Below are 72089 nucleotides of genomic sequence, written 5' to 3'. Positions count from 1 at the left end.
AACCACCTTCATTTGTTTCATTTTAACAAGCATACGCATGGCACGTTCAGGCTGATCCTGCAATAAGGATCCCACAATCGGAGTTGGATCAAATAATGTGCTATAGAACATATGGAGATAAACTAAGATATCACCATAAATCTTTCATTAGGCAGTTCCCTTGTAGCAAAACCTTGACTGCATTTATAATTTATATCCACTAGTGTTGATGCACTAGTACCCAGTTCAGAAGAAACAAAAGAAAAATCCAAATCATGAGTTGGAATTAAAAATATTTAGGGGCTTCTACAATAATTATGTCAGAAACTTAATGCTTGCATATAAGGAATAGTGTAATTTCACTAAACTCAGAAATTGAGAACAAGCAATTACAGTAAGAAGTTACGCCTTAAAATTGTTAAATTGGAAGATTCTAATGAATTCTCCCTTTTGAGATAAATGGAGAGTCTAGTGGCAAGGGTTTAGGGTTTTTTCTGGAGAGTGAATCAAATCGAATCATATGAATTTTAGAGGGATTGAGAGGACTTGGTAGGAGTATCGGAAGGGTGTCAGATTTTTGTGTCAGGCTTCTATTAACCAGATTTATTTTGTAATTATCAGCTTCTTGTCATGAAGTTTTTCTTGTAGCTTAGGACTTTTTGTAGACATAATTTTTGTATGACCATGTACATTCTTTCATTTTTCTCCATTGTAGGCCAATTTCTTACTAAAAAAAGGTCAACTTACCATCACGCCACATGCAGAAAGAAATGCATTGAAGGGGTACGGGTAAGGACAAGCTGAAAGTCGTTCAAGTAGAGCTTCAGCCAAATCAAGTTCTAGTGCCTTGCTACAACTTACTGAAACAGCAGCAAGAGTTGAATCATATGGCTCCAATCCCCTCTGTTGCATTACTTTTAACTGGAAAAGAGGGGTTTTTTGGTTTAAGGAAGCAGTAAATATTGGGCCTCACAATAAAAATAAAAAACTCCTAAAAAAATGAAACAAATAATAAATAGATGCAAAAGATTAGCTTGTAATGATAATCAAAATCTAATCAAAGCCAAAATAACTTACTATTTCCATGCCAGCACTGAAACCTCTCTCTGAGACAACTGATCTAACAAAACCATCAAATGTGTGGGATGACGGTTGCAATCCAAGTTTATGCATCTTCAAAGACATGTTCCTAGTCTCGTCAGTACACATGAAATACTGAACTAAATAAAGTGTAAAAGTATGAACACAAGGTACAACGTATAAAATAACAAAAATTATTTCACCTATGATGCAATCTGAGCAAGAACAAGAAAATCCAAATAACTTAAAGTGGCAACTATTTAAGAAGCATTTGAAACCCATTATCTAATGAATATATATACACACACACACATATATATATTATATTACACGTTCATAAAAGTAAAAGTTTTTGGTAACAAGAGATAACATTATGAAAGATATTATCTCAATTCAAGATTTCTTGTACCAATTGACTATACCATTAAATAAAAATGATCTCGAAGGAAAGAAATAAGACCTGTTGCATTAGCTGCTCTGCAAGACCACAGTTCCCAGCAAGAGAGCATGAACGCATCACATCATTGGAAGACCATCTCAAAACCTTCCTTACAAAACTGCTTCTGTGATTGTTTGGCACAGTTAATGGACCAGTTTCTCCACATTTCATATCATTAACAGAAATCCCCCCTACGTCACCATTCCAGGGGACCATTTTCTTACAGAAGAACTCATCAATAGAGGGTTCTTTTTCCTCAAAATTAAAATTATTATGATAAAATTCAGTTCTTAAAGGTATAGGAATGTCCAAAGATTGTAACTTTCTTCCTGTGGCTCCAGTAGCCAAAGCCACCATCTTTTGCAGTGCAGTATATGCAGATGTCAGGTCTCCCAGCCTTGCGAAAGACCATATAAACTTCCTCAGCGATGAAACACTTGGACTGTAGTTTTTTACAAAGTCTGTCCAGATTTCATGCACAGAAGACGAGTTTTCCTGACAAACTGCAAGCTGATTGAAAAACGAAAGATTAGTATTCATTCATTACATATATGTTTTAAAGGATGGTCATCTTAACTTATAGGTACATATATGATATAATAATTCTCTTAAAACAGAACCTTCCTGTCAAAAAGCCTCATGCAATTGAAACAGGAGAGTGTTTAGAAGAGATCAATGACTACTAGAACCTACCCCACGATCCACTTTATTGTGTAAAAGTACTACACTTCGTGAATCAATATGTTCTTATCATGCTAAACAAAAGTGCATGGAATGTTAAGTATACACTTCAAAATTTAGAACCATATCTCCATCAAATTTTAATTTATTTTTACCAATAAGATTGACAGTGAGATGCCTATGACTGATCCAATTTTGGTGTAGAAATAATATGCATAAGAGAACTTCCAAGTATCATCATGATGATCACCAGTTCGAAAGAAATCTTGAAATAATGTTTATAAAACTGATAAGGAATCGGGCTCCTTGCAGACCTTGAGTAGCTCAGAATATGTAGCTTCATTCTTCCCAACCATTCTGTGATCCATAAGATCCAAACATTGACTAGCATGAACCGTACTTTGTCTTATGGCACAGGCTCTCAAGAAACAATTGTACACAGGCAGAACAGGGAACATTACATGACTTTCTGCTAGGAAATTTATAAGACCAAATGCCTGTATCATTACAACAGGAGAAAATTATTGTTATTACTACAACTGGACGTGTGGCCAAAAGATTGCATACAACCTCAGTGTAGATAATATGTTTATACCTCATCCAAGTAACCCCCTTTACAGAGTGCTTCTATCATAAGTAAGGAGCATGTGTTATTTAGAAAAATTCCTCTTTCTTCCATTATTTTCCAAGTCTCCATGACAAACTGCAAGAAAATAAATAAATAAATAAATATATATATATATATATAGCCTTAGGCTTCAGCACACTCATCAGTTTATAGGAAGTAATAAGGCTGTCATCATTAGTGTTCCCACGCTAGTATAAGACATGCAAGTGAAATGCAAGCAGGTCACAACCAAATTATTTTTTACATTCTTAGATAGATGCAAAATGACAGCATTATTATTTTAAATTCAACCCCAATCAATTTTACTCATTTGAGGGGAGTGAAACCATAGATAGAGAAACACAATGACTAAATTGAAAACTATAATATTAGTTACTCATGGTTAGAAGGAGGTTCATTTCCTAGTTTCAAGGTGGAGAGTGAGTTAGTTGTGGTGGCAGAGTGATGAAGAGAGAGGACAAAACTAGACAGGTATCATCAAGGAAATTGGTGAATAAAAGATGTCTTATGAATACTGAGCTTTAGCTCCCATTTATAGCCACCTTCTACTAGTATCAATAAGAAGCATTTAACTTCTTCCAAACATTTTATGTGTTTATGTGATTCTAGTGACTTTGTGATGTTTTGTTGGGACATTATGATTCAATGTTCACAGGTGTGTACAGTAAAATTACAACGCAATGCCCGCAGTCGCAAATAACGCATTTTTTCACTGGTCTAGCCACTGAAATGGGTAAATGCCAGCTAGCATAATCCGTTTCTAGCTGAATCATAATGCATAAATATACACCCATAAATTTAAAATAATAGTAATAACATGAGATGCAATAGAGGCTAACAAAGAACAAAAAACCTACCAGCGGATCAGGGGATTTTGCACAGTAGCTCAAAATGCGAACAAAATTATCTGCAGTTAAAGAGCACTTTTCCTGGCCAAGAACCATAAGCAGGTTGGATGCCTTACTTCTATCACCCAGACGAAGTGCATCGACGATCTGTATTTGCATGAATGCAGTTGACTCTGCTCCATTTCCCCAAATTTCACTACCTACACTGAAACATTAATATGTCATTTTCCACATGAGTTGAAGATTTCAAAAAAATACGCCATTATGATTCATATATTCATGTCGTACAAGAAATTTAACTGCATGTTTTGCCAGAAAACATAGCCTATTAACAACCTATTTTCCAAAGTTGTAATTTGTAAACAGATGAAATAAGACCAATTTACATTTACTATGCCAAAGAAAAACAATTGAATCACGCATTTTGAAACACATGAAATATCCAAACAACTTATTTTCAATCGATTACCCTTGGAGATGAGAAGCGCCCGATGGAATACCAATTTGCTTGCATCCTGTTTTCGCACCTGTTGATAGTAGCAAGGAGAATAAATAACAACTCATAAAATTCAACAGGAATTCCTATATTGCGAGTTTTGAAGCAAGAACTAATCTCATGAGACAACTACTCGACCCTATGCATTTAGTTGAAACCATGATGGCCACTTATCAATAAATATTTTGCACAAATGCTAAACCAAATATAAGTTCATTGAACAACTGCCATGTTTAGCAATTCTTCAAAGAAAAATTACGCATTAACTGAATCAGATAGCCTCTTAAGTGAGCTCCCTACATCTTTTCTTTGTCTTTCAAGATAACAAATTCAAATTTATAAAATCCAGCCATACTTGGTACTTCCGAACTAAAGATGCTTACAAGTTCGTGCGGCTTGAATCTATATATCGAGTCAGCTATTGATCCCAAACGAAAGCTTGCCCTGAGGAAAATGCAGAGGAGAAATGAGGTTACGGCATCTATAACTGCTACCATGACCCGGAAAGAATTTTACTTGCCTGTGCATTGTTGCCTTCCCAGCAGAGACGGCGGCAAAAGCTTATTAAAGACAAGGTTCCAAATGAAATGGCAATGCGAACAACGCCATAAGTGCAATATTCTTGCACTGCAGCCGAATACAGTTGGTGTAGAAATAGAATTTGTTCTGTTAGAATAAACTAAAGGCTTCCTCCCTCTTTCCTCTGTTCGGCAGTTGCTGCACATTCATCGTCTTCACTGGATTCTGTTTTCCTCCTCTAAGTTCATCCTAATTTCCTCTTAGTATCCCCATTTTAACCCAAACCCATTTCCCATTTGTCTATATGGTCCGAAAAAATTGAGGCCGGATATGGCGAATAGATGTTCGAGTGGAATTGGGAATCTAACAATCACACGACTTGATTCTTAAGGAGACAGAACAGAGATAGATAAAGGTGGAGCTGGACGGTGTGCAATCACCCAATAAAAGCCCAAAATCCACGGTCGCAAAAGGAAGAAGTAGCCACAAAACTCAAAGAAAGAAGAAGATGACCGTTTGAAATCCAGAAATATCGGTATGGACAGCGAATGAGACCTGGGACGGGGGCGGATGGCGACTGAGAGAGCTGAGATGAGAATGCGAGTAAAGAAAGCTGGAAAATACAAGAAGGAAGAGTGGAAAGGTAGGGAACCTAATAGCACTACGGTGTAAGTGGGTCGGCCGATCCGGTTCGTACCGGTTTTTTGGTTTGGTTCAGGTTTGTGTATTGGGAGGAGCAATATCAATCTGAGATTGATTCACTAATATTTATATACTCCATGCTTTCTCTTAAGTGGGATTCCATTTTTAAGGATGTTCATCTTCTCTTGTTTCAAAATTTTGATACTTTCAATTTTAGTTTTGGTTATCTTCCTAGGGAGTGCGTCTATATTTCTGTGTTCTACCTAAACTAAACAAAGGTAGAAACCACACTCTTGTTTTCCAAGTTTAGTTTTTTGAAATAAACTGAGATTATCTAACCGACGTCTAGTAATGGTTAACTACACAATTTCAAATAAATGATTTGGAAATACACAATGTGTTCTCAAGATACAAATTGTTCGAAACCACAAAAACATAATACTAGTCATGTCTTAAGCATCTTATATAGACAAAATATTATCTAGATATAAAATGCAGAATTCTAAAAGAGTCTGTTGCATTAGAGATATGGAATTCAAATGTCATGTCCTAAGACACCTCAATAAGTTAGGGATAAAAAACATATTCCCTTTACTTCCATTGTTGGGAGTTTATTGTATGCAATGTTATGTACTAGACTTGAAATTGGCTACTTAAAAGGAATGGATCGTCGTTAAGAATATCCTAAAATAGTTTAGGAAATCAAAAGACTGCGTGCTTGTGTATAGTGCTAAGGATCTGATCCTTACTGGATACATTGATTTTTAATTGCTAAAGATGATAGAAAGTCTACATCGGAATCAATATTCACTCTAAATGGAGGAGCAGTAGCATAAAGAAGCAACAAGTAAAATTGTACTATCTTATTCGGGTAATTGTACACTATGGTGACATTGTAATAATCCTAATACTTGTTGAGCAAATCATGGCGTTTGGTTTACAAAGTCCTTTACGGCTAAAGTGTTTGAAGGCCACCTCAATAGTTTAGGTCAACAAAGTACCACTAGGACAAGTGGGAGAATGTTTAGGTGTATGCCCTAGTTTATTGTATTCATATGTTTATTGTACTCATATGAGTTATTCTCTTATGGTTGTAGTTTAAAATTATATTATATTCAATAAAGTGGTTATTAAGGACTTATTAGTGAAAGTTGAATATGATAATCTTGAATCCAATAAACTAAGGTCCTAAGGTTATTTAGTGTAGAACTTGAACTTTATGTAGAGACATAAACGTGGTTCAAGTTCGAGTATATAACCCATACAATCTATAATATATGAATAAGCTAGTTGGGCGTCTTATTCTGAGGAGATTATGGATGTGGCGCGCTTTATAGTAAGGGGAGAGCAACTACAAGACTTTAGTTGAATGACCTATTTGTTAACGAATGTTGATTAACTGGTCTAAAAGAGTTAGTTAAACTTGGTTCATTGGAGCCCATGTTCTATAGGTCCATTAGGTTCTCCTGCTAGCTCACCTGGAATAAACTGAGAACAATATGTTTGAATAATTCCAATTATTCGAATTAAGTAATGAGAGAAATCGAAAAAATAATATATGTCATATAATTGTTGGTTATAAGTTTGAGATAGAGTTTTATGTTTAACTGTGATTTAAATATTAAAAATATGAATAGAAATTCATATTTAGAAGATCAGAATTCATGAAAATGATCAAAGTTGTAAAAAGTCAAAATGTTGACTTTTTGACTTTGAAATGTCCAATTTTGATCGGCTTTTTATTCAAATATAATTTTAATTTCAGAAAAATGAATAAGAATTCATGCTCAAATGGTCAAAATTAGTCAAGACAGACAAAATGGTAAAAAGTCCAAATGTTGACTTTTGACTTGAAAAAGTCAAAGTTAGACTTTGATTTGAATGGTTAACCATATTGCCTTGGACTAAAGTTAGTGGAAAAAATCAACATTTTGTAGGATTATCCCACTAACACTTAGTGCGATAAGAGACTACATGAGATATAAACACCTAGCCCACTAAATTCTACTGATGGTTAGTGGAATGTTGGTGTTGAGATTTAGCCAATTAATTACATGCAATTTTGCATGTAGTTAGGTTATAAATATTTTTCAATTTATTTGTTTTAAAAAAATTTTGTCAAAATTTGTAATTCTTGATTTATAAAATTATCTCAAAATTATTTCTCTCCCAAATCAGAAACCTAAATCCCACCTTCCAATTTCCATCATGCTCTCCAAATTTCCTTCACTTAACGGGTCCCACAACCTGGTTCTAAGTCTAGAGAATAGCAAGTAAACTCTAGTGGTGGTCTCAGGTTCGTGTTTGTGAGGAGATATCAAGGAATCGGGAAGCTACGAAGGTAGGTTTCCCTTAAACCTAATTTTGTTTTAATTAGGGTAGTTTTGTGTTAACTATAAATTGTTTAGTTGCAATTATGGTAAATTAGATCTTTTTTTTTTTTGCTTTGTGTGTTCCTTGTTCCATCAATGACTATCCTCATTACTTTTAACATATACACATTTTTTACATTCGTTAATTTTAAACTCGTTTGCCAGCATTACACTGTCGAATTTTCATGTCATTGTTTTAGTGCTTGTTTTAGTCTATAGAGAGACCTTATTAATTTGCAAATTTTTATTTCTTGACCGGGAAAAACTAACCCTTCATGTTGTATCTCTTAATCTAACTCACCATTTAGAAAGGCCATTTTGACATCCATTTGCAACCTTTGGCAACAAGTCTCACCTTATATTTATATATAGACCCATCGGTCTTTATTTTTTTCATTTAAAAATCCATTTGCAACCAAGTGGTACCTTAATGGAATATCAACTAATTCTCAAGCATGGTTATGCATAATGGACTCAATTTCACTATTCACAGTCTCTTTCCAATATGGAGCTTCTAAAAAGGACATGTCCTCTTTAAATGTTTGAGGTTCATTTTCTAACAAATATGTTAAAAAATCAAGCCTAAATGATTTTGAGATCCTCATCCTTTTACTTCATCTAAGTTTCTCATCCTTGTTTAACTCAACTTTGATCTATTGTGAGATTCGCTCGTTATAGCATCAAGAGAATGTTTTTGTAACCATGCTTCACAAGACATTTTGTGTGGAAAAACATTCTAAAAAAATGTCGCATTCCTTGATTCCATGATTGTATTAACATGTATATCTGAAAATATCTGTTTTATGAACTAGAAATCGATATGCACAACTGTTGCGCAAGCAATGAATATGCAATCAATAGTTTTTTGTCATATTTTCACTATTTTAGGTTTAGGTACTACAACTTTTGCTAGGCACCCCACGCTTTTAAGAATTTGTATGAAAGTTTTCTTTCTTTCTATTTTTTTATAAAGAATACGTTATGACTTCTTATGAGATATTCTATATAATAAGTAATTTGTTGTTAACAAAGCTTCTCCCTACAAATTTTGGGCTAAACATGAACTTATAAGCAATGTGTTCATCATTTCCTTAAGTGTTCAATTTTTTTGTTTAGCAATTCCATTTGATTGAGGTGAATAAGGAGTAGTAGTTTGGTGAATAATTCCATGTTTTAAACAAAATTGTTTTAAAAGAGGACCATATTCACCACCTCAATCACTTCTTATTCCCTTATTTTTTATGCTTAGTTGATTTTCAACCTCATTTTTATAAAGCTTAGACATTTCAAATGTCTCACCTTGGCTTCTCCGCAGATAAACGTGACAATATCTATTTTTTCCCTCCTCTAGTTTGCACAAGTTTCAAGTCACAATATATCACTGTGAATTAACTCTAAAGGTTTAGTAATTCTCTCAGTTGAATGAAAATGTTCTTTGGTCATTTTGGATTCCACACATACCTCACATCTATGATTTGCATCAAAGTAGAATTTATGAATCAAGTTCATATTAATTAGCCTACGCAAAGAATTGAAATTGACATGTTCTAGTCTACCATGCCAAATAAATGACTTAATGATATTAACAAAAGTAGATATTTTATTATTAATACTATTCTTTTGAGTACAACTGTGAGTACATTTAAATTAAACTGACCATCACTCAGATAACTCTTTCCAATATACATATCATTCTTGAAAAGTACAAACTTATCAGATACAAATATACCAACTCAAAACCATTCTTGCTAAGCAATGAACCAAAAACTAAATTCTTGCAAATGTCAGGAACATGAAGCACATTGTTGAGAGTGAGTTCCTTGCCAGAAGTCAGTTTAAGGATCACTTTTCCATGTCCCTCAACCTTTGACGTTAGAAGAGTTACCCATAAATAATTGTTCTCCAATAAAGACTGACACATATGATGTGAACATATTTTTGTTGGCACAAATATGACGAGTAGCACTAGTGTCTTCCCACCATTTCTTGGAGTTTTCCACTATGTTGCATTATCAAATGACTGCACAAAGATCAATATTTGCAATATCATCTAATATTTCATCAATTTCTGTGATATGAGCATGGACATTTTTGCACTGAAAATTCTTGGCTTACAACAATCCTTAGATTGATGTCCATTTTGTTGCAATTGTAGCACTTGTCATTGAACATTTTTGTGAATCGTTGTGTTTTACTCGAACCTTCACCAGAAAACTTTTTTTTTTTGTTACATTGTGATTTATTTTCCACAATGTTGGCTTTGGGATCAATTTGCACTATCCATGATACACTTTTCCACCTTTCAATTATTCTCTTCAATCCCAAGTCGAACCATAAGTTCTCAAGTTTTATCTCTTTGCGTTTATGTTTGGGATAGTTTTTTAAATTCCTCCATGAGTGGCAATTTTTCAATTATTGTTGCAATCTGAAAAGATTCACTCAAGGTCGTACTTTAGCATGTATATCATGTAAAATTACTTGGATTTTCTGGGCATGACTGATTATTGTCCTGAAATCCATAATTTTGTAATCCAGAAATTTGCCGATAATAAATTTCTTTAAACTAGCAACTTCAGTTTTGTACTTCTTCTCTAGTAAATTTCAGAGATTTTTTATTGAATCAACAGCACTATACACATTATATAATATGTTGTCAACCTATTCAAGATGTAATTCTTGCAAAGATATTTTCCATGCATCAAATGCAATTTGCTTTTCTTTGTCAGTTTCTCCCTCAGGTAAAATGTGAGCATTCTCTTTGAGAAATTTTGCCAAATTTAAGGTGGTGAGATAGAACAACATTTTTGTTGCCAACGTTTGAAATCCAACACCACCAAATATTTTAGGTTTCTCCCCATCACTACAAGAAAATGGAGCATTCCCGACGTCGAAAAGTACGTCGGCATAAAGAACATCGGGAATAAGGGCTTTCCCGACGCCGTCAACAACGCGTCGGGAGATGCGTCGGGAAAACAATCTTTCCCAACGCACCACAAAGCGTCGGAAAAAATACGTCGGGAAAAGGGTAAATTAATTTTAAAAAACGAACTATTTCCGACGCTGTGAACAGTGCGTCGGGAGCGGCATCGGGAATAGGGGTTTTTCCCGACGCCGCATGAAATGTTGGAAAAAGGGTTTAATGAGCATCGGGAATTCCCCTTTTCCCGATGCATTTTGAGGGATTTCCCGACGCCACGTCACTGCGTCGGGAAATCCCCTTTAAATTCGTTTCAGTTGTGTAAATTACAGAACCGAAACCGAGAGGAGAAAAAGAAAGGAGAAGAAGTCGTCGCGATTGTTACTGTTGTTCTGCCGTTGTTCCGCCACCGTCCGTCGCCGCCCTCCCTCGCCGTTGTCCCTCGCCGTCGTCTGCTACTTTAGGTAAGTGAAATATGAAAATTTATTTAGTTTAAGTTTATGTTTTAGGGTTTTTTTTATGAAAATTAGTTTAGGGTTTTTTTTATGAAAATTAGTTTAGGATTTTCTTTTGGAATAGATTTTTGTTTGTTAAATGTATTTTTGTATAGAGTGTGTGTAATTTGTGGTTGAATTGAAATTGAAATTTGAAATTTGAATGGTTTAGGATTTTTGTTTTAGAAAATTGAATTGAGGGGGGATTTTATAGTTAAATGAAAATTGAATGGGGGTTGAATTGGGGGAGGGGGTTTATTGTTAAATTGAAAATTGAATTGGGAGGGGGGTTTATATTTGAATTGAAAATTGAAATTGGAGGGGAGGGGGGATGTATAGTTAAATTTAAAATTGAATTGGAGGGAGGGGGTTTAAGTTAAATTGAAAATTGAAATTGGGGGGGGGGGGGGGATTTATAGTTGAATTGAAAATTGAAATTGGAGGGGAGAGGGGGGGAGTTAATAGTTAAATTGAATTGGGAATGTAATATGTGTGTTAAGATTTATTTTGGCTATCCTGCAGTTATGGTAGCCTGTTTGTGTTAAATATTTTTATTGTTGATTTGAGATGGCTATCCGCTTTTTTGTTTTGAATTTGTTTATGTTTGGGATGGTTATCCTTCAGTTATGGTAACCTTTTTTGTTTTGATCAATTTGCTGGTTTCAAGAGGTGGTAGTAGGATAGATTGAAGTATTTTGTTGTTAATAATTAGGTTGGGTTGGCTATCCTGCAGTTATGGTAGCCTCTGTAGTTTGGAGGGGTTTGTAGGATGCGAAGATATTTTGAAGTATTTTGTTGTTAATAATTAGGTTGTGTTGGTTATCCTACAGTTATGGTAGCATCTATAGTTTGAACTTAGTTATTGAAAAATAGTGAAAATTCAGGGGAGTAAGTTATGGATGTGAGAGAGTGAGAGGCATATGTTTCTAATCAAACCTATTTATGTTTTAGGGACTTAAACGATGGATAAGGGTTGGATGGAACTTAGAAATAAGTTATCCCTTGAGTGTAGACATGGAGTGACCCAATTTTTAGAATTTGCCAAATTTCACGTTGATGCTTACGGACGATTGAGGTGTCCATGCAAGAGATGTTTGAATTTAAATTGGAACTCATTAGAGGGTGTGGAACGACATCTGCTGACTATTGGAATATCCCCCTACTACACAGAATGGGTGTATCATGAAGAGTCATTAAGCTATAGAGGTACAGAAAACTTTGAGGAAGGAACTAGTAGTAATCCTTTTAATGAAGGAACTAGTAGTACACAATTTAATGAAGAAGGTGATATCTTTGGTATGCTAAATGATTTACAAGCCCCTATTGAACATGAAGAGGAAATAGAGGAATTTCGTTTGGAAGATGAAATGGCGATGAATGTTGGGGTAAATATAGATGAAGATACAACAAATAATATATTTCAGGACTTATTGAATCAATCACATAATGAGTTTGTACCCCGGTTGTTCTAAATTTTCGTCGTTGAATTTTTTGGTTAAGTTGATGCATGTGAAAGTTCTAAATGGTTGGAGTAACAAGTCGTTCGACATGTTGTTAGAACTTTTAAGAGCAGCGTTTCCAATGTGTAATAGTACTATTCCTAGTTCATTTTATGAAGCAAAACGAAAACTTCGTGACTTGGGCTTGGGATACGAGACTATTCATGCGTGCAAGTATGACTGTGTATTGTATTGAAAAGAGTTTGCTGATTTGTAACATTGTCCTACATGTGGTGAGGATAGGTACAAGGTTAATCATAATAGAGGGAAAAAAATTTCGCAGGAAGGGTCTGCTGACATGAGATGGCATAGGGAAAAACGTGTTGAAATAGATGATGTCTTGAGACATCCAGCTGATGCAGAGGGGTGGAAGCACTTTGATTCTGAATTTCCTGATTTTGCTTCTGATCCACGAAACGTGCGTTTGGGCTTGGCTTCAGATGGGTTTAACCCATTTGGTCAAATGAGTACCTCGTACAGTATGTGGCCTGTTGTGTTACTTCCTTACAATTTGCCACCATGGAAATGCATGAAAGAGACAAATTTCTTTATGTCACTGCTCATACCCGGTCCTAAATCTTCTGGTAGGGAAATTGATGTGTATCTCCAACCATTGATTGAGGAATTGAAAGACTTATGGACTTTTGAGGTGCGTACGTATGACTCTCTTACAAGTCAGTTCTTTCAGCTATACGCAGCCTTGTTGTGGACGATTAATGACTTCCCGGCGTATGGTGACCTATCAGGGTGGAGTACGAAGGGGTATCAGGCATGTCCTATATGCATGGGTGATAGATCGTCCTTCGAGATACGAGGTAGAATATCTTTCATGGGACATAGACGCTATCTTCCACAGAATCACGTGTGGCGTAGAAGTAGGCTACACGATGGAAAGGTAGAGCGCAAGGCTCCTCCTATGGTGATGAATGGGGATGAAATATTAGAACAACTAGATCAGTTGGAGTTTCCAGTTATGAGTAAACATCCTTCAATACAGGATAAGAAAAAAAAGAGAGCTCTTAATTGGACGAAGAAAAGTATTTTTTTCAATCTTCCTTATTGGTCGAGACTTTTGTTACGTCACAAACTTGATGTAATGCTCATTGAGAAGAATGTTTGTGATAATTTGATTGGTACGTTATTGAACATCGAAGGGAAAACGAAGGATACCACGAATGCTCGGTTGGACTTACAAGATCTGAAGATAAGAAAAGATTTACATCTTGTAGAAGTGGGTAATCGATTGGTGAAGCCACATGCGAGCTACACGTTGACTACCAGTGAACGAGTAGAGTTTTGTAAGTTTCTGAAATCAGTTAAGTTTGCTGATGGATTTGTTTCCAATATATCGAGATGTGTGCATGAAAGAGAGGGGAAAATATCAGAACTAAAAACGCATGATTGTCATGTTTTATTACATCGACTGCTACCAATTGGTATTCGAGCATTCTTACCGAAGAACGTATACACTGCTATAACCGAATTATGTAATTTTTTCCGTGACTTGTGCGCCCGAACGATAAGAGTAAGTGATCTAGACAGATTGCAAGTAGATATCATAATCATACTTTGTAAGTTGGAAAGAATATTTCCACCTGCCTTTTTTAGCGTTATGGTCCACCTTGTCGTTCACTTACTATATGAAACGAAGATTACTGGTCCGGTTTCTTATAGTTGGATGTATCCGATTGAAAGAAGTCTACGAATGTTAACGCAGTATGTTAGAAACAAAGCACGTGGAGGGGTCAATTGCAGAAGGCTATGTCATGAATGAATCTAGCACCTTTTGTTCAAGTTACCTACGTGGTATAGAGACTCGATTCACAAGAGATGAGCGAAATGATGATACCATTGTAGAGAACGAGGTAATTGGTGACTTTGAAATTTTCAAGCAGAAAGTACGACCCTTAGGTGCATCAAGTGTTCGTGCTATATCAGAGGAAGAGAAACGACTCTTCCATTGGTACATACTGAATAACGCTGACGAAATATCAGAGTATCGCAAGTAAGCATATTCATCATCTTTGTAATTTTTAAATATTTGTTATATATTATTCTTACAGAAATTAAACTCATCTCTATTAGGAAACATTTGAGGCTCCAACGTCGACATGCTCAAAATTCTATGGATTTGTATAAAATACATGAACGAGCATTCCCTGAATGGTTTCGAGCACAGGTGTTAGAACTGCGTCAGTCTGCAAACCTATCTGATGATTTCTTTTTACTATCGATGGGACCATCCTTTGACGTTCGTTGTTACAATGGATGCATCGTAGGTGGTGTAAGATTTCACACTATTGAACTTGATTCTCGACGTACTACTCAAAATAGTGGAATAATGGTCATTGGTGAAAGCGATGCAAGTGGAACTGGAGACAATAATTTCTACGATGTTCTGGACGAAGTGTTGCACGTACAATATCCATTGGGAAGAAATGTATGGCTATTTAAGTGTCGGTGGTATGACACAGACGTAAACAAAAGTCAAAGAACGACACACATTGAAGTAGGGTACAAATCTCTTAACACATCCCGTTTTTGGTACGCGGAGAAACCTGTAATTCTTGCAACTCAAGCACATCAAGTTTTTTATGTAGATGATCTAAAAAATGGTAGCAATTGGAAAGTTGTGCAAGTCATCCAAAATAAGCGTATTTGGGACGTGCCAGAAGTGAAGGATGTTCAGAATGACCATATTAATATAGTAGAAGTTGTTGTAAGCCACCAAGTGGATGACCACATCGAGAATGACACTCTATGCAGAAATGACGTTGATCCCACAATCGTTGAAAGACCGGTTGTGCGTCATGTCACTGACGACTTCATCGACGATGTGGATGAACACTTGTCACATGCAAGCGATGAGGAATTATAGTGAAAAATTAAACCACGTATGCACATATTTATATCTAGTTTATATATTTTGATTCTAGCTATGTGTTCGTATTTGGTTATTGAATGTTTATTTTCTATATGTCCATAGTCATTATGTCATATTGACGATCAAATTTTATGGAGACGGACGATATGTTCCTCCAGTTTGAGGAGGATTTAGATAACATTGCGGGAGGGTCGTCATCTGTGGGCGACAATACGGGTGAGTCTAAGAATTTTCTTCATTTTTAACTTACAAATATTTCATGTAGGGGTTTCTAACTTTATATGTTATTGTCTATTTATTGAGCAGGGTCTTCTTCTCAACAAACGACTCCGACTCCTAGGAGACGTGCGCAGTCTCGACTCTTGGAGTTAGAGCGCCACGTTGCAATAAATGGGCGCATTCCGATGACGATCGCCCCTGGAGCGGAGAAGCCTATTTCTCCACACGCCGTTCCCTTCAGTCAGGCGATAAGCGTGTGCGTGGGAAAGACATTTCCCGTCCGCTGTCTTAAATGGGCGGACGTTGGGAGAGAATACATTGAGGTCGTCAAGGGCGACCTCCAGGTAATTAAATGCACTACACATTTATATATGATTTCATTTGAAATATATCTAACTTTAACGAATCTAATGCGTTATGTTTGTAATGTGTAGCGATTGTTTGTGCTTGATTTCAATGATCAAGCAATGAACAGGTTTATTGAGCATCAGATGCTCACGACCTTTAAAGAGTTCCGGGCCGACTGTCATAGACATTTCAAAAAGTACAGCGACCTAGAAGAGGCTCGTGCCAACCCACCAAACGCATTGGTTGGACGTGATGAGGATTGGCACTTCCTCTGCGACCATTATATCAGCCGTGGATTCCAGGTATTTGTCATGATTAATTATGATAACAAGTTTTAATATGTATAAGAAATAAACAATATAATTGTTTTAATGCAGGAGCAATCACGGACAAACAAGGCTGCTAGACAGAAGCAGCCTTGCAATCATAGTAGCGGGTCCAAGACAGTATGAGCTCGCTGAAAGAAGAAGGCAGCCGGTTGATCGTGTGGAATTGTTTCGGGAAACACACGTTCGAGCTGGGACATTCGTGTCGCAGACCGCCGAGGATGCGCATGTAAATTATACCCTTATTAATTATCCACTTTTATTATATATTTTTGCGCGTTACCTAACATAATTTTTAAATTTGTTGCAGAATCAAATGCTGGAACTCCAATCCCAGCCTACCCCAGAGGGTAGTCAGCCACTCTCTGAGGATGAGATATGCGATCAGGTGTTGAGTAGACGACAAGGCTACTCAAAAGGCCTTGGTTGGGGACCCAAGCCAAAGGCCCGCAGAACGGCAAGTGCAAGCAGTTCGTCGACATCTTATTCGCAGTCCACACAAAAAGAGATTGAATTACAAGCTAAACTCCATGAAGCTTTGGAACGGATTGAAGTACAAGATAGAAATCACCAAGCATTAGCTTCACTAGTGGAATCTATGAAAAAGATGATTGAAGACCTAACTCGTGCACAACAGGGACCACCACATGATCCCTAGCTCTGCGGTACGTCGTATATGTCTCTATTATTCTTAAGTTTTTGCAATATATGATTATGTATTAAACTTAGTTATTTTTGTACCATTTTTAGGATCGAAGGTGTAGAATGACGCGCATACGCACCTCGTTGGGAGATTTTTCATTATGTTTATGTTTTTTCTATTTTGAGAACTATATTTTGTTGTAGTCAACTTATTCGTATTATTAATTTTAATTCTATTTTTTAATTTGTGTTTGTATATTTATTAATTTATTTTAATTTAATCCAAAACGTCGCGAAATTTTTTTGAGCAATCCGAACATCATTGTGAATGTTTGAGCAAAATATTATAAGGAAAAAAGTAAAAATAAAATATTTAAAAAAATATATAAAAAAGATTTCCCGACGTTCATTACATCGGGAAACAAACGTCGGAAAACAGGTTTTCCCGACGCCGGGAGATGCGTCGGCATAGACGGCATCGGGAATAAGGTTTTCCTGACGCCGAGTTGGTACGGCGTCGGGAAAGCCTCTCGCGACGCATTTCTCCCGACGTTCTTTCCAACGCCGTTTTGTACGTCGGGATATCCTTTCCGGACGTACTTTGCATTTTCGCCGACGTATTTGTGCGTCGGGAGTACCCCCGTCTCTTGTAGTGCATGGGCAACCCAATTACAGAAACTGAGTTAAAGTTTGTTGAAGTCCAACATCTTCAAAACAAGATAAATTAAACAAATAATTTTTTTTTAAAAAAATTCTCATTTACAAATGATCGCAAAAATCTAAACAAATTATATATACATACATACATATATATATGAAACAAACTAATGCATAATAATAAAAAAGAAACTTTAGAAAACAACATTTAAGTTCCAAAAAAGTACAAACCAACACATTTTCTTTAAGCCACCTGTGATACATAAATAATTCTTGAACATAATTCGAATAGTAGGATCACATGACTAACCGAAAAAATATATATAAATGTTTGCATGGAAACAAAATATATATATATTCTTGAGAAGTAAAAGAAAAAAAAACAACAAGTATCTAATATTGGTCTATTTATTTAAGCAAAAATTCACATCCACTGAAATATGATCCGTTTTAGGGTAATGATCGAGAAAAACCCATAAATCCACCGTTAATTAATTATTCTACATTTTTATTTGACCAAAATCGTAATTTTACTTACGATCATAATTTTACTTACGATTAATGCATCACAGTCCATATAATCAGAAATAATGCAGAAGACAAAAAGTAGAACGTAAAAAATTAAAATTATTTTAAAATTGTTATATAAAACCACAACCATATCAAAGTAGAAAAACACATACAACACATATATTAAAATTATGAGCCCAACGAATTCACGTTGTCTCCTTATGACAATTTTACTCATTGAAGGGATAAAAACCCTTTGCAAAGGAAAAAATGAATAGAACCATTAAATCCAAATTTAATTATGATTTAAAAAAACTAGTACATTTGAACAAATTACATAAATAAAACTTAATGTAACCTAAAACAAATTCATGGTTAAACATGCTTTCTTAAAAAAATACAAATACAAATAATAGGGACTTACTCTTGTTAAAGTTTCTCTATCTACCAAAACACCAAAATTGGACACCACCACTTGAAAACCCCCTAATCTTTAAGCAATTTGAGATTTTGGTTTATAGTAACCAAAAAGATTTTTGGGAAGAAGAGAGAAATTGTTCCTTTTCTTTATGAGAAAATTTGCAAAGAACCTTCAGGTTTCATAAAGGAGCCATCATACGTATTAACATACGCTCCTCCTCTTTCTTCCTCCTGAAGAATAGGAAAGTAGAGAGATTTTTGGGATACGTGGGAAAACATCCCAAGTTGCCTCAAATTACTCCCTTATGTAAGGGATTTATTAATTTAAATTAAATTAAATTAAATTAATATTAATATTAATATTAATATTAAATAATTAATTAATAAAAATATAACAAAGTGGCAAAAAATTTACAGTGTACAGAATAATTTTGAAAACGAAAAAAGCCAACAAGCCGATGCCAAAAATGCCGTAGTCAACATGCAATTAATTGACCACACGCACCTGTGTAATTCTTCTTCTAAACGATCATGATATGCGATCATGTAGGAAATGATACACGATCATGTAGGTAGTATCAACATTATCGTATAGGTAATATCAACACGATCATGTAGTTTCTTTTAAAAATGGGAAAAAATGCTTCAAATCTAAATGATCGGGTTGATAATGGTATGCGATCGTTTAGATCATATCCACATAATCGTGTAGTTCTTTTTAAACAATGTGAAAAGAGCTTCAAATCTTGTTGACCATGCTAAACGGTCGCATTGACTAGGTAAGCGATCGTTTAGATCATATCAAATTGATATTTAAATGATCTTGATATTTTAGAAGAGGAACTGGAAGAAAAAAAAAGAAGAAGAAAGAAATAAAGAGAAGATGAACAAAGAAATAAAGAAATAGAAGATGAATAAAAATAGAAGAAAGAAAATTGGGAAGTGAAGATGAATAACTTGCAATGAAGAAGAAGAAAAAGAAGTGACGAATCATCTGTAAAATTTTACCAGCTTCCTGGGCTTTTTGATTTTGTTACACGGACCGTAAATATTTTGGTATTTTGTTATATTTATGAAAATTAACTTAATACTAAATTAATAATTAATTAAGTCATACTTAATTAATATTTCATTTTGAAAAAGTTATGAGATAATCAATATATCCTCTAGTTAATTCTAAAGTAATTAACTAATGTATTAGCTAGAGGGACAGTAGAAATAAATAACATAAAAAACTTCAGTAACCCAATTCGACAAATACCACCTACGTTTGGGGAGCTGCGCACAACTCAGATGAGTAATATTATTAAAATTCACAATAGTCAATATACATCAATATAGCCAGTGGTACTTTGGTCAAATATATGATTATCTTAAAGTATTTAATAACTTAAGAATTTAGGCTCTCCTTGAACATATGAGTGAATCTTCTTGAAGATATCTTCATACTTCTCCTGAGTTTAAGGTGATCTCTTGATCACTACTTCTTCTTTTACATTACTTATCATTAAGTTCATCACAGATCAACATGTTGAGACCATAGATAGATAATCGCACTACCTTCTTTCGCTCATGGTTACTGCAATACAAATTCGAATAATAGCTCCAAAAGCTTTCTTTGTTTGTCAGTCGTACCAGAACCCATAAGTTTTGTAGTGTATATGTATATTTCCTCAAGAATAATCTAAAAAAGATAATAATATAAAACTCCTAAAATAAACGAGGATCTTTTATCTTTTTGAAATTAAATAACTCATTAATAAAAGATAATCTCATAATTTTTTTTTGACAAAATTCTAACAAAATTAAATCATATTTGCATGAACATCTCTCACATAACCTATAACTTGATTTAATTAAATAGAATTAAATTAAATTACTAATTAATTCTATAATTAATTAATTGCTAAATTAAATATCTTATATTTAATTTAATCTAAAATATTTAAAAGAACACTTATCTACTTATCCTAAAGTCGGGATTTTGTTTCCAGCTTCTCACTCGATCTTATCCCCAAAATGATAAGCATATTGAGTCGGCAAACTAGCCACTCTCATCCATACAAATCAAAGGACAATCCTTCGTGAACAGGAGTTCATAATAAACTCTTAATTAAGACTAAGTTACCTAAGTCATTTTAATGAAATAGAAAACAAACTAGTTAACGAAGTTACATCTAGTGGTTACTATTTCGTGGTTCGATCTTCTGCAAACTCATTACATAAGATACCCTCACTCGCATGTCACCTACACGAATGCATGGATTGCATTTGTACCAAATACAAAGTGAGTCATATTCATAGTGTTACCAGAATAAGGTACCTAGTCTTATCTTGATACTATAAAGCCTTTAAGCTGTAACTCAAACATTGATCCTTGTATGTCTCTACGTACAATTCCATACTTATCAAACAAGTTAGGATGTTAGTTTATTAGATTTAGGTTATTAAGACAAAACTAATATCAATAACACTTTATTGAAATACAAAAATAACACTTTATCAAAAATAGTCAACAAATTACTTTTACTATCCATGAGTTTTAGGACATAAAACCTAACAGAAAAGTTCTTCTGTTATATGATATTCATTATTACTTTTATGAAAAACCTAACAAGAGTTTCAAGACATAAAACCCAACACGAGTTTTAAGAAAAACATTTATCAATCGTGGGTCGCCGGTCGAAACAATCGTGGGTCATCGGTAAAAAACATCAGGGGTCGTCGGCCGAATCAATCTCCTTTATGCTTGACGCAGAAAAAACGTCAAGTAAAAGCCAACGTAAAAAAAGTTCAAAAATTTATGTAAAAGCTCCGTTTTTTGAGACTATACTTGACGTTTTTTCTTTAAAGTAGTCGATACTTGACATTTTTTTTACTAAAAACATCAATTATATAAAAGTAGTTAGTGTCAAGTAATGTAGATTTTGCAGTAGTGTAATTGCTCTTCATGTTCTTGGTAACCAATGCTGAGTTTAGAAGGTAAAGCGTGGTGTTTTTTTTTTTTTACTTACTGCTAATGTGTCTGCATGGTTTGATTTTTGTCTGAATCCTTATATGTTTATGCTCATTTGCACATAGAAGCTGCAAAAAGGAGGAAATTGAAGAAGATGATGAAATGGATGGTTACCCAAGCAATGAAGATGATGACGATGGAGATGGGAGGTATTTTTTTTATAAAAAAAATAGATTTGTACTACCTTCCACTTAATAATGGAAGGTATTTGTCATTTTTAAAAATAGAGGATTTCCCGACGCACATCATCACATCGGGATATGTCTAGGTACAATGTTGAAATATGTCTAGGATCTTCCGACGCTTCATTTTGTGCATTGAGAAATTCTCGCCCGACTCATTTTACTCGACTTTCGTCCCAACGCGTGTTTATGCATCGAGAGATCCGTTCCCGAAGATTTTGTGCATATCTCCCGATGCTTTTGTGCATCGGGAGATCTCCCTTTTATTTTAGTGATCCTATAATGGTGGAAAGATTGATTATGCGTCATGTCATTGACGACTTCATAAATGATGATGATGAACAATTATCCGTTCAAAGTGGATCAAGCGATGACAAAGAACAATAACTGATAAATCACGTATTCACATTTTTTTTATATATTCAGTTTCAAGTACTCTTATATGTTTAATTAATTTTAGTTTATATGTCCTTAGGTACTATGTCTAACTTTCCAGTTAGTTTTAATGAAAGCGACGATCTTTTTAATTTTAATGCCGATGAGTTTAATACCGTTTCAGGCACGTTATTGATTGGCGACACATTAGGTTAGTCATCGTTACACAAATAATTATTTGCATAAGTTTTTTGTTATGTTGATGAAATTATTCTGTTTTCGTAGATGCCTCTCAACCTACTGCTCGCACTCCTAGGAGATGCGAGCACTCTATGAACCTGGAGTTGGATAGATATGTAGCACAAAATGGGAAGATCCTCAAATCTATCTCTCCAGGCCAGGATAAGTCGATCTTGCCACACGTCGTTCGCTTTAGCAATACCATCGACGTGTTAATATGTGATACTTTTTCAGTTTCGCTTTCTTAAGTGGGCTGATACGACACCAGAGTACATCGAGCTCGTTAAGGACGGTTTACAGGTAAGTTTTTAAATCACCCATACATATATGTTACCTATACGTATATATATAGACTCAATCCTAATACTTGTGTAGTTTACTTTTATAGCAATGGTTCGTGCTGGATTTCACTTATCCAGCACGTAATCGGTTTGTTGAGCATCAAATGTTTCATGTGGAGGGAGTTCAGGGGGCAGAACCACCATTTCAAAAAGTTCAATGATCCTGAACAGGCTTATGTCAACACCCTCCCCCAATTGAAGAATTGGGTGCAAGATTGGCACTTCCTTTACGACCACTACCTCACTCGACAATTTTAGGTGATTCATAACTTTTAATGTTCTCAAATTGTACTTCATTTGTTTTTTTTAACATTTTGATTTTTTGCATGTAGGAGCAATTGTCGATGAAGGGCTGCTAGAGCGAAGTAACCTTACAACCACAACAGTGGCGCCAAGTCATTTCTACAACGACCGCACGAGCTCACTAAACAACGGAGTCATCCAATCGATCGTGTGGAGTTATTTAAGGAAGCACACACTTGGGGTGGTCAGTTCGTTTTTTCGGGGACTTTTGATGTGCATGTAAGTTTCTACACTATCATTTGTCTTATTTCACACAATAGTTAATTTACACGTTTTACTTAATTAATAAAAACTTTATTGCAGAATCAAATGTTGAAACTCTAGTCTCAGCTTACCCCAAAGAGTTCTCAATCACTCTCTGGGGACGAGATATTCGAGACAATTTTAGGTAGATAACCGTGTTACTCAAAAGGTCTTGGTTGGGGTCCCAAGCCAAAGTCTCGACACTCTGCTAGTAGTTCTTAATCTAGCTACTTCTGTCGAGTGAGAGTTGGCGCACGCCAGGGAGGTTAATGAGCTAAAAGCACGTCTTGAGGTAGTAGAAGAAGAGAATAACCAGAAGCACAAAGAAAGTGCTTGTATGATAGAAGCACATACTTGGAATATGGAAGCACAGACTCGGTAGATGGAAGAAATGAGAAAAATGATTGAAGAACTCTCTCGAACTTCGAGAGGACCTTGATTTCATTGAGGTACGTAATTTTCAACTTTTACGTTCTTTAATTTCTTAGTATTGGTGATATAAATTTAAATTTAATTTCGTATCATTGTAGGTTCAAAGGCATGGGGAACTTTCTGACCGATGCTTAAAGTATGTGTTTAGTTTTCTGTTTTTAGTTTTCATTATCCATGTAATTTCTGAACTACGAATGTGTACTTTTTGTATATTTGAATAAATTTCATCGGCATTTTATTAAATTTATGTTAATTATTTTTAGTATTTGAATGAATTTAAATCGAATTCAATTCCGATAGCAAAATATATATATATAAAATTAAATAATAAAAAATTAAAAGAATGGTAGTTCTACCGACGCAGTGTTGTCAGAAGTCTACCGACGTCGCGTTAGTGATTCATGTACGTCGACGTACTTGACGAGGTCGGTAGTACCCTATTTGTGACACCATTACCAAACATAGGCAGTCTCTACTGTCGATGTGTTGACCATGTCGGTGAACCATGCATCAGCAGTAACTCTTTGTCGATGTCGTCCCGTTTGCACATCAGGACTGCCTTTCACAACGCATCACTCACGACACCTTTGCCAACGTCCTTTTCTGAGTCGGCGTAGCCTTTCCCAATGCAACTCTAACTTTTGCCTGCGCATCTCTGCGTCGGTAGACCCATACTGTAACGACCCAACTCTTTATACTAAGCTGAGGTCGTTACTAAAAAGGAAACAATGACAAGAGACACTTTTTGAAACGAGGGAAGAATAAATTTTCATTAAAAACGAAATATTAAAACACTGAAACATAAACGCGGAAGCAAAACTGAGTCCCCATATGGCATGTCACGGATCCTTCTCTGTCGCTCACCAGCTTTCCTCTACCTTTACCTTCGCCTGAATATTAAACATAGAAAGAATGAGTATAAACATATACTCAGTAAGGGACCTACTACTAGTCCCGCTAGGTGTCTGTTAACTTCCCATTAGAGTCCTGAAAATGGTACCCAATCTCTGGCACGTTCCCGAACACGTGCAACATGCGCTCCCGTAGGAACGAAAATCTGGTCTTCGGTGTCCCGAGGGAGCACCTAGGACATGCTGGTCTGTAGTGAACCCGGAGGTAACACTAAGACAATCGGGATGCGAGGACCCCGTCGAATCACTCGAATCATATCTATATCCATGCTAGACTGGCGTCCCGTCGAACCACACAGTCCTAAATAGGTGGTGATCCCGAAGGACACCCATGCAGGTACGACTCTAATAGACAAAGTTAACAGAACACCCTATCCATAGCATGTAGCATAACATAACATCATAACATGGCATGAGTATTAATCTTAACGTCCTTAATCATGTGATTAATATATCATGCATTAACAATCATCAACATCAATCTATCAGTCATTAACATAACATCAGTCACCATCATCAATCATCAACAAAATAATCTCAGTCATCATCATCAACATCAATACAATGACAGTCATTATCAGTAGCATCAAGTTATGCATTTTAGCTACCATCAATGCATAATCATAATTACATGCGGTCTCTTAAATTCAGTTCGAAGGTCTAGTAGGAGAATCTCTTACCTGGAGATTTTAGCCAAACAAAGGTACTCCCTAGTTGACAGTAAAATTCTCCAATTAACTTGATCCTAATCATAAAAGGAACACTTAGTATCTTAATTAATGAAATTAGCAATTGGCTAACATCCAAAAATCCTCCCAAATTAATTAACTTTCTAAAAATTGGGGTTGAAACCAATTCAACCTTGATTGGGAAAAATCCAAGATTTAGATCTTAAAAAGTTTAGCCAATTGAACCTTTTACAGAAAACCCAAATAGATCCAAAATTAAATTAATAAAATATTAATTTAATTTTATTGGCTTACCAAGGTTACTCAGATGGAGGTTGGAAAATCCTCTTATCCTTGATGAAAAATTCATCACTTTAAATCCTCAAGCCTCCAAAGAGACCAATCTTAACTTCAACTGAGGCGGCGACAGCAGAGGGTTATCTTAGAGAAGAAGATAAAGAACCTTTTTCTTTTTCATTTATTTCCATCTTAAGCATTCCAATGCTATTTATAGACCCAAATAATAACAATAATTATTATTATTATTATTTCCTTTTCCTTTTCCTTTTAGGATATATATATATATATAATACCAAAAAAAATATACATATATCTTTATTCCTATTATCTTTCCTAAATAAATGCCTTAATCTTAGGCATTTATAACCATTAATAATAATAATAATACTTCTTTATTATTATTATTTTTCTCTCACCAAAATCTACAATAAATATATATTTATTTAAACCATTATTCTCTCTTATAAATATATATCTTTTTCGTCCAATCAAAATCAATCATCTCTCTCTTCATGAATTATTTTCTTTTCCAAATAAATATAATTATATTCCATAATATAATTAACTACATTTTTTCAAATTATTAATTAAATATATATATCCATATATATATACTCAATTAATTACAATTCCACCAAAACTAACTTTTCCCTCCAAAATCTCAAATTAACTTAAGTCCTCAATTAATTTAATCAATCAAATCTTTTCCAATAAATCAACTTCCAACCTGAATTATCTTAACTCAACCATAACAACTTCACTACATAAACAATATTTATCTTTCTACAGAATAATTAATTATCATCCACAATAATTAATTATTATTTACCTTTCTTCCAAAATAATTAATTATCTTCCACAATAATTAATTATTATTTATCTTCTCCAAAAATAATTAATTATCTTCCACAATAATTAATTATTATTTATCTTTCTCCAAAATACAACTATCTTTTCCTTAAATAATTATATTTCAATAAATATAATTATCTTTTCCTTTAACATAATAATTATATATATATTTCCACGTATACATATAATTATCAAATCTCTAACAAACTTTCCACCCTACGATTTAATTAAATAACGTCCATAATTATTTAATTAAATTCAACTTCAACAACACTAAAAATCCACAACTTTACTTAATCCTCTTAACCTACCATTTAATAAAACTCAACAAACTCCACATGCCAAAACCTTTAATTAATTAAATATTCATTCAAGAAATATTTAATTAATTTCAATTCTCACATAACTCAAATAATTCTCATTAATTGGATTCAAAATAACGCCCAATAAATTAAATCTAGATAAACAAAATTAAGATAACTGACTCCAAAATTATCTAAATTTTTGGGGTGTTACACATACTTCTCGTAGTGGGAATAAGACTAATGGTTTATTCAACATAACATACAATCATTAGACATAAAATCAAGACAAATCTTTCTTTCGAAATCATTCCTTTTATAAACATTAATCAACATTACAAATCAACAAGGAATTTAGAAGAAAGCTTTAAAATCTTGAAATACTTTGGAAAAATCAGTCAACTAATTCCCTTCTTTAAAACGCCTAGTCCCCCACAAGTCTTTTTTTCGCTTAGTGACTTCTCAATAGGACAATACTTAATACTTCTCTTATCAAAATCTCAAAGTAATCACTTTCTCTTCTGACCTCTTCCCCTATTTATACTAATCTCAAATTGGATTAGTCATCCTTTAAGTTTCCTTAAACCGTCAGCTCCTTCTTGTAGTGCTACATATGTCAGCTCAGTATTTATTTTAGGCATGCTTAACCTTAACCTTGACACTTAGCCCACTAATTAAGCATGATTAGAAAATTTTCCTGAAAATTCCTAACTCTCAACACCTGACTTCATCTCGCGTTGAAGCTTAAACCGCCTTCTTAGTCTTGCACGCATTCTCCTTCACCTTACGTCACCTTAATTCAACGCCAACCATCAAAACGCCTAAATCCTAAAAAGCACTTTCTTCCCAAAACTTCTTTCTTAAAAAATTCTTATTCCCAATTGACCCTTCCATTTCAGACACGGGTCTCACAGTTGCATTTACGTTCCCACAAAATCTTTTAAAACATAACCCTCTTGAATATCTTCAACAATTTGACGGAAAAGTTTTTTGTTTTTCTCCGTAGTTTTCCACTAATATTCTTCCTCTTCTCTAATCAACTTGTGTCTCTTTATTATTGTACTTCCATAATTTTCTTATGTTTTTTTATTGTACTTTAGTATTCGTATTATTTCCTACCATCGTCATTAATTTGTCATTTTATGATTTTTCGTGGATTTATTGAATTACATCTAGTATTTTTCCGTTAAAAAAACGTATCTTCAAACATATAGGTATCCTAATTTTTTAGAAATTGAGGTATGTATTCTATCGTATCCGCACTAGTATTTGAATTGCTTCCTAGATTAAAATTGTTGTTAATATGCCCTACCCCTAACGTCGTAGGAAAAAAAAACAAAGTTAAAAAAGTGGATTAAAGCCAAACTAGAAGGGCCATAAAGCCAAAATAGGATCCAAAAAATGAAATGAACTGCGTGGCCTAACAAATGGCTTCAATGTTCATGGTTGAAAGAGAAGTAAAGGGAAAAAATAATGTGGGAATTCGCTGTTAGACTGACTTACGAGAAAAACGTGTACATTTCTCAAATACAAAAGTCCTTTGCCTCGAAGGAGTAGCTGCCTGTTCACACTCTATTTTTTCTTCTCTCTTCTTTCGCCTGCAAAATTTGGAATTAGATGAAAATCTGCAGCAATCCATGACCACCTATGAGCCTTCAATCTCCCCCAATGATAACCTGAAAGGTTTCCTTCTTGCTATGTTGTCCAGCGCCTTTATTGGCTCCAGCTTCATCATTAAGAAGTTGGGTCTTCGTCGGGCTGGTGCTTCCGGTTCACGAGCGAGTGAGTTTCTCTAGATTTTACTTCTTCTATTTTAATTCGAGCCTCCAATTTTTGGGTCATATTTTGATCTGGGGTTCCTTCAATTTTTTGTCTTTGATTTCAGCTGTGGTCTGGATGGGGTTATTATTCTTGGTTTGGTCGATTTTTGTTTGTTTGATATCGTTGGAGAAGTTTCTGTTTCTGGGTTTTGACATTTGGATGATTTGATTGTTGTTTTTCTTCTTTTCCTATTTTGTGATTATTTTCAGTTATTCAGTTGGTGAACGATATGTCTTGTTTATCTTGCAAATGGTTATAATTGATGGTTTTAGATTGTCGTTTCTTCTTTTTGTTACTAATTGGCAGGCTGCACTGTTCACAGTGTTCCGCTTTGGGTTTATGCTGATGGAATTTGTCTGGTTAACGAATTTTAGGTTCTGGAGGATATGGGTATCTATTAGAGCCCCTTTGGTGGATCGGCATGATTACCAGTGAGTTTTGAATTCAAATTGTGTGAACTTCCAGTTTCTTCGTTCTTATTTGTTTAGTTGTTGGTGTTTTGGGACTCATGGTAAACTCCATTAGTCTCCAAGAGACTTCGTCCACCTCAAGGACAACCTCGAAAGATGATAATGGTTTTAAGTTAATTAAGTTTTTAAGGCTTAAACCTAGGATTAAATAGTATCTCTTTTTAGAGCACCTTTGGGTGTGCTCATGGAGTTTCTAAGGTATGCAAATTGATTGATTACTTTGACCTGTGTACAATTTGTAGTGATTGTTGGGGAATTTTCCAACTTTGTGGCTTATATTTATGCTCCCGCCATTCTCGTGACGCCACTTGGAGCAATAAGTATAATTGTTAGGTAAATTCTTACTCAAAGTAGGTTCAATGAGATGTTGATTTAGCTTTGGTTCATTTGAATTTCTGGTCTTCCAGTGTCTTCTTGTATCTAATTACCCTTAATTTAGGCTTCCATGTCAAAATGGGCTTTAGCGAAATGATTTTCCTCTGTGTTTATCGTGTTGGCAGTGCTGTACTTGCACATTTTTTCTTGAAGGAAAAATTGCAGAAAATGGGTGTATTGGGGTGTATTTTATGTGTTGTAGGGTCTACAATGATCGTGCTCCATGCACCTGGTGAACGTACTCCGAGTTCAGTGGATGAGATATGGGAACTAGCAATTCAACCAAGTAAACTATTGAACATATCTTATTGCGTGTCTTACTATGTGGAGCTTCCTTTTAATCCTTCTGCTGTGTTTGGTTCAGCTTTCCTTCTCTATACAGCCTCAGTAATAGCTATTGTGTTGTTCCTGGTGTTGTATTGCGAACCCCGCTATGGACAGACAAACATACTCATTTACGTTGGGATATGTTCCATAATTGGATCCTTGACGGTCAGTCTCCATTAGCCTTTTACATACTGAATCTGACTAATAATTCTGATTGAGAAATTTTCTCCACGTAGGATTTTGTTCTATTCAGTTTAGTGAAACTTGTAGTGATATCATTTATACTTCGAAGGAGTTCTATGTTAGAGATCAACTTTCTGCATGGCTCGCAGGTAATGAGTATCAAAGCTATTGGCATTGCAATAAAACTCACAATGGAGGGTTGGAGTCAAGTTGCTCACTTCCAAACATGGGTCTTTTTAATGGTTGCAATCTCATGCATAATTATTCAGTTGAATTATTTAAATAAGGTATAAGTACTTCGATTTTGTTCAAATCTTTTTGGGATAATAATGATGTTGATGAATATTGAATATAGAGCTTTTCTTGCTCGTTTGGGGCAGGATACACTTTTTTTCTTTTTCTCAGCTCTCCTATAACGAATATTTAGTTCTATGACGATTGTTATTGGGTTGTTTATCTATTATTATTGTATAATAATTATTATTATTATTATTATTTTTCTCATGCCATGGCTATAGTTCAAAAGCTTATTTGTAATTTTCAATCTCTTTTAATCATAACTGGCCTTTAGTCCTCTACAACCCAATAGGAAAGGATACATTTTTAACCAAAAGATCTGTGACCGCAAACCATGAAAAAGGATACCTTTTGTGGTTTCTTCACAGTTCGCAGCTTCCTATGCATGAATGTGCTTACCAAAATGTCAAATTACTTGATCTTGTCCAATTGTATATATCACTTGTATATATGAATAAGGTGCATATATTTAATGAGCCATGCTTATCCATTTGGTTATCTCAGCTGATTGTGTACCCAGACCAAATACCCATGCTTCGAGAAACCATGTAATTTTCACGTGATCATTTGAGCCTAGTGTTCATCTTCTTTCTTTATCAACTGGTCAGAGTCATATTTTAAAAGCACATGAACTGACCCTACACATGCTTGAGCAGAGTGTTTTGATTTGAATTATGCATCATGCCTCAAAGCCTATCAGCTCATGTGTGCCTGGCACATCCTGCATGGTTTCTGATTTTACTAGTTTGATCCGAGATTGTTTTTGGAGTCCTTTGACATTCAGTTGCCTCAGAAGAAGCTTGTTGGTTTATGATGGATGAGATAATTCCCATCCACCCTTTTGTGATAAGGGCCACGTCCTTTGGTACTCTATTTTCTTTGCCATTTGTGGAGTATTTGGCTTGAGATAAAACAGGAGAACTGATACTTCTTTGGAGAGGCTTCAACTTGCATTAGATTTAATACTCAGTCTTCAAGGAATCTTGTAACTATCCTTTTATGCTTTGTTCTTTTGAAACTAGGTCCTTATTACAAGGTTACTTTCTAGGGGTCTCTTGTTACTGGCTGTACCTCTTATTCTCTTATATGCTCCCTCCTTTTGTATTCTTTCTTTTTCTCCATCAAAAAGCTGGTTAAGTACGCTTGGTTTATATAAAGTACAACTCTACTTGGTGATATGCTCCATGCACATGAACGAACTCCTCTTTAGATAAAAAAAAACAATATACCGATGTGTTCTAGTCAAACCCCGAACTTTTTGTTCAGAGTTCAATCCTTGTCACAAATATTCTTGCAGATAATTGCAAGGTCCCTAGTTAGGGAAATATTAGAATTATTAGGAGAATATTAGTATGGTTATTAGAAGTGGCACATTAGTAAATAGCTAGTAAGTTGGTTAGGGTTTTAGCTATAAGTAGAAAGAGTGGGTTGAGAGGAAGGGGTGAAGAATTTTATGGGATTTCCATAGTTGGGAATTTGAGAGAGGATTCTTAGCCCTCTAGAATGTGTTGACGTATTTTGTAGTTTCTTCTTTGATAGTGCAATATAAGTATAACTATATCTTTTAATGTTCTTTGTGTTCTTGAGTACTCTTGTTAGGTGGTATCCTAACAATCACTTCATTTTTCTAGTTGTGTGTTTTTTTCATTCTTGAATACTCTTATTTGGTCTAGTTTTCGTGGGACCTTCACTAACATGGTTTTGCTTTCAGGATTTGTGTCTGTTTCTCCTTTGGGCACTTTGGTTTTCATTGTTTTATGGTTTCTTGTTTTTTCAGGAATTCTTTTCTGGTTTTGTTCCTTGTTTCTTTCATTCCTTGTGGGAGTTTATTTTCTTGAACTTTCATTTCATATATGTTTCTTGTTTTTGTTTTAAAAAAGGTCTCATGAGTCTTGAATACTGAATGTAATTCCAAATTATTTCTAGGGTCTATAATTAATAACATTTCTGTAGTGGGAGCTTGAATCCAGATTAGTCAATCATACAAGGCTAGTTATCAATCTTTCATGAGTCCCTAGGCTTCAACACATATTATGTTTAAGCTTCAAGGAAACAAATACCAGCCAACATGAGCACATGAGTACATAGCCTATCATCGGCGATTAGGCAACTACTTCTGATCTCAGGTCAGAAGTTCATATCTTCCACCATGCTAGTTGTATTTGTTTCATCTGAGTAATACTACCAAAAACCACAAAACTCATGGATACTCTAGCCCCGTGTAGTTCCTCTTATTGGATAGAGTTAATCTCTTTTCCTTCACAAGAACACATTAGTAAGGAACCATACCAAGGTCTGATAAATGATCATTGATACTGTTACCATTGCAATGACCAGAATTGTAGCATCTTTCTTGAATTTTAATATCCAATCTGTTGGACGCCCTGATTAGTCTATGGCCTTGCTATCATGGTATTATAATGTTTGATGTAATAGAATCTACTTCATTATTGCAACTTCATTTTCAAGTTGAACGATGTAGTTTTTATATCCTCTTAATCTTAGGTTGAAATGTCATTTTGGTCCGTGTACTTTAAGTTTCATTCCAATTTAGTTAGTGGGCTTTCAATTTCCCGAAGTCCTTGGTTGGAAACCCTTTCTTTAGTGAGTTTTTGTGAGCTTGGTTTATTTGTATGTCCTTGTATTCTTTCATTTTGTCTCATTAAAAGGTGTTTTCTCATTGTAATTTTCTATTCTTTGAGGGCTTTGAAAAGTATAATTACTTGGATACTCTCAAGCCTGTAAAGGAAATTTAAGGAAACATTGATGAGAAAGGGATATTTACTATATACTTCTCTCATGAATGTTCATTTAATTCTTCTGGAAACCCTTCAGTACTACGACGATGCAACCTACTCCGTAGTTTGCAAAATGTAAAGATTGGTAGTATCCCCATTTTATAACTTACAAAAATGTGACTATTAAGGGTGTAGGACGCTTAAGAGGGTGTTTGGTTGAAAGAGTTGGAGTTATGACTACACTCATTGTTAAAACATCATTTTATGCTTTATTAGGTACTGTGGGCCCTAGGACTTCACAAGTTCTCATACTTCACAATTTCACACTTTTCCCCAAACGCCTCCTTATAGAACTCAAAACTTTCAAAGAGGTTGATAATGCAAGAGAAAAGTTATTAAGTGCTAAGGACCACACCAGACCATCCTTTTAGAAAAAGTTGGCAAATGACGTTATTTCTCATTTTAGTTAGATAAGACTTGATGAGAATCGATACATTCTCTTTAAAAATGGGGATTGGGAAGTTGATTATTGAAGAATATACTGATTTTGACATCCCTGGTTCCATGTTACACCCAAAACTTGCTGAAAGTCCCTAATTGTTTTGGTGTAAATACTTCTTCCAGTCTCTTAATCTTAAGGTATTGCTAATTTTGAACAATGTAAATTGGATGACCCAGGCTTTGGACACATTTGACACTGCTGTTGTTTCGCCAATTCATTATGCAATGTTCACATCTTTCACGATCTTTGCCAGTGTCATAATGTTCAAGGTATTTTTGCTAGAATTTAAACAAAATTTGTTTGGTGTTTCAGAGAGTCTGATTTATAATACTTGTTGTATGATTAGGATTGGTCTGGCCAGAGTGCTAGCAGCATTGCATCAGAACTCTGTGGATTTGTAACCATACTTTCTGGGACCGTGGTCTTGCATGATACAAGATCACCTGATTCTGCTTCTGTTTCAGGTATTTGACTATTTAACTGGAAAGTTTCAAAGCTGACTGAATGTGTAGTGAAAGATCATTAATTGTCTGTTGATTTTCTGCTATTATATTAATTTTTATTTGCCTAAACAATACACCAACACATGTTCTATCATTCTAGCAAAATTTGAATTCTAGAAGATAGGTAACAATCAACGAATGAAGGACACTTTAGTTTGGATTAAGTATGAATGTTCAACACGTGTATTGGCCATGGGTTGGAAACTTGTTATACGATAGATATATTTTGAACAGTGGTTAAGCAATTTGAATTGATATTAGACACTTGTGTGGGTATCATACCTTTATTAAAACGCGATAGACAATGCTCACTTGCTAACATATGTTGAATAGTTTTTGGTTGGCTGATTCATTATTCTCTATTGTTGCGAGCATTAGTCATATTGTCATTTTGTTGTACGTCACCTTACAAAATTGTTGATATTTTAGCTTTTGCACAAAAAACACTGAAATTCCCTTTCTTTAGGCCCAGGTAATGTTAGTTCTTGAGGCTTGAACTTTTATGTTTTTTCCATTTTAGTATCAACTTTTAAATAATCTGTTTGTCTTTAAACTCATAAAAAATCATTTAAATCCATACCATCAATTTTTTTAAAAATAATTTATTTAACTGAAACTAGTATAAGCACGTCTTTTGTCAATTTACATGATCAATAATCTATATGAACAAGCAGTTAAGCCATTCATGTAGAAAGTTAGGTTTTTGGGCTTTCAAAAGTATTTAAGTTGTTCACATATACAATGTTTAGAAAGTTTTGGAACCAAAACATTAAATTGGCTGTTCCAAGTACCAAAATATTTCAACCAAAATAAATCAAGCTTATGTAGTTAGACTCATGACCAACTGCTTTTTGTTTCAGCAATTATTTGTATATCTCAAATGCAAAAACCAAAAAAAAAAAGTCTACATATTTCTTCTTGTCAATTTTGATACAGAGATGTACATGTCTGTCTCTCCTCAAGTGTCTTGGTATTTCCCCGCAAATGGCGACACCTGGAAACGGAAATCTGAAGAAATACTATTGCCAGATTTTGATGCAATCCTCAAACAAGACCATTTCACATGAAAGTGAAAGGTAATTTATGCACCTACTACTGCATCTCCACTGCACACCAAACAGATGCAACCAAATTTTGGGAGAAATCTGGATATATAGTTAATTTTCTCACATTATTAATGAGTTATTTAGTAGAGCGGTGACCACGGAGTTGTTTTCTTTCTCCGCTTAGCCGCTTGAGATTGAAGGACGGGTAGGGCTTGTGTGACGTAGTATGTTCTTTGTAACAATTCATTTTGTTTCTAAATAGGTAGCTGGAATTGAAACACAGCTTCATTCCCCTTTCTTTTTCACCTTTAGGCCTCACACCTCCCTCTCGTAACATTATTTTGTAAAGTAGAACAGAGCTTGTGGATGCAAAATGTAATCTGCTTTGTGTGTATTCTTTTTTCCACTCGTTCCCTTAGCCAAGGTAATATGAGATATTTTGTTGGTAAAGCTGACTTTTCGGCCAAGTTTGCCCTGAATAGAACGTAATAAATCACTGATGATTTGTTTACATGTTTCTGTAATCTATTACATAAGACACCCAATTTGATTATTGATGAGTAGATGATGTTTGATTTGGTTGTGCTTGGAAATAACTTAGAACTCGTTACCGTTAATGTTACATGATAGATATTGTTATTGTAACAATATTAAAATTATGAATATGTCACATTTGCAATTATTTTTATCACTATTGTTACCATTAGGGACTAAAACAATGGTGATGGTAATGGTAAGGTAAATGTGACTAATTTGTAATTCTAAGTAAATGATCAAAAGTAATTCAATTACAACTGCGATTGGGATCCGTTACCAATGAAATTCTATTATGATGTCATCAATTTTCATTAAGAATTGGTAAACGTGATCTTGATGCATTTCTTTGTTGAAAGTTTTGGTTTCCCACCGCTAACATATACCTTTTGTAACGACCCAACTCTTTATTCTGAGTCGAAGTCATTACTAAATGTAAACAACATGATTTAAGTCATAAAGTTTAGTTAAAACGAACAAAACCTCATAACTTTATTTATAAAACCAAATCAGGGTAATATGCAAAATGTAAAAAAAAATTGTTAAGATCTTACTCGGGCCCTATCTACTTTTAAAGAAATGAAATAGTAAATAAGGTAGAAAATAAAACTCGCCACGGTCACTTCTGGTCGCTCGCCAGCTTGCCCTTGCCCCTACCTCGGCCTCTACCTGAAAACATGTCATGGAAAGAGTGAGTATAAAATACTCAGTAAAGGACCCACTACTAGTCCCACTAGGTGCCTGTTAACCTCCTATTAGAGTCTTGAAATTGGTACCCCATAACTGGCACGTCCCCGAACACGTGCAACACGCGCCCCCGTAGGGACAAGCTGGCCCTTGGTAATTCCCAAGGGAATACCTAAGTCGCTCGGGCTGTGAGCGGTCCCGTCGGATCACTCACGTCATGTCTGTGTCAATGTCAATGTCAGACTGGTAATCCCGTCAGACTACGCAGTCATAAGTGGGAGCGACCCCGTCGGGTCTCTCCATCATGTCTGTGTCATAAAGGTGGTGATCCCGAAGGACATCCATGTGGGTACGACTCTAATAAGGAGCTAACATACACCCTAACCATAGCATACATACACATAACATCATCATGTAATCATAACAGTCTAATCATCATCTCACATCTCACCTCAATAACCAACATACAGTCATAACAAATCACGTCATCACAATATCATGCCATCATGTAACCACATCATCAATCACATCATGCTCTCATTAATTACATGTGTTATACAGTCTAGTCCTTAACATGCATAACTGGAGGTGCAAGCGGTCTCATGGTTCTAACCACAGAGCTAGTAGTAGAAATCTCTTACCTGGAGATTTGCTCGGCCTAACAGTAACAACACGCTTCCCCAAGCGGCACAAGTCCTAAAGGGTCAAAAGTTCACAATTTAGTAATTTACCCTCAAGGGAAAATTTGGTCCAAGACTTACTTGAGGCGACTTACCCACGGTTGAGGTTGCAACGCTTGAGCCCCTACTGAATTTATCCGACACTCCAAGGTCACTCGGTCCAAGACGTTCCTTAAGCGATAATTTAATTTAGTCCAAATAAAATTATTTAGATTAAAGTTTCAAATCTTGGCTGGGTGTGAGAAACACTTTTGACTCACCAAAGTAGGTGGAAAGGAACCGGAGCAGACTGGCGGCTCAAGGGCAGATGGGTCAGCTCGGCTAGAGGAGCAAGAACCGGCTCGACTTGAAGGCTGGGATCGGCTCGGACACGGCGCGGCTCACGGCGCAGGTTGGGCGCGCGGGCTCGACTAGCAGGCTCGGGGCGGGCGCGCGGGCGTGGAGTGGTGCGCGGGCGAGCGAGCGGACGCGGGTCAGCTTCGGGTTTGGGCGACGATCGAAACGCGGGCTCGGGCTTTCGACGGCTGGAGGCGTGCGGTTGACGATCGACGGCCGCTGCTGCTCGGCGACACGGCGCGACGAAGCTTCACGCGACGGTTGGCGACTGCGAACGGTTCGGCTACGGGTCGCGAAAGGAGATGCGGGTCGAGTCGGCTTCGGCGACGGTGTGCAGGCGGAACACGTCGTGCGGCTTCCGCACTCGGGCGGCTGCAACGCGAGTTGGATCGGGCGGAGCGACGGCGCGACTTGGCTGAACTGCTCGGCCAAACGGCCGTGACAACCGACAGCGGTTTCTGGCGGAATGTGGCGCTCGGCGTCTGGCGGAAGGCGGCGGCGGCGAGTGGCGACTAGGGTTTCTTCCTTTTCCTTTTTCTCTCTTTCTCTTTTTTTTTTTGATTTTCTAGTGCACGGGTCCCAAGGCTCATTTATAAAAAAAAAAACCCTTTATCTTTCCCTTCCATTAAATCCAAACAAACTTTCTCTCTCTCCAACCAAGACTCCCAATATCTTAATTTTTCAATAAAATCATCCAATTACAACATTCTCTCAAAAAATAAATCTATTCTTTTCCAACTCAGATGTCACCTTAGCTTAACTCAATTATTTTATCCTCACAACAACCTTACCAATTTAATTATCCAAATCAAGATAATATGCCTCTAAACCTTGATTAATCACAAATCAAAATGATAAAGTTCCTCAAAATTCGAATTTTCCATAACCACACTTAACATTAATAATAAATGAAAAAAAATCAAATTTGTTGGGGCGTTACACCTTTTTTATTTGAGAGATTTTAACAAAATGTTCCAAATTTGAACAGCATAACGAAAGGTTGTGATTTGAGAGATTTTAAACAAAATGTTCCAAATTTGAACAGCATGATGAAAGGTTGTGAAAGATACACAAAGTGATAATGTTACTACTTACTAGTAGATTACAAAGGTAAAACTAAGAGAGATGAAAGTTGCCTATAAATTCGCAAGGTGAAGAACGTTAGTTGGATAAACTTCAGTTTGAAGTTGAGAAGCATAAGCTTTGGATGCTATAATGACATTGACAGCTTCTGTTGGATGTAACCCATCAAAGAAGACATGGTTGGTTCTGTTAGGGCAAGTTTTTCCTCCTTTTTTGCACAATATTCCATTTCCACCTTCACTTAGAGATGGCACCTCACAACATGGCATAGCTGCCTCTATAAAACCTGAAAAAACACTCATCATCTGCTAGTTCAGTTCATTGATTCTATTTTTTTTTTCAATAATGTAGGGTGGGAGACGAATCTCAAATCTCAAATTTGATAGTGAAAGTTTTTATTAGTTGATCTATGTTCAAATTGATTGTTGTCGAAGGTATGTTTCCAAATGTTTTGAAAGAGATGTTTTCATCCAAATTTTAAAATTTTATTCGTCTAATAATAGGTTAATGAAAGTGTTTAAAGAATAGTCAATAAAAGAATATGTCAGCAAGTGATTAAAGCCAAAAACAAACATTTATCAATTATCATAATGGGGTACTTTTCAATGCTTATGTTGGGACTTATTTGAAAAGTGGTTTTAGATAGTAGAAAACATATCTTACAACAAACATATATTTTGTAAATGATTAGAAGATCAAACATTTATTAAAGAAAAACAATGCAAATTTAAATAAATTAAAAAAAAAAAGACAAAGATAACACTTAAAAGTACAAAAAAATTTAATTTGCTATATACTAAATTAAAATAGCATATTAAATATGAATCTAGAAGGAAACTTTTTCGATAATAATTTTTTATCGACAACAGTATATATTTTTTTCTTTTGTTATAATGAGAAAAACTCAACTGAAATAGCGATCGTATTATCAACCTCAAATTCAGAAATTTGATTATCGTACTCCACATATTGTAAAAAAAAAAAAATCTCTTCTCGATTTTTGTTTAAAACAAACTTTAAAAAATATTCAACTACAATAAAACTTAAGAGACGAACTTTAAAGATTAAGAAATTATTGCCAACTTACTTGAATCGAATAAAAGCTTAACTAAGCTAATATGAATATAAGTTGAAAAAACAAACTAGTTCAGTTTTCTATAACAGTTTATACTTAAAAAAAAGTTATAGGTTGAAGATATGGACTTAAATATTAGGGAACCATATCCTAAAAATAATAAATTCAGGCAGAGGCAGCTCCATAAATGATAGTAGGCATAGCCCCATACGTTACTTGTCTCTCTATTAACAAACACAATTGATTATATATAGTGACATAGTGTACGGTACCTTGAGAAGCAGGTTGAGAGATGATGTCATTAATAATGTTGTATGAATTAAGAAAGACAATGTTGGAGAGTGGGATTTGTGGCTTTATGTCATCCACCAATGTCTTCAAATTGAGATTGAACAATTGAGCTGCTTGGTTTAATATCTCAATGCATTCTCCTTTGTTATTTGCTCTCACCATTGGACTACACCCTAATGGGTTTACTGATATGGCCACCATTTTTCTTGCTCCCAAACTATACAACTTCTGTCATCATCCATTTTTATCAAAAACTTTATTTAATTAAAACTATATATATATATATATATATAATTATAGTTTTGTTAATAGAAAATTAAATTAAAAACAAACCTTGAGTTGGGTGGACAAGGTGGCTGTAAGATTGGCGGTGAAGATGGGGAGAGTGAGTTGAGGGTCAGAGTTGGTGAGAAAATAGTTGAATGAGTAATCATTCCCTCCTGAACCAACAACAAACAAATAATTCTCTAATAGTGAACCCTTTCTTCTACCGTTTCTCCGTCCCATCAATCTTCTCAATTCTGGTAGTGTCACCTCCTCAAAGTTTTTTATTTGTTTATTCAAACTTGTTACATTTCCCTACAACAAAAGAAAAAAATAAACAAAAAAACTAAGATGATCATGATCTCAAATACCAAGAGATTAGTTTTCATCTTTCACCAACATTTCAAATCTAAACTGTGTATATCTTTTTAGGTGAAAAGTTAGTTCTAAAAATTGAGATTTGAACTCTGGGTGTGATAGTGATTAAGAAGAATGACATATATTTTGAACCAGAAAGCCATACCTAGCTCTCAAGCATCATTTCACTGCTATATGCTCCTTCCAAATAATCTCAATTTCTATTCAAAATTTTTACTTTATTTTCTTTCTAGTATGAGTTTTCTAAAATTGATGAAAAATAGGACAATATTTGAACTTTTGAAGAAAGGGACACCTTTGCTGCCTCGAACTATTTTGTAGATATAAGAGAATACAAATTTACAAATATAGAAAAATTTAGAAATGTATTAGCGATATAATTTTTTATTGTTAGATTTTACGACTTACATTTAAAAGAAATTTTTTAAGATCTTGTAATGCACTTAATTAATTATTAGATTTTTTTTATAAAAAGAAAAAGCATATTATCAAACCAAAACTTTGAAAGAATATAAAGTTTTATTATTTAAAAAAGAAAAATAGGGAAGTTTAGGTTTTTGTTTCCGTAAAATTAACCTATTTAAGACTGTGTTCATCTCTTTAATTTCCTGCTTTATTTGTGCATTTTTGGTAATTCTTTGATGTAATTTGTTGTATGGGAATTTTAGCTATGTTGGTATTTTTTGGATAGTTCTTGAAAGAATATTAGCAAAAAAAGTGGTTTTCTAAATATTTAGAGAAACATACATCAACTACCATTTAGGTATTTATAATTAAAAAAAAAAAAAAGCATTTATTCACCTTCTTAAATACCATTTATTAAATTTTAAGTCTTAAGTCATTCTCTCTCCTCTATCTTTTTTTTCTTTTTTCTCTTTCTCTTTTACATTTTTAAATATAGGAAAATAAAATATCATTTCACCTCTTTAAAATATCCTTTCACCTCATCTCCATCCTCATTAGACTTTGTAATTAACCATTTAAAGAATGTTGATTCAACACTCTATTTTTCTAGAAGGAAAACACAAAAACATTAATAACAACAAAAACAAACGTACCCATATCTTCAAACATATGACATCCAAACAATCAAACTCTATAAGTAACATCTTCCCCATAATAATAATAATAATAATAATAATAATAATAATAATAATAATAATAATAATAATAATAATAATAATAATAATAATAAAAATAATAAAAATAGAAAGAAAGGTCCTTACTGCTATAGAGCCAGTGTCGTCCAGAATTCCGGAGCCACCGGAAGCATAGTTGACGCCACGAACAATGTTGGTCCCCTTGGTGGAAGGGTCGAAGAAAGGGGGAATGGAAGAAGGAAGGCCCAGATAACGACCAAGAAGGTCAATAATATTCTTCCCATTTGTAAACCTTCCTGAGGGACCAACTCCAAAATCTATTCCATAAGGCAAATAATCAGCCTTAGCTCTTGACTTCTCTAAGAAATTATTATTTCCATTGTCAACTAGAGAACTCCCAAAAACAAACATCCCTTTTATCATTGTTCTTTCATCTCCCCCATCATCATATCTCTTTCTTTTCCCTTCACAACATGCCAAACAGAAGAAGAAAAAGAATAACACATTCAAAGAAAGGAGGAATATGTTTTTTGGAATATTCATGTTTGACATTGTTAAACACATACAAAGTTGAACAAAATGGAGGGCATGGCAGCTCTTTTATAGCAAAACATTTGTTTTCTATTTCTGCTTTTATATATATATATATATATATAAATGAAATATATATATGATACATTTATTATTTGGTGTTTTCAAGTTTTTTTTTTCTTTAGTTATGGAAATATTAACCCTTTGATCTCTTAAATTTTGCCATTACTCCTTTTCACATGGTCTCTCACCATTTCAAAATATTACATTTATACTTCTTTAAATCTTGAATTTGATTTTAATTTAATAGCTAAATTTCAAAATGTTATTTCGATTTAATATAGTTGTTAAGTGAACTTTTAAAATTGATGAAAAAAAAAGTAAAACATAATTAATTACAATATAATTCTTCTGATTCTTTTAAATTAATGAATAAACTTTTAATGCTAATTAAAGAATTAAAAAAGAATATTTAGTGAAATATTATTGAAGTTAAAAAATGGGTCTTTTCAAAAATATACCTAAGCGGTAAAATATTTACACTGTATAAAACAATTTTTAAAACAGAAAAAGTCCACAGACCCGTCATAGATACCAGAAATGCCTCGTCAATAATGCTCGTAATATATTTGGTAACATGCTTAATATATTTGGTACACGATCGTTTAGATTTGACTATTGTTTGGTATACGAACGTTTAAATTTGTTTTTTCAATTCTATCATTAAATTTGGTTACACAATCGTTTAATTAATTAGGTTACACGATCGTTTAATTAAGTGAGTTACATGATCGTTTATATTTGGCTACATCTAAATGATTTTTTTTTCAAAATTTGGTACACGATCATTTAGATGTAGCCAGTTTAGATTTGGCTAAATAATTTTTTTCAAGATTTTTTACACACGATCTTTTATATTTGGTTACCCTAATCTAAACAACGTAAAAAAAAAAGGAAGACAATGCACGCAACGAACGAAAAAAAAGGGAAAAAGAAGAAAGAAGAAAGAAAATTGAGAAAGAAGAAAGAAGAAGAAAGACTGCACGTAACGAAAATAGAAAAAAAATCAGATTTAGTTACCCAAATTTAAACAACCTAAAAAAGAGAAAGAAAAGATAGAAAGAAATCACAGTTAAAAAAAGAAAAGTAAAAGAGAAAGACGATAAAATCGCAGAGCATAACAAATATGGAAGGATAAATATAGAATATTTAAAAAATGGTTAACTTTATGAATTTTGTTACACGAACGGTAAGTATTTTAGTAGTTTGTTATATTTAAGAAAGTTTCTAAATGTATAAATATTGAATTTTCTAAACACCTCTCAAAAGTAAAATTACACTATTTTAAAATCTAATAGGAAATGAAATTCGAAATTTAAACACTAAAAATATATAATGGTTTGAAACTTAAAAAATTATAAGAAAAAAGGAAAAAAGAAATTAAACCGAAGACCAAGAGATAAAAATGTAATTTTTCCTCATTATTATTACTACATGTATATTATATACCTATGTAATCTTTGACTCAGACTTTATTATAATAATCTTCAATAATTTGTTTATGTATTTAATTTCAAGGTGTGGATTTATGGCCTCACCTACCTTACCTTACTGATCATTGAAACTTGTTCAACTTTACAATGACATAAATGATAGACACCATTGTTGAATGGAGAGACCTCATTTTCAACAGAGACATATTTGGATTCTACTTTCTTTAGGTAAAAATCATTTTTTACTCTAAATTTTTATCCTAACCCTAAATTTTTTAAGGGTATAAACTTAGCTAATTGTTGTTCTATTATTTAACTTTAAGCTTTCAATTGTATTAATTTGAGATTAAACAATTTATATATATACTACTTCAATAAGATATGATATAGACCACTTATTTATTATTTCTAAAAAGGATAAAATAGTTGAAAAAATTATATATAGTAGACTCTTTAAAGTATCTTTAATCATATAGGCATGTTTTTTTTTTTTTTCCACTTCCTAACTTCTATAATGTATGGTTTGTGTTGTTTTTAATTTCATTAATGTGGGGAGTGCTTCTTAAATGTTTGGATAGGTTTCTTCTTAGATTAAAGAAAAGTGCACGAAATTTATCGAGTTTAGATTGAAAAAGATTTCCCCCCTTTTTCTAAGGCCAGACCAACTTGCACATACCTCTCAAATAATCTCGCGACAAATGTCGAACTCCACAATATTTTGAGTATCTAGGTATAAGGGTATCGGGAGCTTCAAATAGAAAAATAGAGAGGACAAAACCATCATAATTTACTTAGTGACATGTTAAAAAGACTCCTTGTATGGATGACAAAATAAGTTCAGAAAATTAGATTTGTATCACAAACTTGTTTACTTTTACAAAAGTGGCAGAAAAGCTAAGCTCACTTCATCCATCTAACATACAGACTTGATATATCATTGATACATACTCAATACACTCGATATACTACCAGTATATATTTGATACACTATTGATATTCACTTTGATTATACTTCATACGCTTCTAATAGGCATTTGATATGAACTTGATCAACGTGATACACACTTGAAATGCTAAAAGTATTTAGATCTATATAAAAAAGATTTTGAATTTTTGTTAAAAGGATTGTGAAAAGAAAAAACAATATTTTCTAAAAATATAAACCTCAAATAAACATAGTATTTTTATGAACTAGAGAGCTATACAAAGACTAAAGTTGGGAGAGATGGGAGGCTTCTCTCTCTAAAAACCTCGTCGACGATTGCAGTTCCCAAACACCATCAGAAGACAGACAACCTCAATGGCCATCTGTTACACTTCCCCTAAACATCTCATCTACTGCCACTAACCACATTTACAAATAGCTCCACTCAACAACCAAGATAGATTTGAAGATCCCAGTTCCATTAAGGTACCTCCTAAATTCTACTCTTCAATTATTTTCCTTTGGTAATCTTTTCCCCTTTCAGTATGGCTCTCCTTCGACAACTCCCATGCTCATGCTTAATGAAAAAGAAAGACTTTGTCCTCTCTATGGATACCCGATCTAGAAATCTGAAGTTGCTCATTACTTAAGTGGGGCCATATAAGTCATTTTCCATTGTTGTTACCTCGAATGTTTAGAATGGCTCAAAGCTACTTTCAAAATCCTACTTGATACCCCACAAACGATAAGATACTTCTTGAAAAAGAGATTTGAAGAGTATTATCTGTGGGTCCAAAAGACATACAATAGAAAAGGATATATAGCAGAGGTATACAGAGTCGATGATAGAGGTAGAAGATGTTGTATACTCGTTCCTGAAGGTACAGAAAACTCTGGATGGGCCCATTTTACAGAGATGTTAACCGTGAAGAAAGAAACAACCACAAAAAACAGATTGACTATAAAAAATGTAGTTAAAGGTAAAAACTTAAGAAGCTCAAGTACAGATACTGATTCAGATGGTAAAAAAAAGAATCTATGTTGATGTGATGATAAAGGGCAATTCGTCTGAAGACGACTCTCTAATTTCTTTCAGAATAGAGGCAAAAGGGAAAAAAAAGATACTAAATGAAGCTACAAAAGAGAATCCATTTATTTGGAACAAATCAGTCATTCTTTCGATGAGATATTTCCATGACGACTGAAAAAGAATTATGGACAAACTCAAGGAAAACCTTGACACTCCTTTTACATACAAATCCTTTCATGCCGACAAAGCCATGTTGGTCGTTTTATGTGAAATTTGAAGAATGGAACCAAGGTAAACATGCCACTCCAAAGCTAATTCCCAGTTATGGTGGTTGGGCTAAATTCAGAAGTGTTCTATTAGATGCTTGGAATATGGATAATTTTATGCAAATTGGGGATGCTTCCAATGGTTTTATTGATGTTGCTCGTGAAACAAAAGACATGATTGAGAATATTGAAGCCTCGATCAGAATCAAAGATAATTATTTTGCTTTCATTCTGGCTTTTGTTTGTCTGTTTGATAAAAAGGGGAAAGCCATACTATTCAAATCATTGTTCAGGCCGAAGGGAAATGACATCTTGAAAGAAATCTGAGAATATATGGTTCCTTTACCAGAGAAGTTGCTATCAATTTCGATGAGTACAACATGGATTGCGAGCAATATTAGCTCATAGAAAATTTGGCCATATCCCCGAATAGAGCTTCGCCAGAAAATCACCAGTGCATTATTGATGAACACAACAACCAAACTGTCTCTTCAAGAAAAAAAAATCGATGCAATGATGAAAATTTTGAATTACAACAACGACAGTGACATGAGTGAGACAAGAGAGGAGGATTATGACAAGAGAGCAATACTCACCGTTGAAAAAGAGGGGGAAAAATTTTTAAAAGGGGAAGTTAAAAAAGTGGGGCCTAAAAAATGAAAAAAAGAAAGGTTTCTTTTAACTCCCTAAAAAGCAAGATTTTTTCTTTGATTTGAGGAGTGCTTCCACAAGGCCCATTAAAATTAGAAGCCCAAATAGAAGCCCAAACTGTAACGCCCAACAAATTCGATATTTCTTTTTGTTTTGGCCATTGTCATCAATATTAAGTGTGATTATGGGAATTTTTTTAATTTATTACAAGAACCTTATCATTTTGATTTTTGTGATTAATTAAGGCTTGGGATTTTCCATTTTTTAGATATTAAGTATTTTTTTTTATTGGGAAATTATGTGGTGAATTATTGTTAATTGAAAGGTGGGTTGGTTGAAATTTTGGTGAGATTTGGGAGAGAGAGAAGATGGTTGGCTTTGATTTAATTAGAGGAAAAGAAAAGAGATTTTTATTATAAAGGAGCCTTGGGTCCCGTGCATAAGGAAGAAAAATCAAAAAAAAAAAAAAAAAAAAAGAAAGAGGGGAAAAGAAAAGAGAAAAGGGAGAAAACAAAACCCTAGCCGCCGCTCGCCGCCGCCGCGTACCCGAGCCACCAAGCCCTCCTCCTTCTGTTCGTCAGCTCAGCCGGATCGTTTGCAGCCGCCAGCCGTCGCGTGAAGCCTCGTTCTGCTGCGTCGTCGAGCAGCTCAGCCGAGTCGTTCGCAGCCGCCAGCCGTCGCATGAAGCCGCGTTCTGCTGCGTCGTCGAGCAGCTCAGCCGGATCGTGCGCAACCGCCAGCCATCGCGTGAAGCCGCGTCCTGCCGAGTCGCCGAGCAGCAGCAGTTGACGATCGTCAGCCGCGCGCCTCCAGCCGTCGAAGCCGAACCCACGTTTCGGCCGACGCCCGAACCCGAAACCGATCCGCGCCCGCTCGCCCGAAACCGACCCGCGCCCGCTCGCCCGAAACCGAACCCGCTCCACGCTCGCGCACGCCCGCCCCGAGTCGTAAGCCGAGCCCGCGCGCGCCCATCCCACGCAACGAGCCGCGCCGGTCTGCACCACGAGCCGCGCCTGTCTGCCCCGCAAGCCGAGCCGATCCCCAACCTTCAAACCGAGCCAGTCCCTGCTCCCCCAGCCGAGCCGCCAAGCCTATTTGGCTCTTTCCATCCAATTTTTGGTAAATTAATTAATTATTTTGGCTTACCTAGCAAGACTCAAATTTTTGGGCACTAAATGATTTAATTTGGAATTAAATTAGATTATTTCTCCTTAAGGGACGTCCTGGACCAAGTAACTGCTGCAGCGGGGGATTTCTTCAGTAGGGGCTTGAGCACTGCAATCTCCTTCTAGGGTAAGTCATTTCGAATGAGTCTTGAACCGTTAATCGTTGGCGACCTAATTACGAATTTTGGCATATTAAACAGTTAGGACCTCGTCGCTTGGAAAGCGTACTGCCTCGCGGTTAGGACTCTACAAGTAAATCTCCAGGTAAGAGATTCTACTACTAGCTCCATGCTTAGAAATATGAGATGACGTATACTCCAATTTTGCATGTTGAGGATTGGACGGTACGATGCCTGAAATCAATGTTAGTATGATGTAAATGACGGTATGGTTATACTATAGCCTGTTATGTGTGGCGAGAGCTGTTATAGCTATACGACGAATGTCGAGACGGAGAGGGCAGAGATGATTTATATGATATGTTATATGCTGATGCCATGTGTATGTATACTGCAATTAGGGTACCTGTTAGCTTGATCTGTTAGAGTCGTACCTGCATGGGTGTCCTTCGGGATCACCACCTATTGAGGACTGTGTGGTCCGACGGGACGCCAGTCTAGCATGGATATAGATATGACTCGAGTGACTCGACGGGGTCCTCGCATCCCGACTGTCCTAGGTGTCCCCCGGGGCTCCGAAGACCAGAGATACGTTCCTACGGGAGCGCATGTTGCACGTGTTCGGGAACGTGCCAGAGATTGGGTACCAGTTATCAGGACTCTGACAGGAAGTTAACAGGCACCTAGTGGGACTAGTAGTGGGTCCCTTACTGAGTATTTTTATACTCACTCTCTTCGTTTTATGTTTTCAGGTAGAGGACGAGGCAAGGGCAAGGGCAAGCTGGCGAGCGACCCGAAGTGAGACCGTGGAGGGCCATAGGGACTACCGCTTCCGCTTATTCTTATTTCAGATTTTCGCATTTGAATTTGAGTACTTTTCATCACTTACCATCTTTTATGTAGATAGGGCCCGAGTAGGACTTCAGAACGCTTTTACATTTTTGCATGACTACCTTGTTTGAATTTTATAAATGAAATTTCTTAAACCGTATGCGTTTTAAAAAATTTTTATGACTTAAACCACTTGTTCTATATTTGGTAATGACTTCGATTCAGTATAAGGAGTTGGGTCGTTACACCCAAACAGAAACCAACTAGCCACTTTCGGTGCTACGGATATGAAAAAAGGGAAGCAAATTTATAAAGTAAAGAGCCCAATTTCAAATTCTGCCTTGTTGAAAGAGGAAAATAAAAAGCAGACTAGGCTTAAAATTTAGCCCAATGAAGAATCCAAGAAGCCAGCCGAATTAAAACTCACAATGGATTTAGGGCCCCCTTTACCAATGTTAGATGAATTCATTTCAAGTCTAGAACAGTTCTCCCCCTTTCCATCTCAGACTTCACCAACACACTCAGATATAGTAAAAGACAACGTATGTCCAATGATGATTAGCAATCAAGAGGAGAAGGAAAAAGAAGAAGCAACTCAAGAAGATGAGGAAAACACCTTTAAGCAGAAACTAGTGGATTGGCTAAAAAATAATAATATGAAATTAGCTTCCGTGACAAATGATGTATTTTTTAATGTTGAAAATGTTGTAACCAATGATAACTCTGATATGGGTATAATTGATATGGGGCAAAATAGTTATTTATGAAAATTGTGAGTTGGAACACTAGAGGGTTATGCTCAACCTAAAAGTGAGCACAAATAAAATGCTTTTTTTCTTGTTATCATCTGGACTTTGTTATACTTGTTGAAACTAATTTGAAAACTGTCAATAAGAAAATTGTTAAATCTCTTTGGAGTTCGATTAGCATAAAGTGGCAAGCCATTAACGTGGTTGGAAATGATATTTTAATTATGTGGGACGACCTTCGTTTTAATGTCTCTGATTTTGTGCTTGGCTTGTTCTCAATTTCAATCAAGATTAATTTTTCTAATAGTCCTTGCAACAACAACTGGTGGTTATCTGTCATTTACGGCCGAGCAAGTAGAAGAAGTCGATCAAACTTCTGGGATGAATTAGAGGACCTAAAAAAATATTTGCCTTCCAAATTGGCTGTTGGTAGGGGACTTCAATGTCGTTAGATTTTTCTCTAAAACTTCATCATATAACCCTGGTACTTATAGCATGAACAAGTTTAATGCTTTCATAAACAGTTGTTGTCTCATTGATCCCTCTCTCACAAACTCTAAATATATTTGGTCCAACCTCAGAGTTCAGCCAACCCTCTCGAGAATTGATAGATTTCTCTATTCAGTTGATTGGGAGAGACTTTTCACGATGCATTACTCTAGAACTCTAACCAGAATTACCTCGGATCATTTTTCACTTGTTCTTGAATCTGCAAATCTCAGTTGGGACCCTAAACCATTCAGATTTACAAACCACCTCCCCATCGAAAAAACTTTCAAAAATAACTTGGAGCTTTGGTGGTCAAACACTTTACAAAGGGGCTATCTGGGGTATTCTTTCATGAGAAGGCTTAAACAGTTGTCAATTTCCATAAAAAACTGGAGTAAAAATCTCAAAAAATGGAACAAGAATGATAGGAAGGCCTGGATCAAAGAGATTGATGAAACCGATAAGATTGAGGCGAAAAACAATCTCAATGAGACCCTCAGTTTGCGCAGGCTGGCTTTAAAAAACGACCTTAATCAATATGGCTTTAAAGAAGCTCAAGTCTGGGCACAAAAGTGCAAAAGACTTTGGAATCTTGATGTTGATGAAAATACTTATTTCTTCCACAAAATTTACTCTGCTAGACAAAGGAGAAGTCTTATATCAAGCATTACTAATTCAGAAGGGGCTTTATGTACAGCTAATAAGGATATTGAAAAAGATTTTACCAAGCACTTTAAGGAAATTTATAAAAATAGTAATAACAACCTGTGGCCTATTGATAATCTTTAATGGAATCCTATTTCTTCTCTGGAAGCTGATCGTCTTTGTAAACTCTTCCCTGAAGATGAGGGTTATAAAGCTCTCAAATCTTTCTCAAACAATAAGAGCCCCAACCCAAATGGATTCACCATGGAATTCTTCAAATCTGCTTGAAACCTCATAAAATATGATATTTGCAACATTTTCAATGATTTTCATAAAAATAGCATCATCAACAAAGCTGTGAATGTCACTTTCATAGCTCTTATTGCAAAGAAATATAAATGCTCCATTGCGTCTGATTATAGACCCATTAGTTTGACTACTGCACTTTACAAGCTTTTGGCAAAAGTTCTCGCTGATAGGCTTAAAGAGACTCTCCCCAATACCATTGTCGAAAATAAAATGGCTTTTACTTGAGGTAGACAGATCATGGATGCCATATTGATTGCAAATGAAGTCATTGATTTCTGGAAAGTTAAAAAAGTCAAAGGGTTTGTGATCAAACTTGATATTGAAAAGACTTTTAACAAAATAAATTAGCACATCATTGACTTTATGATTATGAAAAAGGGTTTCCCTCACAAATGGAGAAGATGGATAAATAAATGCATCAGCAATGTTAATTATTCAGTCATTATTAATGACAGATCGAGAGGAAAAATCCTTCCCACTCGTGATATTCGTTAAATGGAGAAGATGGATAAATTCATGCATCAACAATGTTAATTATTCAGTCATTACCCACTTGCTATTTGCTAATGATATCTTGTTGTTTGTTGAAGACCATGATAAATCTATTGAGAATATGAGAATAGTGATCCATCTTTTTGAACTTGCTTCTGGGCTCAGTATAAACCTTAACAAATCCAATATTTCTCCTATCAACGTGGCATCCAACAGAGCTGACAGGGTTGCTGCTTCTTGGAGTATAAAACACAATTTCTTCCTTCCAATTATTCGGGAGTTCCTCTTGGGGATAAGCCTCATTTCAAAAGATTATGGACAAACATCTCTGAAAAAATACACAAGAAGGTGAATGGCTGGAAATATTCATACCTATCCAAAGGAGGTAAAAATCACTTTAATAGACTCATCTCTTGTTAGCCTCCCTACTTACCAACTATTTGTTTTCAAAGTCCTCGTATCTATTTACAAAGATATCGAAAAGAATTGGAGAAAAATATTTTGGAATCACTCTAAAGAGGACCAAAAAGTGCACCTCATCAGATAGTCGGTGATCACTTCCCCAAAAGAATAAGGTGGTCTCGGTATCAATCGGGTTAAGGATACAAACTCTGCATTATTCAATAAGTGGCTTTGGAGATTTTATTCAGAAGACTCCCCCTTATAGAAACGTATCATCCTGGCTAAATATGATAGCTCTTTTTTGGGAGATACCCCTTCCAAAAGCAAATATAGGAGCATTAGGGATCTTTGGCATTCCATTACTAAAGGGGTTGACTGGTTTCAATCTCAGATTTCGTGGATGATCAGAAATGGTGATAAAATTTCTTTTTGGCATGGTCACTAGCATATAAACAACCCCTTATCTTTACACTACCCTAGACTCTTTACCATCTCCATGAAAAAGGATAGCTCAGTTCAGGACATGTGGCATTGTGATTTCCTTGACTAGGATTTTTGTTCCAGAAGACCTCTCCGCAGCTAGAAATTGATCTTTGGAATGAACTGAAAGACTCTTATCACTACAAGAAAGTGGGGTGATTCCCGATCCATAAATATGTCGGCGTAAGTGTTAATAACGTCAAGAACTGAATTCTCGATGTATAATGCAACGTCGGAAAGACCGTTGGAAGAAACGCGTCAGGAGAGAGATTATCGACGCTTCACCAACAAGGCATTGGGAATACACTTCTCTCGATGTTATTGTTATCGACGTTTACCATGTGTCGGCGATAAGTCATCCCCGACGTTCACAATTCTGACGTCAGCTATGAGTCGAAAAAAACCATTCTCGACGTTTGTATATCGGACGTCATCCATGCATCGATAATAACCATCCTCGATGTGACGTTTGCACCATATTCCCGACGTATGTACTGCATCGGGAAATATTTTAAATATATAATTTTTATTTTTTTATGAAATATTTTCTTGAAAGATTAATCTTCCTGAAATATTCACATTCGTTTTCGATTCAATTAAAGAAAATTTAAAATAAATTATTAAATTACGAGATACAAATAAAATTTCAACAAAAAATTAAATGTTCATAATACAAAGAAATTCAAAAAATGTAACAAAGTTCATAATAGAAATAAAAAAATATTCCACATTAAAAAAAACGCAAAGAAAGTCGTAAGTCTTCTAATGAGTCTCGTACGCCATTCTACACTGCGGGTCTTACAATAAGATAAAAGTGGCTAAGTTTAGTACATAATACATATCATCATTGGATACTGTCATTTTAAGAACTTAAAAATAATGGAAATATATATATGTACTGCAAAGCTAGGGATCATGTGGTGGTCCTTGTTGTGCCCGAGTCATGTCTTCTATGAGCAACCAAGTTCTGTCTAGTAGCCTTGTTCGTTTGTGATTGCTCCTGCATGAAAACAATTATGTTGTTTATTTCTTATACATATTAAAAATTGAAATTATAATTAACCATGACAAAGAGTTTAGTTACTCACTTGGAATGCACGACTCATGTAGTGGTCACAGAGGTAGTGTCAATCCTCATCACGTCTCACTAATAGGTGCGGTGGGTTGACACGAGCCTCATTGGGGTCGCTGTACTTTCTGAAGTGCCTGTGATAATTGCCCCGAAACTCTTTAAAGGTATTGAACATCTGATGCTCAACGAATCTATTCATTGCTTGATCATTGAAATCAAGCACAAAAAACCACTATACATTACAAAAACAACACATTAGCTTGGTTAACTTAAATATGTTTCAAATGAAAATAGAAATGTGTAGTGGATTTACCTAGAGGTCGATCTCGATGTATTCTCTGCCTATATCTGCCTACTTCAGGCAACAGATGGAAAATGTCTTTCGCACACACATGCATATCGCTTGGGAGAAGCAAACGGCATGTGGGAAAATAGCCTTCTCCGCGCCAAGGGCGATCGTCATTGGAATTCACCCATTGGCTGCAATGTAGCGCTTCAAGTCTAACAGTCGAGACTGCGCACGTCTCCTAGGAGTCGGAGTCGCAGATGGTTGAGAAGCACATGCTTAATAAATTATAAGAACATATAATGTTAGAAACAAAGCTCAAATAATCCTAAGTTAAAATGTATACCATTATTAGACTCACTCGAATTGTCGCCCATCGGCGACGACCCTTCTGTAGGGTTTTTTAGCGCCTCTGCAAACTCGAGGAACATGGCATCGATCTCGTCGAAACCACTTGGAAATGACGACATACGACTTGTACACATACAAAAAAACATTCAATAAGCAAATACGAACACATAACTAAAATTGAAATATATAAACTGCATAAATATGTAGGTATATGGTGGAAAATTGTAAGGAAGTAAACACTACAGGCCACATACTGTATGAGATACTAATTCGACCAAATGGGTTAAAGCCATATGAAGCCAACCCTAAACGCACATTCTGTGGATCATAAGCAAAATCAGGAAATTCATAATCAAAGTGCTTCAATCCCTCTGCATTAGCCGGAAGTCTTAACACATCATCTGTTTCAACACGTTTATCTCTATGCCAATTCATGTCAGCGGACCCTTCATGCGATACAAACAAGCGCTGTAATCTTGGTACCAAAGGAAAGTGGCGCAATACCTTATGCAAAATTGCTTCTCCTTTATTATGATTAACCTCGTACCGAGCCTCGCCACATGTTGGACAATGTTGCAAATCAGTAAACTTTTTTCTAGTACAATACACAGTCGTATTTGGACGCAAGAATAATCTCATATCCCAAGCCCAAGTCACAAAGTTTTTGTTTAGCTTTACAAAATGAACTAGTGATAGTATTACTACACATTGGAAACACTGCTCTTAAGAGTTCTAACAACATGTCAAAGGACTTATTACTCCAACCATTTAGAACCTTCACATGCATCAACTTAACCAAAAATTCAATGAGGAAAATTCAGAACAACCGAGGTACAACTCATTACGTGCTTCATTCAATAAGTCCTGAAATATGTTTATTGTATCTTCCTCTATATCTACCTCAATATTCCTCGGTATTTCATCCTCTAAGTGACCTTTCTCCGCTTTCTCTTCCTGTTCAATTGTGGCTTGTAAATCATTCAGCATACCAAACATATCAACTTCTTCATTAAATTGTCTACTGCTAGTTCCTTCATGAAAAGAGTTACTACTAGTTCCTTCCTCAAAGTTTTTTGTACCTCTAAAGCTAACTGACTCTCCATGATACACTCATTCTATGTAGTAGGAGGATATTCCAACAGTCAGTAGATGTCGTTCTACACCCTTTAGTGAGTTCCAATTTGAGTTCATAGATCTCTTGCATGGTTACCTTTTTCGTTCGTAGGCATCAACGTGAAACTTGATAACTTCTAAAAATTGGGCCACTCCCTCTCTATACTCAAGAGAAATTTTATTTTTAAGTTTCATCCAACTCTTGTTCATCATTTAAGTCCCTAAAACATAAATAGGTTTAATTATAAACATATTCCTCTCCTCTCACATCTTAAACTTACTCCCATAAATATACAATTTCCCAAAATTTTCACCAAAACTAACTTCAAACTACATAGGCTACCATAAGTGCAGGATAGCTACCACAACCTAATTAACCACAAATAACTTCAAGCTTCGCATCCTACCCACCCTTTTCAACAACGCTACCTTACAAACTACCCTACTACCACATCTTCAAACCCTTAGAAATACAAACAAATTCAAAATAAAAAATGCTACTATAACTGTATGATAGCCATCCCAAATCAACAACAAAGTTATTCAAAACTACTAAGAAATAAACTACTAAAATTGAACTAAAGGCTACCATAACTACAGGATAGCCAAAACAAATCTTAACACAAATTACAGAATTTTTAAAATAGTAATAACCCTTAGCTCCCCCCGCCCCCTCCCCTTCAGAATTTCATCCTTAAGCCCCCCAAATTTTCAACTCATCCCCTTCAAATATTCAATTAAACCTACCTCGCCTCCTTGAAAAGTTCAATTTATTAATCCCCCTTTCAAAATTCCAATCGAACCCCCCCTCCAAATTCAGAAATTCCAATTCAACCCCCTCTAATTCTTAACTCATTCCATTCAATTAACTCTTCACCCTCAAATTTTTAAATTTTGGAACCAAAATTTAAATTTCCCAACCCAATTTCTCAAATAACCCCCTCAAATTTTCAAACCACATTCCAAAACTAATTCAATATCCTAAAACTAATTCGATATTCAATCTTAAACTAACTTCAAAAAACAAAACTATAAACTAACTAACCTAAACTAATTTCTAACTTAAACTAACTTCAAAACTAATAAGAAATTACTTTAAGCTTACCAGAAAAGTAAGAACGACAGCGCAGTGGCGAGGAGCGGCAATGGGAAGCTTGGGCGCGACTAGGGCAACGATCCTTCTTCTCTTCTCCTCTTTCCTTTGTTTCAGTTCTGTCTTTCACAAAACTAAAAGAAAATATATAGTGAAACTACCAACGCACCACGAAGACGTGAGAGTTCCACCTTATACCCGATGCCATTTTCGACACGTCACTAATGGCATCGAAAATTGGTAACATATTTTCCCGCCACGCATAGGCCGTCGAGAACCCCTGCTTTGATATAATTAATATTTAAGGGTTTTTCGACACTTGTGCAAGTCGTCGAGAAATATGTTACCAATTTTCGACTCCAGACAAAAATCGTCAGGAACAATTGTCACTATACTCAACGGCTTGCATGGGACATCAGAATAAGTTAAATATTTATTTTAATTGTAAAATATTTCCGACATCGTAAACCTAGACATCAAAAATGTCTTCTTGTTTCCCAACGTGCTTCTTGAGTCGTCAAGAAAATGTAATATTAAAATAATATTTTCGACGAGTTCCGACATATGCAAAACGACGTCAGGAACATGCATTTATCCCGACGTTCTGGATTCTGATGCCGTTTAGTGCATCGAGAAACCCCCTCCCCCCTCCCCCCTCCCCCCCAATTTCTTGTAGTGTGTGCCTCCCTCATAGTTGATTTTGACTGTGACAAACTAGTTTGGAAGCTTAACACAAATGGGACATTCTTGGTAGCCTCGGTTAAAGAGCTATTCATTCTTGTGATCCTAGAGGGACCTTTTCTTAGGGCCAATCCACTTTCCAAAATCTTTGGAGGTTAAGTATCCTTAAAAAATGCAAGTTTTTCATTTGGTCTCTGCTTTATAAATGCATAAATACTACTGATCTATTGCAAAAAAGGCTTCCTAATCATCTTTTGAGACCAAACTGGTGTATTTTGTGTAGACGGGAGGAAGAAGATAAAAATCACCTCTTTATGACTTGCCCTTTTGCTTTATTCTTTTGGGATAAAACCGCCTCCCTCTCCAACAGGTTCACTTTGAAGCACAAGACTTCCTTCCTGTATTTTTACTTTTGTGGCTGGAATTAGAAAAACAAGAAGAATATCATCCTGTTCAACTTAGTATCTATTACACTATGAAATATTTGGCTTGAGAAAAATAATAGAACTTTCAACGATAAAGAAAAGTCTCTAATAGACGTCTGAGAAGATATAACAACTCTCATTGGTTTGTGGTCATTAAGATCAAAGTTCTTCTCCAGTTATTCTATCTCGACTATAGCTTTAAACTTACATGTCTTTGTTTAGTTTTTTGTGGGCTTGTATGGGCTTGACTCTAGCCCTTTATCCATCTTTCCTTGCTTCCTGTACTATTTTTCATATATTAATGAAGTGGGAATGATGAGAGTGTTAAGGGGTATCCACCTAGTAGAGATGTCCGGGTGTATCTACTAATCCAATGTATCTTTTTCAAGGAAAAAAACCACAAATCAACATATACTATTATTAACCAAAACTAAAATAATCTACACTCTAAATACAAACTATTATAATTTAATTATAATAACCCAAACTGTAATAACTCATTCCTTGCTCCAAACGCCCCCTACAAAATGTTTCTAAACTGGATAAAGATGAACTTACTTACAAAAATATCACGTTTTATTTACTCAAATGTCATTAGGCAATTAACTTAATTGCCATTGGATTAAATACCTTTAATATTTTTTCAATTTTCAACATTCATATATGTATATAAATAAATTTATTAGATGTATCAGGTGCAGCACTTGAGTTGAACTTATTTTTTTGCCACATCTGCAACATGAAAAAAGTACGTGACAAGCTTGTAAATCTCTAAACTCAAATTACCCCACTACAAATTTTCTTAAATAAGGAATGAATTAACCATAACCACCCTATATCTACATCCAATATTCAATATCATTTTACCAAAATTTCTTTGGCAAATAAAATAGTAGAATTAGATGTGCATCTCTTGAAATTATTCAAAAGATGCTTAAATTAACTTTGTTGGAGAAAATATCTACTACTTCCATAATACTTACTCCTATATCTTCATATAGGAACATTTTTCTTTCACTAAGAATTATTCATTGATATGGACCCTACATCAGTTAAAAAAAAAATTATTGACCTGACAATCAATGTGGGTAACATATCATACTACAATAACATAGTCAAAATGAAAAAAAAAAAAAAAAAAAGAGAATTGTTATTTTAACCTAGAAAAGTTTTTACATCACATAACCAACATATTTTTTTAGAACTACTTTTTCTATCAACTTTTTACTTTTAGATTTTAATGGAGGGTCTCACATAGTGAAAACAATATTTTGTCCCTCATTCAAGTCTCTCCTCAATTTTTCTTTTTTCTAATATATAACTTTTCAAACTCAATTTCAATTTTAAACCTTAAACATAACTTTTCCATTTTGTTTTTCACCATGGTTTGGTAAGTTTCAACCAATATTTGTGGTATGTCTGTTGTTATTTTTAAAATAAAAAATTAATTTTTGGTATTTCTTGTAAAGATTGAAAATTTTATGGTAAAAAGAAGTTATTAAGTGAAATTTCTCTAAAAAATTGAAAGTTGGAGAAATTCAATAAATTCCAATTCTTATGAGAAATTAAACTAACCTGAACTTACACCAACTAAGTTGGAGTTGGAATTGGGTAAAAAGCTAAAATAATTTAAGTTTAAAGACAAAAAAAAAAAAAAAAAAAAGAGAAGAAGAAGAAGAAAAGAAAAGGAAAAATCTATTGAAAACTTCTCTTCAACAAATTTCCTATTAATAATTTCTCACTAGAAAATTTTGAAGGAGCTTAAAAGAAAAATTTCGACGAATCAAAGTTTAGGTTCAAAGAAAATTAATAGACAACTAAGAATACTTAAAACTTTTTTTTGGAAAAAGTTAACCGAACTCAAAGTCAACTTTACGAAAAAGTCCACTCTACTCAGAAGTGAATCTTAAAAAAAAAAAAGTTAGACGTGGTTCAGTTCGTCTTTTTCTTTATTTGTATGTTTTCAAAAACAAAATATACAAGAAAAAAAAAGTATTTGATATACATATTTTTAAAAGATGGATATGATTTCTAAAAAAAAATAAAAATAAAAAAGTTGACCTTATTTTATTTTATAATCTCATTTTTCATTAATCATGAACATAAGACACAGCGTTAACAGTATAATTTTGAATTGAATTTTCAGAATACAAGCAAACCTGTTTAGAAATACATTAAAAAAGAAATAATTTTTCTTTGTGTAGGGAAGAAATTATGAAATGATGAAGGCAATGGGAATTTAAGAGGGAAGAGAAATGTGATGATGTATAATAAATGAAGATGAACTACCCCAAACTAACTGGCAGCTTTGCGATTAATGAGCAATGAGGTGAGTCAGCTTAAAAGAAGACATCCCCATTGGCTGCCAACACACACATTATCCGCTCCCCTTTTTCCATATCCACCGCCGCCCCCCATTTTTTCTCTTTCAACCTTTTCTATATCTCTTCCCTTCCTTTTTATTTCTTAAACTTGGTTTTGGAGAACGGAGAGTAATTCTCATAAATAGCCATCAAAGCTTTTTATATTTCACAATTTCTATATGTTTTAGAGAGCTACTAATTTGTTAGCATACAAATAGTAACTTGTTTATTCATTTGTAGTATCTCATTTCTTTCTTTCTTTTTTTCTTTTGATATTGAAGTTGAGTTAGAGTAAGTATATCAAAGAGTATTTCTAGATCTCTATAGTTCAATGTTGCGTTTCTATTGAAATTAGTCATTGTATCTTATTGAGACGATTACTAGTAGTTGATGTAGTTGTAACTAGTGTAGAATTAATAATGATTATCATCTTTCAAACAATGCTTATCATAAGCATACCTCTACTATACCTTTAGAAATTTCCTATGTGGTACGGTATTTTACCATTTCATAGTTATTTCAATTTCTTAAGCCTCTTGCTATACTATTTGACTTAGTTTTGAGTTTACCATTGTGTATTGCGTATGTTATATCTAGTTGAGGTATAAGTAGTTTACCATTTGCGTATTTTTTTTTTAAAAATTTTGTTGTTCTTATATATATGAGTTTGCTATCTTTTTTCACATTTGAGATTGGGTAGAAAAATAAAAAGATAGAGATAAAATCTTCAATATTTAAGTATGTGAATTTGAGAGTTGAAAAAAAAGGTAAGTTTGACTATGAGATCAACTAATTATTGAATGAAATTCATAATATATCATGTTAAGTGGAACAAGCCCACGCTAAGCTATCCATTTCATGAAGATCCCATTGTACCAAACCCCACTTGAAAGGGTCAATTAAATGATGGCAGTTTTGTTCATTGATAGCAAAGTCAAAGTCAATGGCCAAAAATGGCTAACTTCTATTTCTTTTAATTTTATATATAATAAATGCGTTGCATGGGAAGAATGAGTTTTCATTGTTTTCAAGCTATTTTATAAAATTAGATGCATGCATGTGATTACCTTATCTTCATACTAATCAATTTAAAATATAATGTAGTTTGTCCATATATATTGTTCAAATATTAAATGATGACATGTCTTTAACTTGTTTGTATATATGCATTATTAATTATTATTTTATATTTTTAAAGAGACATTTTTAAATATAGTCCTTCGCACTTGTGTGTGATATTGTATTTGTGTTGATTTGATGTGATGTGGTTCGATTTCTAGCATTTGATTTTCTAATTTACTTTTAGTTGAATATGTACGCTTGATTTGAGAAAACAGAGCACGTGATGTTCTTAAGATTAGAGTCTTGGAAGAAAGTTTATATCTGATAAAACAATAAAGGAGTCAAACAACAGTGTTTGAAAAGATCCATCAGTTAACACAACAGAGGATACAACACAGAAAACAATAAGTAGAGTTAGTAGAAACACAAGACATTGTTAACCCAGTTTGATGAAACATCTACATCTGGAGGTCATTGACCTACAAGGCTAGAGATTTTATTCTTTGATATATATATAAGTCATAATTACGATCTTAGGATTTGACGTACGAAGCTTAAAACACCTATTCTTCACTAAATACTAAAAGTGATACAATATTACAACAAGTAAATCTATCACTAATCTATTTTAAAGATGAATTGGCTAAACCAAAATCTCCCCTTTAATCAAGTTTCTCATCAATCAACAAATTAAGGTAGTGTAATGGAGTAACTCCCCCTGAATCACATTCATCATCAAAACGTAAATAAATGTTTTTTATTTCTTCATGCAACGGAAGCTAGATCTTTGAATATTAGGACATTAGCACTTTTTTTCTCTGAAAATAAAACAACAATTAAAATCCACACCAACCGAAAGACTTACAAGTTGTGGGTTCTTTTTCCACTGAGGTTGCATTCAACAGTTGTTCAGCACACGTTCTTGCAACACCAAAAAACTCGATAAGACTCCGTCAACCAAGATTTGAGACCGAAGAAATATCAAATCTAGGATCTCGAAATTAAAACATCTATTTCGAAATAATATCTTTTTAAATCAGAATATTCTTCAAACCCTCACGTAAAAAGCTTTTTGTCACATCAACCAACAAGATGATAATTCTTAACAAATATAACAACTACAAGCTCACACATCTTCTAATAGTATCTTAAAAGAAACTTCAATCTTAAAGTGTGAATGCAGATGAAAAAAGTGTAGCACGCCTTTTAGGAAAAACTTGTATCTTAAAAGAAAAAATGATTGGTCAATAGATTTCTAAATAATAGATTATGGAAAATCATTCATCAATTATCTTTTGAAAAAACTTTAACACTACTCTAAGTGAGCCAATTTCATACCTATAAAATGATCATTTTTCTAACTGCTACAGCACATTGGTCATTTTTTTGTTCGTTTTAGGTGGTAGGTTTGTCATACCTTAGGTAGCATTCTTTTTTGCGACCTATAGTTCATGTAAATGTGTTAGAGATATGTTTAGGATCGTGGACTCGTGTTTTTGAGCATGTGTATATATATATACATATTTGTCTAAAAAAACCCAACCTTATATGAATATACCTGCTCATCAACTTTGGTCAATTCAAGAAAAGACCCATAGTTTATTTCATTTTGATTTTAAATCCTTTTTATTCTTAATTAGAATATTCCACAAGTAACTCAAAGACATGCACAACTAAACACACAATCCCCCCCACTTGCATCATCATTAATATTCATCACGTAACTGACTTTGTACCATTCTTATTTGGTGATTAATTATTACACAAGTAAAGTTTAAAGAATCAATATCAATAAAAAAATGTCAATATCTCAATTTTTAAGAAGGGAAGATAATTGTAATTGTGAAGTTGTAAGTTTTTGCTTCCAAGATTTTGTTGCCTATAAATTTTTTCGTTGTTGAACATTAATTATATCGATTTTAGACGTGTTAAAAATCGTTTTTCTGGATTCCCTTAAAATACCATTATAGAAAGTTTGGTTACTTAATTATATCATCAAAATATTTGTCTTCTTTAAGCCCTTAATTATCTAACCTAATAAATGTCGACACAATAAGAACCACTCTAAATTAGATTTGACACAACATCATAGCAAAAAAGCTCTGACCCAAGACATATGTAAGAACAGTTGGAATCATTGACATACGAGGACAATTCAGATATGGAAATTCTATGATATGGTAACAAAATTGAGGACTTATGTACAGACAAAAAATCACAACCTTGTAATTAAAAGACTAATATATTCCTAGAGTGTGATGGCAAGAGGCTAGATTTAAAAGAGAAGAAATTTAACATATAATTAATGAAAAATCCTAATTGAGGCAAACACCACTGGTTTAAGCATAATTATTATAACTCAAATTACAACCTTAAGCATCGTTTGGAATAGCAAAATGGAAAAATTATATACTTAAGGCATAACATAATCAAAACCCTTAACATGAAAAAAGGCTCATAGTTTAAAAAAAGTTTGATGATGACAGACAAACTGTCGAAATATCTTCTCAATTAGCATCATCTTCAAGAAATAAACAAAAAAGTTCCATAATTTCCTCAATTTCCAATGCCTTAATTAATTAATGTCCTCTCACCTGTTTTCTTTCCATCTATAATTTCATAAGTATCCCTTCCTTCCATTTTTTCCCATCTTCTTCATTCTTCAATGGGATTCGAGATTGAAGGCAATATAAGTAGTTGCTTCTTGGCCCTTGAACGAGTGATTGGTCCTTGAAACATAGTTAGAGCATTGTTCATGTCCATATCCGGTTCATTTTCATGCGTCAAGAGACTCGTTATTTGCAAGTCATTGACCCATTTTCCGACTATTAAGTCATCAACGATTTTCTCGACATCCATCTACAACATTTCCAAAGCAATTCATCAAAGACTAGCCAATCAATAATGTACAGAGGTTCTCCATTTGGAATGACTTTCGTGCTTAATAGAACTCTTTCTAGGTACTGCTTAGAAAATAATATTCCAAACAAATTTTGTGATGTCATAGATTATACAGGGAAAAAAAAAAAAAACAAATAATGGTACCTTCCAACTAGACATTACATTGGCCAAGTCCTTATCTTCCTTAGCATTGAAGAAACAACCACGGTTCTTGGCATCAAAAACCAAATCTTCCCAAATAGAATCACTGTTTGATAGTGTATCGAAGTTCCCCAAAATCCACAAACAATATCTATTTTATGAAATGTCAATAAGAAAAAAAGTTATCTTAAAATTATCAAATGCTATAAAAGTTGTACAATGAAGTAAAAGCTTTTGAATGTACAAAGCCTATCCGATTGGAAAAGCCTACTATCTCCCAACCGCATCGAAGCGTGGTTACATTGTCAATGCGATCTAGTTCCCCGATTAGGGTTTTTTGATCAACATACAAAAAGAAAAAGTATATCAAGTTATATTGTTACGTACCTAGCTCTAGTAAGAGCAACATTTGTTCTTTGGTTACTGGATAAGAACCCGATCGATGAGCTTCTATTTGATCTTACCGTAGAAATGATAATGATATCCTCCTCCCCACCTTGGAATCCATCAACTGAGCTCACTCTCACTTTAAAGCTATTAGAGTTATTATAGTTTCTCCCAAGTTTGTGTTCAATGGCAGCTACTTGGGCTGAATAAGGAGAGACCACACCAATGCTAATCTTCTCATTTGAATCAACACATGTTGTTGCTGCAAAATATCACTGAAGAAATTAAATTGAGAATTTCCCCTTTCCAACATATTAATTTGTTCAAAGACATGCAACAAAAAGAATGCATGAATGTATTATTATGATCTATGGAAGGGGAAAAAAGGATGAAAAAAAATACATAGCAAGGTCTATGGGTTTTGGATCTAATGTTTTTTTTTTTTTACACTTTTGGTTCTTAAAGTTTTAAGTTTTTAGGTTTCATTTTATAATCTCTAGATTTTAAAATTTTACCATTTTACTCCGAAGGTTTGAGTTTGTTTCAATTTGATATCTAGATCTCAAAATAGTCATTTGGACTTTTTACAATATACTCATTTGAAATATAGAGACTAATTAAATAGAAACAAAACTTAAACCTCAAAAGTATAAAATTGTAAGATTTTGAAATATACCGACGAAATTGAAATCAACACTCAAAACTTAAGGATTAAAAATGTAATATTTTATTTTTTTTCTTGTATGTATATATATATATATATATATATATATATATATATATATATATATATATATATATATACCTTTGTTGTACAACTTGTGAATAATTTGCAGAACAACATCAACCTCTGCCATATTTTTCCAACTTTGTGTAATGCCATCCTTTTCTTCTCTTCCCTCATTTATATCCATGAAAGAATATGAACCAAACATAGGACCGTTAAGAAATTTTTTGACATATCCTTCGGTTTTGACATTAGGACCATCTGAGATTTGGTTTGAATAGAACTTTGAGTTTGGAAAACAGCTTATAGATGGATGCATTCTATATTGCACATTGAGAAGATGCTTTTGATGCCCAAATGAACTCAACCTCTCAAATAAGCTTCTTCCAAACTTAGCTTCATCGGCAACCTTACAAACATATAGGAAGCAAAACAATTGAGTGAATTACTAAGGAAAGGAAAAATCAAAATAAAAATTGAGTTACTTCATGAACTTCAAAAGATATCGAATTAGGTTTGTTTCTTATAAATTTTGTTCTAATGGAGCTCTAGTTATTAAACATTTTTTAATGTTTGAATCTACTAAAAACAAAACTAGAGAACTAATAAATTAAAGTACTACTGTTTAACAACGACTAATTATGTGACACAACATATCTATAGAACAGTCTTACATGTATTAAAAGGCTAAAGAAAGCATTGAGGTTTCCTTCCAGGAGAGTCAAGGGGTAAAGCCTCGAGGTGGTATGAGAAAACACGTAAGCCTCACAAATAATGAGTTAAAAACATTTTACAAATTATAAATTGGTACAACCAAGTATTGCCTAAACATGAAATCATATAAATTAAAGTGAAAAGAGAAACAACACCCTCCCAGTTTTCATGTAATAAAAATTTATAAAAGGATGCGGCTTTTATTATCACTACCATTATCATAACAGGATAGATTTATACTTTTGAGGCCATAACAATGAAAGTCATCCAAGTTCAAATTCTTACGACTCAGATTTTAATATTTTTGAAGAATTAGGAAAGTCACTGTTATTTTTCAAATGATAGTAAGCCTTGGTGTGTTTTCACGAAGGAGCTAGATAAGCCTCTTCTATAGAAACATAAGCTTCTTATGGTTTCATTGAAAGTGTAAGTCTCAAAGCTAAAAGTTAGAGTCATACCTTGAGGCGAGCCTTAAGCCGTCGATTAACTTACTTAAACATTGAATATGTTCTTGGAGACTTAAATTAAACTATATGAATATGAGCACACATTCAAAGTAAGTTCGGTATTGGTAAAAAATTAAGTTTAGAGAAAGAATGTCTCCTTACTTTGCTTTCAACCATAGCAGGCAATTGGCACTCATCACCAATAAGAATTGCATGCTTTATAGCAGGAAATTGCAAAGGAATTGCAGACTCACACTCCTTCAACTGTGCAGCTTCATCCATCACCAATGTCTCCAATGGTGCAACATTTCGCATTGAATACAACTTAAACGAGCTCGATACCGTGCAAAAGAACAAAGAAGCATTCCTAAAACAAAATGCTCTAAGCCTTCGTTCCCTTGAAGTTTGTGGAAGTTTAAGTTCACCCAATGAATATTTCAAAGATCTCAAAACCAACACACAATCATTTCTCCCCTTCAAAAGCTTCTCATACTCAACATTTTGATTCACAACTACTTCTTCTTCTACCTTTTTTGAAAATAGCTTCTCAAGCTCCTTTGATTCAACCCCATTTGAAAGCAACAGAGATTCAAAAGACTCTATCAAACTCATAACACAACATAACCTCTCAAAATTATGCTTCAAAATGGCTATGGGAATGTGAGTGCAAAAGATTGATATGCACTCTTTGAGTGAACAAGAAATGGTTTTGTAATACACCCTTACAAATTCAATAAAGGAATACTCAAACTTTTTCGGTCTTTGTTTGTCTTTTAAGAATGCTCGGTATTGAGAGACACAATAGCCTTCAAGAAAATCTATCATGGAAGAAAAACAAACCCTCCAACCATTAAATTGATTGAAACACTTTTCGAGTCTTCCAATTCTATAATCCAAATATATGTCCTTATCAGATTCCCCAACTTTTAGCCTTTCTTTGTTCCCAAACAAAAGAATATCTCCCAAATTGCAAAACAATTTTTTTGATCTATTGTCTTTCTTACCATGCATTTCTTTTACTAGAAGAAGAAACCTTGATGCCACCTGCAAAATTCAATTAAAAAAAACTTGAAAATAATTTCTTATATAATTCTTTGTACCGTGTAAAATGGTCTAACTTTTAACATTATAGGTATTTTAACCTTATAGTTTGGAAAGATGATTTTATTGTATAAGTCATGAACTTGTGTCTTTAGGTCCTTATTACTCTATCTATTTTTTTAATTGTTTTTACTAATTGATCGATGTTTTTGAACTTTTTCTAAATTAATTCACTAGATGTATTTTTTTTTAAAGAATAATACAAGCACACTACACCCTAGTGACAAACAAATGAGCTTAAAGATAGAAATTTATTGGAAACAAAAATTGAAAATTTAGGTGCCAGGTATGGAATTGTTTGAAGTATACAAGCTTTAACTAGCTTGATTTAAAAAAGCTAATCTTCTTACGGACATGACCAATTTCGTTTTTAGTTTTCAAAATTTATGTTTGTTTTCTCCTCATTTAATTTATCAATTATGATTTTTTATATTTTTCTTATTCAAATTCTAAAAGCAATTTTGTTTTAAGTTTAAAAACTTGATTTTCTTTTTGAAACCATAATTAGCTGGTAAAAAGAAGATAACAGTTAACCATTGAAGTAGGTGTTATAAGTTTAAATTTAAAAAACCGAACGATGATAGGAAGAGGAACGTAATAATTAAAGAAAAATTGTAGCTCATTAAGGCATACCTGCATGATGGCAGTGTTGGTCGGAGCACAAGCGAGCGTTCGACGATTCTTCTTCCGAAGCTCAAACAACAACACTCCAACCGTCTTTGTTTTGCCAGTCCCAGGAGGACCCCAAATGAGTTCAACCCCATATTTATGGGCACAACTTGTCCTTTTAAGACATGTTCCCACAGCTCTAGCTTGGGATTCATTTAATGTAAAAAACAAACTGTTGTTGGATGATAATTCATCAATCTTGGTCTCACAGACATCACAACCAAAATTTAAATTACTATTAGAAGAATTAACTCCCAAAACATGATTGAAAATAGCATTATTTTTCTTCATGTGCAATGCATTCCATATCCTTATGTTAGTAAGAACATTCACCAAAACTACAAGAAACATGGGGTGTTCATGATGATTAAGATCCTTCATAAAATTTTCTTTCCATATTTTGATTGTAAAACATGTAGGTTTGTTCTTATCCTTTTTCTTCCCTTTTTTTGACACAAATGTTGCAAAAGTCCATGTTCTGCCATTTCTTTGCAAATCAGAGACAACTTTAGGTTTGACATTGGACAAGATGAATATATTTCCAGGGATTAAGATTGTGGGACAATATTGTTTGCAATCTTTAAGGTGGATTTCGAATAATCCTTTGCCATAGGTTTTGATTTCTTTGAGTGCAATTACTTGAACACATGGAGATTTGGAAATCGGGTTCATGCTCGAGTATAATTGAGATCTAGTTTCTTCAAGTAAAGGGTGGACAAAACATCCAAAATATTGCTCCACTGAGTTGAAATATTGTGGGATCTTTTCAATCTGCCACGTAATAATTTGAAGAAAAGAATGTTACATTAATCAACAATGAAAAAGAAATAAAAATAAAATAAAAAAGAATCTTTTATTTATTTATTTATTTAGAAGTATTACTTGGAGTTTAGTATTTCTTTTACATTTTCAATCTATATTTTATTAAGAATATTTCTTTTAATTACTTTCTGATTTTTTGAAATGTCTAAAAATGTTTGCTAATTTTTTTATAGCACTTTGAAAAACATGTTAAAATCAAAGTTTTAAACTTTGTTGTTATTATTATCTATTTAACTAAATGTTCTGGAACTAAGATATATATATATATATATAGCATAGTAAACTACATCTCCTTTTCAAAACAAAGTATATCATAAAAATCATATGATACATATATATATAGAGAGAGAAATAAACAATGTTGTTTCTTATATGCCTTTGATTGATTTGTATATCTTTTAAGGTATGCATGAAAATACACACAGACATTTAAAACTCATATTTAATTATTTCACCATTTTCAAACTTTTCCCACTAATACAGTCTTTTATTTCCTTCCGAAATAACGACTTTCCTCTTTTCCCCTCTCTTGAAATGCCTTTTATAAATATAAAGTAAGATGTATATAACATGGAAAGATACACCTTTAAATAAACACAAATATACCTTTAACAAATCTATTCCTTTCGTGATTGATATCTAAATTGGCTTGGCAGCAGTATGTTCAACACACGGAGGTTCACAAAATATACCTTGAAAGAGTGAAAACATTTTGAAAGGGTAAAGTCGAAAGATTTAGTGAGCAACGATTTTATAAAACAAGTTTTCATAAATCGTTTAATATGAAATTGAAGCTTGAAATACATTTATATCAATAAACAGTTATTACATAACATGATACTTGAACATTTGCATAGCTTTTGTAAGATAATGTTCCATAGACATAGGCAGTATTAAATCTCTTCATCTGAGGACAGAATAGTCGATAGGAAACAACTTTCCCTGCAATCCTCTTCCTTTAAGGCATAAAAGTATATCCTTCCTGATGGCCCATAAACTATAGATTTGTCAATCCTGCCATTAATATGGAGTTAACCACATGTAGACAATAGGTCTCGTGGAATATTCAGGCTAGGAGAAAACATTTGAAATCATGGAAACATTTCCTTTGCTTTCGTAACATGTCAATAAATCATTCAACATAGCATAACTTTGAGCAATCAATTTGATAAACATTTATCATAAATCAATGCTTTGAACAATAATTTAAATATAACTTGAAACCATGTTTAAATAATGACTTTTAAAAACAATGAGTTACTCACTTTACTTGAACGAATCTTTGGTCGAAAATTTCCTTCATAGCCTCCATAATCTGAAAAAATCCATATTTAATCTATAATTAATCCCTTGATCATGAAAATATCCAAAACTCCTTTTAAAATTTCCAAAAATATCGAAATAGTCCTAAACATCTAAAAAAGGGGCCTATAGGGCTTACTGGCATGGTGGATAGGACTGGTCACGTGCACATGGTTGGGGGCCTTGCATGATAACCTCATAGTGAGGGGCAATGCGCGGACATGGCCGCACACTAGTGCCTATCGCGTGCCCTTGCGCACATTATGTTGTACACTCAGTTTGTATGTTAACCTCTTATCGCAAGGTCATGCATGCAGGTTGAGCGCATGCCTTGCAGCTCGGCTGTGTCATGGCCTTGTCGCATGCCTTACAACATGCCAACTAATCTCTATGACCAAAACACCATGCCCATCTCGCCCACACATATATGTCACTCGGCTACTACCCAAAATACTATTTTTCATCTAGAAACATGACTCGACTTTGAATGCTTATAACTTTAAATCTACAACTCTTTTATTCTAAAATGTCTTAACTTTCTTACCTCAAAATTCAGAATCAAACTCCAACGGACGTGCTTTGTAGCCCTCTAAACATCCACCTTGCTCAGATTCTCTTTTAAAAAGACCTAACGGCCCCTTAGGTTTTTTTTTCACATATGAGGAAAAATAATTTATTTTCCATAATGGTAAGTTTCTCCTTCCTACTTTTCTTGTATTGATAGCTAAGTTTGTATATCACTTAATGCCAAAATGAACATTAATCAACTTTAACAGAACTTTAAGGTTAGAGGTCCTAGTCTCCCACTCCCACCTATTTTATGCTCTGGATTTTTCGTTATTTAACATGATCGTTTTTTGTTTTGTCATAAATTTTTGACTGAAAAAAGAGTCATTGAGTATATTAAAATGACAATGGTGCAATTTTGGTGGGAAATAATGGAAAATTTCAAACTTCTTAAAATGAGATGACACTTTTATTTAGTCATCAATTAATGATCATAATTTACCTCGCCATCGTGTCACCGTTCTTTCCTTTTTTGTAAGTTTCAGACCATTTCTTGTAAAGTTTTGAAGTTAGTTTATGTTAGTTAGTTTATGTTTATAGTTTTTTTTTCTTTTTAAGTTAGTTTAAGATTGAATATTGCATTAGTTTTAGGATATTGTTTGATTTTGGTTTTTGAATTAAAATTTTGGAATGTGGGTTGAAAATTTGAAGGGGGGTTATTTGAGAAATTGGGTTGGAGCATTTAAATTTTGAGTAGAAAATTTGAAAATTTGAAGGGAAAGGGGGTTTAATTGAATATTTGAATGGAATGGGTTAAGAATTAGAGGGGTAGGGGTTGAATTGGAATTTTGCAGAAGGATTGATGAATTGAACTTTTCAAGGGGGTGGGTAGATTTAATTGAATATTTGAATGGGATGTGTTGAGAATTAGAGGGGAGGAGGGGGATGAAATTTTGAAGGGGGAGGGGGAGGGGGGTTGAATTGGAATTTTGAAGTGTGGATTGAATTGAAGGGGGTGGGTGGGATTTAATTGGGTGTAGGAAGAGGGAGGGGGTTTGAATTGAAAATTTGAGGTGGGGGGGGGGGGGGGCGAGGGCTATTTTAGTTTTAAAAATTCTATAATTTGTGTTAAGATTCATTTTGGCTATTCTGCAATTATGGTAGCCTTTTTGTTTTGAATTTATTTGTATTTCTGAGGGTTTAAAGATGTAGTAGTATAGTGGTTTGTAAGGTAGCGTTGTTGGAAGGGATGGATAGTATGCGAAGATTGAAGTTGTTTGTGGTTAATTAGGTTGTGGTGTCTATCCTACAGTTATGGTAGCGTTTCTAATTTGAGTATAGAAAGGGGAGTGGCCTAATTTTTAGATGTTGCCAAGTTTCACGTTGATGACTACAGACAAATTATGTGTCCATGCAAGAGATGTATGAACTCAAATTGGACCTCATTAGAGGGTATGGAACAACATCTAGTTATTATTGGAATATTCACCTACTACACAGCATGGGTGTATCATGGAGAGTCAGTTAGCTTTAATAGTGGTATAGAAACTTTGATGAAGGAACTAGTAGTAATCCTTTTGATTGAGGGAACTAGTAGTAATCCTTTTGATGAAGGAACTAATAGTAGCCACTTTCATGAAGAAGATGATATATTTGGTATGCTATATGATTTACAAGCCTCGATTGAACAGGAAAAGGAAATAGAGAAAGGTCGTTTGGAAGATGAAATGTTGAGGAATATTAGGGTAGATATAGAACAAGATACAACAAACATATTTCAGGAATTATTGAATGAAGCACGTAATGAGTTGTACCCCAGTTGTTCTGAATTTTTCTCCTTCAATTTTTTTGTTAAGTTAATGCACGTCAAGGTTCTAAACGGTTGGAGTAACA

The 72089-nt window shown here is 34.3% G+C and overlaps 5 protein-coding genes across 9 annotated transcripts in view; 2 read left to right on the top strand and 3 right to left on the bottom strand.

Moving 5' to 3' along the window:
- LOC103500041 (pentatricopeptide repeat-containing protein At1g76280) overlaps positions 1-5301 on the bottom strand; it is an 8392-nt gene extending 3091 nt beyond the window's left edge. Inside the window, exons 1-10 of one of the 3 annotated variants that reach the window (XM_017047219.2) lie at positions 4672-5301; positions 4535-4595; positions 4125-4182; positions 3665-3855; positions 2775-2882; positions 2494-2676; positions 1520-2008; positions 1057-1152; positions 727-900; positions 1-57 (exon numbers count right to left, since the gene is read on the bottom strand). The exon at positions 1-57 is cut by the window's left edge and continues 171 nt beyond it. In XM_017047219.2, coding sequence (XP_016902708.1) covers positions 1-57; positions 727-900; positions 1057-1152; positions 1520-2008; positions 2494-2676; positions 2775-2882; positions 3665-3855; positions 4125-4182; positions 4535-4595; positions 4672-4679 — 1425 coding nt within the window. In that variant the 5' untranslated portion in view covers positions 4680-5301. Of the gene's footprint in view, positions 58-726; positions 901-1056; positions 1153-1519; positions 2009-2493; positions 2677-2774; positions 2883-3664; positions 3861-4124; positions 4183-4534; positions 4601-4671 lie in introns of those variants that run through there. The other 2 variants (XM_008463225.3, XM_008463226.3) reach the window with 2 other exon arrangements.
- Positions 5302-16548: 11247 nt separating this feature from the next.
- Positions 16549-17160, top strand: LOC127150740 (uncharacterized). The gene is made up of 2 exons (XM_051089304.1): positions 16549-16600; positions 16682-17160. Exon 2 carries the CDS (start codon positions 16688-16690, stop codon positions 17027-17029), a length of 342 nt encoding a protein of 113 aa, XP_050945261.1. The 5' UTR covers positions 16549-16600; positions 16682-16687; the 3' UTR covers positions 17030-17160.
- Positions 17161-28191: 11031 nt separating this feature from the next.
- On the top strand, positions 28192-35538 carry LOC103500043 (probable magnesium transporter NIPA6). Of its 3 annotated transcripts, none has more exons than XM_008463228.2 (9): positions 28192-28547; positions 28961-29017; positions 29299-29389; positions 29557-29717; positions 29796-29923; positions 30091-30228; positions 33655-33747; positions 33825-33942; positions 34918-35538. In XM_008463228.2, the coding sequence occupies exons 1-9, from the start codon at positions 28403-28405 to the stop codon at positions 35046-35048; spliced, it is 1062 nt and encodes a 353-aa protein (XP_008461450.1). In that variant the 5' UTR covers positions 28192-28402; the 3' UTR covers positions 35049-35538. The 3 variants fall into 3 exon arrangements, with proteins under 3 accessions (XP_008461450.1, XP_050946214.1, XP_050946236.1); XM_051090279.1 differs by having other exon boundaries at positions 28400-28547; positions 28893-29017; XM_051090257.1 differs by lacking the exon at positions 29299-29389 and having other exon boundaries at positions 28197-28547; positions 29634-29717.
- A 2701-nt stretch (positions 35539-38239) lies between these two features.
- On the bottom strand, positions 38240-42065 carry LOC103500044 (GDSL esterase/lipase At4g16230-like). Its single transcript, XM_008463229.3, has 4 exons — positions 41582-42065; positions 40047-40292; positions 39695-39941; positions 38240-38633 (listed from the first exon to the last, which is right to left on the bottom strand). Exons 1-4 carry the CDS (start codon positions 42017-42019, stop codon positions 38401-38403), a joined length of 1164 nt encoding a protein of 387 aa, XP_008461451.1. The 5' UTR covers positions 42020-42065; the 3' UTR covers positions 38240-38400.
- A 21069-nt stretch (positions 42066-63134) lies between these two features.
- LOC103500100 (uncharacterized) lies at positions 63135-69294 on the bottom strand. Its single transcript, XM_008463306.3, has 7 exons — positions 69229-69294; positions 67530-68336; positions 65958-66839; positions 64714-65044; positions 63909-64170; positions 63525-63672; positions 63135-63338 (listed from the first exon to the last, which is right to left on the bottom strand). The coding sequence occupies exons 1-7, from the start codon at positions 69292-69294 to the stop codon at positions 63135-63137; spliced, it is 2700 nt and encodes an 899-aa protein (XP_008461528.2).
- Positions 69295-72089: the final 2795 nt, after the last annotated feature.

Source organism: Cucumis melo, chromosome 1 (assembly GCF_025177605.1).
Source record: "Cucumis melo cultivar AY chromosome 1, USDA_Cmelo_AY_1.0, whole genome shotgun sequence".
In the NCBI taxonomy this organism is placed as follows: domain Eukaryota; kingdom Viridiplantae; phylum Streptophyta; class Magnoliopsida; order Cucurbitales; family Cucurbitaceae; genus Cucumis; species Cucumis melo.
Note: the sequence above shows the minus strand (reverse complement) of the source record. Positions and strands in the feature narration are given on the sequence as shown.

Bases quoted from the DNA above. Each gene is read 5' to 3' on its own strand.
- LOC103500044 (XM_008463229.3), bottom strand. From the start codon at position 42,019: ATGTGTTTAACAATGTCAAACATGAATATTCCAAAAAACATATTCCTC. The intron at 40,293-41,581 runs GTAAGGACCTTT...CTTTTGTTGTAG, and splicing joins ACGACACTGGCTCTATAGCA to GGAAATGTAACAAGTTTGAA. The intron at 38,634-39,694 runs GTACCGTACACT...GTGTTTTTTCAG, and splicing joins CTCTCAACCTGCTTCTCAAG to GTTTTATAGAGGCAGCTATG.
- LOC103500043 (XM_008463228.2), top strand. From the start codon at position 28,403: ATGACCACCTATGAGCCTTCAATCTCCCCCAATGATAACCTGAAAGGT. The intron at 29,390-29,556 runs GTAAATTCTTAC...TCGTGTTGGCAG, and splicing joins GCAATAAGTATAATTGTTAG to TGCTGTACTTGCACATTTTT. The intron at 33,943-34,917 runs GTATTTGACTAT...ATTTTGATACAG, and splicing joins TGATTCTGCTTCTGTTTCAG to AGATGTACATGTCTGTCTCT.
- LOC103500100 (XM_008463306.3), bottom strand. From the start codon at position 69,294: ATGAAGAGATTTAATACTGCCTATGTCTATGGAACATTATCTTACAAA. The intron at 66,840-67,529 runs GTATGCCTTAAT...TGAATTTTGCAG, and splicing joins CCAACACTGCCATCATGCAG to GTGGCATCAAGGTTTCTTCT. The intron at 63,339-63,524 runs GTACCATTATTT...GAAATGTTGTAG, and splicing joins ATGTAATGTCTAGTTGGAAG to ATGGATGTCGAGAAAATCGT.
- LOC127150740 (XM_051089304.1), top strand. From the start codon at position 16,688: ATGCTGGAACTCCAATCCCAGCCTACCCCAGAGGGTAGTCAGCCACTC.